This window comes from Lampris incognitus, chromosome 5 (assembly GCF_029633865.1).
Source record: "Lampris incognitus isolate fLamInc1 chromosome 5, fLamInc1.hap2, whole genome shotgun sequence".
In the NCBI taxonomy this organism is placed as follows: domain Eukaryota; kingdom Metazoa; phylum Chordata; class Actinopteri; order Lampriformes; family Lampridae; genus Lampris; species Lampris incognitus.
This window is the reverse complement of record NC_079215.1, coordinates 14,484,399-14,556,487: the sequence shown is the minus strand read 5'-3', so window position 1 is coordinate 14,556,487 and position 72,089 is coordinate 14,484,399. Positions and strand designations below refer to the sequence as shown.

Genomic DNA, 72,089 nt, shown 5'->3' with positions numbered 1-72,089 from the left:
GACCATTCATTGCATCCCTGTATTGATTGCTGTGGCTTAAATAACAAAACAGTTAAAAATGTCCTCTTCTTCTAATAAATTCTGCTTTTGAATCACTCCTAGGAGCCACCATCTTCTCCAAACTAAACCTCAAAAATGCATACCAACTGGTTCGAATCAAGAAAGGAGATGAATGGAAATCATCCTTTAATACCTCTCTTGGCTACAGTCATGCCCTTTGAATTAACCAATGCTGTCATCCAGGCTCTTGTCAATGATGTCTTTCAGGATTTTCTGAACAGGTCAGGTTTTGTTTATCTCGATGATATCCTTATCTCTCAGAACATGGAGGAATATATCCAGCATGTGAGACAAGCTCTCCAAAGACTACTGGAGAATGAAGTGTTAAGCTGAGAAATGTGAATTCCATGTCAACTCTGTTGGGTTTTTAGGATACACCATTGAGAGTGGACAGGTGAGGGCAGATCCCAGGAAGATTCAGGCAGCGGCAGAGTTGCCCATACCCACATCCCTGAAACAACTTCAGTGGTTTCTGGGCTTCAATAATTTTTATAGAAGGTTCATCAGAGACTACAGCCGTGTGGCTGCGCCTCTTATCCAACTTACCTCTTCAGATAACCCCTTTTCCTGGACTGCTGAGGCAGATACTTACTTCACCAAGCTAAAGGGACGCTTTACAACTGCACCTGTTCTCGTCCAATCCAACCCCTCATGTCAGTTCATCATGGAAGTTGATGCCTCAGATACAAGGGTTGGAACTGTTCTTTCCCAGCACTGAGCTTTGGACCAGAAATTCCACCCCTGTGCATTCTTTTCCCCTGATTTTCCCCTACTGAGCAGAACTAGAATGTTGGGAACAGGGAACTGCTCAAGTTAAGCTTGCCTTGAAGGAATGGAGACACTGGCTAGAGGGAACAGAACATCCACTCATCAACTAGATGGATCACAAGAACCTGGCCTACATCCAGAATGATAAGCGACTTAGTTCTGGGAAGCTCATTGGGTGCTGTTATTTGGATGATTCATTTTCACTCATTACCAACCCAGTTCCAGAAACATCAAGCCTGACGCCCTCTCCCAACAGTTTGTCCCTGACAGCAATCCATCTAAACCAGATACCATCCTTCCCTCACCATACATGGTGGCCGCAGTGACTTTGGAAACTGAGTCCTTCATCAAGGAGGCCCAAAAGAGTCAACTGGACCCAGTAGATGGCCCTGGTAACTTTTTTGTTTTTTTGTTTTTTGTACCTGATTCTGTCCGCTCACAGGTCCTTCAATGGGTTCACCCCTCCCAGTTCACCTGTTAGCCTGGTGTCAGCCGAACCTTGCCCTTTCTTAAATAGCATTTCTGGTGGCCTTCCATGGATGCTGACACCCATGCCTTCGTGCTTGCTTGCACTGTATGTGCTTGAAGTAAGTCATCTCACCAGCCATCCATGAGCCTTCTCCACCTCTTTTCATTCCTAAGTCGACCATGGAGCCACACTGACACCATCATACTCAACATTATAGACCGATTTTCCAAGACTGTACATTACATGTCCCTACCCAAACTTCCCCCAGCCTCAGAAACTGCCGATTTAATCCACAATGTTGTCCATCTCCACAGGATCCCATCTGACATCGTCTCCGACTGTGGATCACAATTTATATCCCGAGTATGGAATGCATTCTGTCAGGCTCTTGGAGCAACTGCGAGTCTCTCATCAGGTTACCATCCTCAGACCAATGGAACGACAGAGCGGGCCAACCAGGTAGTGAGAGCTGTACTTTGTTGTGTCACAGTCTGGATCCCCTCCTCCTGGAGTAATCATCTTCCCTGGATTGAGTATACTCACAATTCCTTGCCCAGTGCTGCCACAGGCCTGTCACCCTTTGAATGCTCCCCGGGTTGTCAGCCACCTCTGTTTCATGCTCAGGAGGATGAAATCACTGTACCCTCAGGCCAGTCCCATGTGTGCCAGTTTCGCAAGGTATGGAAGGATGCCTGCTCTACTCCGCTCAGCCAACCGCAACCAGTGCATTGCTGACCATCATCGGACACCCGCACCCACATACCAGCCAGGTCAGAAAGTTTAGCTTTCTTCCGAAGACATTCCATTACAGACCAAAGCCAGAAAATTAACATCCCGATACATTGGACCTTATAACATAGATTATATCATCAATCCCTCCACTGTTGCCTCCCTCCATGAAAAGTCATCCCAACTTCCATGTCTCCCAGTTGAAACCAGTTTCTATCAGTCCATTGTGCCTCCAGCTGTTCCCCCTCCACCCACCTGGATCATTGACGACCACCCGGCCTACACTGTCCCGCGGCTGTTGGATGTATGCCGCCGAGGCCATGGGTGCCAATACTAAGTGGACTGGGAGGGATACGGTCCAGAACAACGCATCTGGATACCCTGCCAGCTCATCTTACACCCCTCCCTCATCCGGAACTTCCATAGAGACCACCCTGACAAGCCCGGTGGTTCGCCTGGAGGCTCTCCTTGAGGGGGGGTGCTGTCAAAACCCTGGCTGTGTCTCCAGTTTCCCTTGTGTTTCTATGTGTTTCCCTTTCTCCCGGTGTCGCCTGTTTCCCCTTTTCTGTGTGTGTGTGTGCGCGTGTGTGTGTGTGTGTGGTGTGGGCGTGGCTTCCTTCCCTGGCACTCTCCGGCTCCCTCCTGATTTGCGGATCATTCACCTTACCCGCCCAGCCTGCACACCTGCCTTCCATCAACTCCTCAACTCAACAGTACTACTACTCCAGTTTTCCATCCACTCATCACCAGATCATTGTTTCAACCACTGTGGTAGTCTCTCATTCTCAGCCGCTCTGCATTGTTTATTCAGAGTTATTCCTCGTGTTGTTTGCATTACTTGTATTTACCTTGTGCTACCATGATCACTACTCTCTGGTTCCCCTGCTTGCCTGCCTGCCTCGCCTGCTCGCTTATCCTCTGCCAGCCATGCTCACTACCTCGTCCGTCTGTCCTGCTCAGCTCAGCTTTGCCATCTACCATTCAACTCAGTCCAGCTCTGCCATCTGCCATCGCCTCTACTTTCTGCCTTGCCTGCCATTCTCATTCCCCTTTTATTCCTACAATAAAACGCTTTTACATTACTTCATGCCATTGTCTGTGTCTGCTTTTGGGTCCGCCTCTACTGATCATAACAATGGGATACAAAAGTCATGTTTGATTTGCCATTGGCCAGACAACCATTACAGAGAGTAGGCACACGGGGTATGAGCTGTGGCCCCTCTTTGACTGGCTATTGGTAAAGTTATCCTACTTTGAACAAACTATCCACGCTTAAACATGTCTTCCTCTCTTCTGTTATTTAGAAAACGCCAAACAAATCAGATCTGGATGCACAGTACAATCAACATTAACATCAGCGTGAAACTTTGTCCTTTGTCATATTCATAATGGGGTACCTATTTCTGACTTGAGATACACAAATACATATTGCACAGCGTGGCCATGTTTTGTAATCAAATAACTACTGCAAGTATGGGCCTGACATTGACTTTCTCAGAGGAAAATTATCCGGAACAATCATCTAAGGTCCCACCTGAACAAAACATTGTCTATTTAGAAACTTCACTACCCATGGCTTGAATGCTATTGTAAAAGGTAGGCATTGAATTAAAAAAAAAAAGTATAGCCAAACCAAACTGTCAATGACATCTGATGTGGGATCCTTAAAATAAACCCACAAGTTTTTTCCAGCCTTACTTTTGTGAGATTTTGCATTCATGTTGGATTTGATATACAGATTATTTTTTTGTGACCCGGTTCATCTTCTTCCTTTCATTAAAAGCTTTACAGCAAATTACTAGAGCAGCTGGGCAACAAATATGCTGCTTTGTTGGGGGGTGAGTGCATAATTCTAGTTTGCATTCAACTAGATCTTTCTATTGATCCAAGGTGCAATCACGACTGTTCAGATATAAAACCTCCTTTCCGGATCCCATCCAAGTGCCGAAGTGTGAAATCCAGTTCTCCTCATCGTGCGGTCACAACAAGGGTACCGAGCAAACACTCCTATTCTACATGATGTGGAGTTCATGCCCTAAATAAAAGTACAAATGTACGGCACAACACTTTGACAGCATTAAAACCTCCGGCTAGCTCAAGAGCGTCTGGATGTTACTGGTGGGATCCAACCAACGCAGTACTGTCCAACTGACAATTCAAATATGTAGGGCATGTACATGGTGACTTTTGGCAGTCCTCTCCTTGAAATAGCACACACGCCACAAATTGTGAAAGACTGACGGGATAAAAAAAAAATCCACTTTCCCAAGGAAGGACAAGTGTTGAAATATATCTGAATGATGCACTGTGTTACAAAAAAAAAGATTTATGAACAGTTTCTGCTTTAATTTATTGGAAGGTGTATCGTCCACGAATTGTCAGTTCAAGTCAGTTTTCACACGGACGGCGAAATTCGCCGAGCTCTTTTTGATGGGGGACATATAAAGTTTGAGTCCATTTGGTATCACAGAATTAAAAAAACAAAACAAAACAGGGCTCCTCTCTCCGTGTTCCTTGAAGCAGTATTGGATGTGAGGATAAATACCCCCTTGATCGAACAGTAAAACATTGCATTTCAGGTGGCAATTGTTCGCCGAAAGTGCCTTGCAGCAACAATTTTTCAAGTACCTCAAGAGGCAAGGACGAACTGCAGAGGGAACTTTTTTTTTTATCACTCCTTGTTCATCTCAGTTCAATAACGTATACTTAGTCTTTGGTGGTCCAACTCTGCTATCAGTATCTGGAATGCAACAACACAAGGGGGACCTCAACCCCAGAAGCCCAATCTGTATCTCTGCAATTAGCTTAAGACAAACTTGTGTCCGGATTTATCCATCACTCCCAAAAATATTTACAAAATGAGTTCTTCTCTCAAGGAACAAAAAAAATATGGCCTCTGTTTATGGACATTGATGTATTTTAATTTGCTATCTGTTTTAAATGGATATGAGAGGGGTGAGCGGATGATGGAGTGTGTGTTTATCAGCCGTGGTGGGTCTGCATCTGTTTATGTGTTTGTGTTCTTGTTTGTGCATCTGAATGTGTCTGGATTTCAGCTCTGTGAAACAGCTTATCTGTCCACTTGTTCCCATGCGATAAACCTTCTGGTTTGAGGAATTAGGGGTCCAGGCAATGGTAGATGGGGCAATGATCCCACTCTGGGATCTGCATTGGATCCTGCTAAAGGAGCCCTAAGGCCTGTGACTCGACTAGGGTTGCCAACTTCCCGAAATGGAAATAAGGAACGCTGGTGGGGAGCGGGGGGGGGGGGCTAGGCTATATGACCTTAGACTGAGGAGCTCTGACTACTGTGGACCAATAACAGATATTTGATTATTGCATAATGCTCATTTTGTCCAAAACAACGGGTTTGCTCTTACACCTGCATTACCCTTCAGTAGTAGACTTATCTAAAGGTATAACATAAGAATGCCCACATATGTGGTTGTGAGAAGTCCTATCCATACCATACATAATCACATCAAGGAAACTGCAATGGCTCCTCCGTGACTAATGGAGAAAAGTGCAGTTGGCCTTGTATACATTCTCACTCACGCATCCCAGCCAGTGGTAATCATTTTCCCATTCCCTTCGGTATTTTTGTAATCTCTTCTTTTTCTTTTTTTTCTTTTCTCTCTTTTTTTTTTGCTGGTAGACTACGCTCACAGGTTGCCATTTTTTAAATCTCACCCCACATTCAGGCGTATCGTAGCATGACAGCGCTTCTCATTGGTTGAGTCCTTCTATCTCATGCAAGTCGCCCTGTCTTAATAGTCTAACCTGTAATATTTCTCTCCCATCTCAGATAGCAAAATTGCTGTGGCCCGGACCCGTCCCACACCCGACACTTCGTCCAGCCCACATACCGCGTGGAATGATGGCTCTTGGGTGGTCTGCTTGTGTTTGCCAGATCTGGGCCAGAACCAAGCCATAGCAATGCCGCATGTGCCACATATTTGCCAAAGGTGGCCCATATTTGTTTTGTGATATTTGGGGCATATTCACCATTTACCACACGGGCCACTTCGGGGTCACATCCAGATTAGATGTTGCCGAGAGCACTGCATCTTTGCCAAAAAAAGGCCCCCATTTGATTTGGCATATTTGGGCCATATTTGCTATTATACATGTGGGCCACTTCAGGCTCACATCCATTTTGTCAGGGCCAGAAGAAGGCCATCAGTGCTGCATCACTGCCTGAAGTGGCCCACATCCGGATGCTATCTGGAATAGAGCTGCACTGAATTGATTCTCAAAAATACGGAACAAAGGGTGTCCGGGTAGCATAGCAGTCTATTCTGTTGCCTACCAATATGGCGATCACCAGTTCGAATCCCTGCCTTACCTCCAGCTTCGTCGGGCGTCCCTACAGACACAATTGACCGTGTCTACAGGTAGGAAGCCAGATGTGGGTACATGTCCTGGTCGCTGCACTAGCACCTCCTCTGGTCGGTCAGGGCACCTGTTTGGGGGGAGGGGGAACTTGGGGGAATAGCGTGATCCTCACACGCGCTACATCCCCCTGGCGAAACTCCTCACTGTCAGGTGAAAAGAAGCGGCTGGTGACTCCACATGTATCGGAGGAGGCATGAGGTAGCCTTCCCCGGATCGGTAGAGGGGATGGCGCAGTGACAAGGATGGCTTGGAAGAGTGGGGTAATTGGCTGGATACAACTGGGGAGAAAAAAAAAGGGGGGGGGGCAAAGTGCGTCCTTGTATCAGTTCAATACACAACACATCTTTTAGTTTCCAATTACAGGATGATTCTAGTATATTTTACGGGACGGTTGGCAACCCTCGACTCGACTGCCCAGTTTCTGCCACAAGCCTTCAGAGCTGTTGATGAAAACCTTAAGAGTAGAAGGTGCAATGACATGTCTGACCAATACACATATGTTCCTGATCAACTTGAAGGCCTTATAACAGTTAAAGATTGAGGTAATGAAGAATTGGAGCAGGGGTAAGGTGGGAAGACACTTGGACATAAATAATCAACAGTTTGGATGTCAGGCTAAGTTTAGCACTAGCAAGCTAACAAGAACTCTGGAGAACTCTTATAAGGATGGTTATCATGCTGTTGCACCTTAGCTATCAGCAAATACCTTCCATGGCTAGCATGAACAAAAAAAAAAAAATAATACAAAGGAAGCGTCAGTTTGGATTACATTTTGGGAGGATAAAATGAAAACGTATACTGTAACAACTGGGCAGTGTTTTCTTGCGGACATTGCTAAGGCAAACTGAAAAAGATTAGAACAAAAACATCCTGACATGGGAGACTGGCACGTTACACAAAAATGACTCATTCCTGGTAATCGGATCCCAGACAAAAAGGAAGTCTTCCCTTTTGCTTTTTGATATAAAAGAATAAGGAGGAAGTATTATTCTGAAATGAGAGCTCAAAACAACTCCCTTGTACAATAAAACACAGTGGGTTCCCAAACAGTGACCTTTGAATAAGGAGGAATGAAAGGGGGGGATTTTTTTTTTTTGAGACTGAATCCACACCACACCTAAACTGCCTTCTTCAGAACACCCGTTCCAATCCCCTTTTCCTTTTTCCGTTGTAAAATGACCCCAGTGTAAAGAGTCTGTGTAAACCAGAATTTCACAATCTACCACAAGCCCTGGGAATGCCAAATAACGGCCATTTTTTTTGAAAGAATTGGCACCGCGCTGCACTCTGCTATCAAACAGATCGCCCCCTCCACGCTCACGCTGAGGACCACCTTGAGAGCAGCCATTTCCAAATAATGGGAAATAAAATACTTTCCATTTGTCTAATCTAAATAAGAGTGGAATTGATTAATTTGGCCGGTGTGTCTACCGGTGCTTTTGTTTGAACAGTAAAAGTTTAATATACAAGGAGGTAAAGCAACACTTCAAGCAGGTCCCTAAAGCGATACGTCCAAGGATTAAATGAGAAGTGATGCCTTCCATATTCGCAGTGCCAACAAGTATCTGGAGCATAAACCGGCTGGCATAGTAGATAAGATCGCACAAACCGTTTGTGAAATTTTAAACCGCGTGGAAGTATTAATGACATCAGTTCCTGGTGGGTTGTTTTTTTTTTTTTTTTTTTTTTGTTATCACGACTTCACATCTAACGCTTACCTATTTTCATTGAACAGAACAGTGAATGCATGCACACACACCCTCCGTGTTTCTTGTCAGTCAAACTTGTTACTAAAACCATCGTGTCTTCCCCCAGTTATGTGGGTTGACACAGTTTAGAGCAAAGGAATAAAATGAGTTAACTCATAATGACATCGTGGAGCCGTATTTATCACACATATATACTGCACACACATATATACATGCACACACACACACACACGCGCGCAAACACACACACACACACACACACACACACACACACACACACACACACACACACACACACACACACACACAAAGCAGCCCTTTTCAGATGCCATAAGGTGAGGGGAGCACTCAATAGCCTCGGTCTACCTGATGGAGAGCCTGAGAGGCCAAGCAGGAACAGATGGGCCCGGGGCAGTGGGATACTGGGAATGAGGGAATGAGGGAGGGAAAGAAGGGAGCATCGACAGTCAGGGACCACCATCAATGCTGCCCACACCAGACCGCACTAACCCCCCCACCTCCCACCCCCACCCGCCCCCCACCCCCTAATTCATTTGCAGTGCAGTGATTTTAAACTGTAATGAATCTGCAATTTGCACACATATGTGTGGTGCCTAACATGGTACTACTTTGGGGTCTGTTTAACCCCCACTGGAAACATTTATAAACAAGTGGACCGAGAAAAGACACCCACCTACAGATTAACCCTTTATTAGCCTCGAAGATGTGCCGCTCTCTCACTGAGGGGGGGATTCGGAAATGACAACAGAAACAACAGGAAACAGAATATGGATAGGCAAATGATCCCTTCAAAGAAGAGTGAATGGCTAACATTCCCAGCAATACGAAACTGACGTGACGGTCATCCCCGGCCGCGATTTTCCTTCCGCGTGACGATAAAAAAACACACTTTGGTTGCATCTTTGTAGCTCTCGACAGATGATGGCCCCTGTGTCGGAGAGTCGTTAAAAAAAGTCTGCTCAAGAGGGATCCAGAGGGGCTTCTCTGAAGCACATCGCTGATCATTGATCAAGCTCAATTCCCATTAGGTGCCCTGTAACTCAATGCCGCCACACTGCATTTCCCTCCCGGGGCCAAGTCATTGTATTCACCTGTGTTTATAAGCGCATTGGTGCATGCAAGCGTGTGTGTGTGTGTGTGCTTGTGCATGTGTGCGTGTGCATGTGTGTGTGTGACTCTGAATGTGCAAGCATTAGGCATTGAGTGTCACATAAACAGTTACAGAACCACTTCATCTTCTCAGCTTGCGCAAGCCTGTGCGCGTCTCGTGCCACCAGGCAAGGGAGCTCTGGGTGGCTTCAGTTACTCATGCCATGTGTATTCTTTAGCCAAACAGGGCCTAAGGACACTCCAGGGTGGTACAGAGGAAGGTTGGGCAAGGGAACTGAACACGAGGTAGTGTGGTCTGATGGTTGAAGCCAGTGATTTAGGAGCTGTTGATACTGGGCAGACAGCCCAGACTGAGCCACTGACTCACTGTAAATGATGCTGCGTAAGTCACTACACTTAAAATGTCCTTATGTGTTTAGATCCATTCAAGAGGGAATCGGGCGCGCAGACACAACTGGAAATTGCTACTGGATCTGATTTTCTTTCTTTCTTTCTTTCTTTTTTTTCTTGCTCTGTTCCCCTGGAGCTTCCATAAACAGATGGCAGAGGCTCATTAAGCTGTTGTCGGGACTATTAATGAAACTGTGAACACTTTCCGAGCTCCGTGTTTCTTGGGGCTTGCCCCAGCCCGGGCCATTAAAAAGGTGTGAGAGTCACACAGCCTTGTGCGTTTGAAGGTGCAGGATGGATAAAATGAAGAAAAAAAAGAAGAAGAAAAAAAAAGCGCTCACATGGTTGCGCGGCTGGGGGCATCGGGTTGATATGAACGGCTTCATGTTGTGCAGCAGTGACGCGAGAGAAGCGACATACCGAAACGCAACTTCAGCACAGTCGCATATGCAGTGATGCGACTGGGCGGCGCAGAAGGAATCGGTATATATCACAAAATGGCTATGACACTGCAACCCCCGAGTTGTTCCATCCCCTTTGAAATCCACATCACTTCTTTAGAGATATACCGCCGCTTTTTCCGATGCCACCCTCTTCATATGGTTCCTCCTCCACCTTAGGTCATAACCTTAAGGTTAGCTTTTTTCCTAGCCACACATATGGCACCAAGCTGCCACTTAAAACAACAAACTATGATTATTCAAAAACAACAAATCAGTGTCACGGTCGAAACGCTGCCTCTCAAAATGAGTAATGCCGGTTCATTACTGAGAGAGAGAGAGAGAGAGAGAGAGAGAGAGAGAGAGAGAGAGAGAGAGAGAGAGAGCGAGAGAGAGAGAAAAGAAAACGTGTCAATACAAATACGCACCCCTGATAACGTCTTGTATGTCCTAGCCACGTTATTCACACTACGGGTTAACTTCAAGTCTGCAACGGGTAAAAAAAACTCTGCTTCACTTGCGACTCCACAGATGAGGTCTGTCAAGACCCACGGCAAAGTGCCGGCCACCACTGACAACAGTCAGAAACAGCTTTAGGTGGACTTATGAACTGTGAAAGGTGTGAGGTAGTGGTTTGCGCCTGGCTGGAATGGAAAACATCGGGAGCGCAAATGGAGCGCTGTCATCAGTCTACGGCCTGATTAGGATCCCGAGCAATAAAGCAAGCGTTGCAGAGAGAGAGAGCGAGAGAGACAGAGAAAGAGAGAGAGAGAGAGAGAGAGAGAGAGAGCAGAACTTTTCCTCCATTCGCAAAACAGCAGAGGCTGCAATGTGAGCTCGGAGAGCTGCAGACTTATGTTGTTGATCCTTGTGTGGTCACACACAAACCTAACCATAACCCTGTGGGACATCCTATCCCCTCAGAGGGTCAGACGCCGAGTGGAGGAGAATTCCCCCACTGACCTGGCACAAATCGGAGGCCCGGGCAGGCCCGGACCTTTTGAAGGGGAGCTGACACGCTTTCCGCTTATGAATAATTCGATTCAAAACATCACCGGCGATGGATTCAATAAAAGTAATGGGGCAGAGTATATTAATTTTACGAGGCAAAAGGCGAAACCCTATTGAACGGATACCAGCGATGCAGTTCACCTCCACCCCAGTGACAGCCTAGTTTTTGGGAGCCAAAAGAAATTAAAAAAAATTAAAAAAAAACGGTTAACTCCTTTGTGCGATCAGACGTTTTACAACGCAAACAACAATAGGAACTGAAAATCCGTCCGAAGGCAAGCGAAACAAGCCTGTTGAAGGTGTTGATGGAAAGTGAGCGGCAACATCAGCAGGTGGAAGATTTTACGAGGTTGTTTGTTTGTTTGTTTGGCTTTGCGTATGTGTTTGTATGAGCGTGTGTGTGTGTATGTGTGTGTGTGTGTGTGTGTGTGTGTATCGGCGAATGTAGCGCTCCGGGGCTGTGTAAGCTTGAAACTGTGGTCAGTCGAGCTCTGATTCTCTCTAATGGTCTATCTCTCCCAGCAGATGTATTCTCCTCTGGCTCCACAGCTGCATCCCACATGTTGCTACGCTGTTCAATAAGGCAGCTACACTCCCTCGCTGCTCGGCGATCTGGTGGTGACGGATTCCTCCTCTGCAAATTTATCTTGCTCGGTCTCTCCTTTACATTCGGCACTGCAGTAGCAGTTTGGCTATACTTGGCCCTGAAATGCGTCCAGCTGGGTCATGTAAAGAATGTAGTGGGTGGGGGGTCAGATCTGGCAGGGGCTGCCGTGGCTTCATAGCACACACAGTCATTTCCATAATTGCCCACAATCAAACCAACCCCTCCTGGATTCCACCCGCTCCAGATTCCTGCAGATAAGCCGAGCCGGGGCTCTGCTGAGTGCTGGAGACCCCCAAGTAAGAACAGGTGCAGCTAATGTAAGTGATTTCAGATCCTCGGTGTATCCAAAAGGGGTTGTTGTTCTTTCCCTAATTGCCACGGTTGGACATTCCCTTTCGGATTGCTATCGTGTAATGTTTCTGAAGAGGGTAATAAAAGAGGATTTGTCCCACGTTCGGGTTCGATCTTATCGGGGGACCTTAGCCAAATTAGAATACCTTAAATACAAGTGTAGGGCAACAAAGGGCTCGGCGTCGGGTCATGATGAGAGCGGAATGGACTTTTGTCGCCGTGTGTTAGTATTTATCATTAGCCCGCGTCCAAGTTCCCCCGCCACATCCTATAGTTATCGGAAGCGCCCGTTCAGTCGCTCGATCCTGAAAACAGTCGAAAGATATGACATAACGTACGTACAATGCGTCCTCAAATCATCGTAATCACTGTGTCCTGGGGAGTTCTGCAAGAATTTCACCTCGACACTCCCTAAATGTTAGCGTGCTTCATAGGTGGATAAAAGCTTAATGATTATTGTACGGAGAACATGTGTTTTTAATATTACTTACATATAGCTTTAATGACTCGGCTCGGGCTCAGCCATGAAATGTCCCCTAGACCACGTCAGCTGTCAAAGAAAGGATATGGGATATGACATTCCTGAGAGTCATTAACCCTGGCGGATATTTTTCTGCAAAGACCAGCAACAAATATCTTCTTTATTATTATTTCTGCAGTTATACATTCGGTAAAAGCCCTCCGGTTGTGAATAATCAGCAGCTCGCTGGTATTCTTTGCAGGATAGGTTTTAAAACGCACCACCATAAGTCTCTTAACCATATGCCATTAACACCCCTCCCCCCCTCCTCCTCGCCCCCGCCCCCCGCGCCGCTGTGGCAGGTAGGCTCAATCACCTCCTCGGTGGACGCGACCGTCCGCAAGCGCGTACCCGCGCAAGTCGTACGTCACCGCGCGCGCTCCCGTTCTCGCGCGCTGGTTAAAAAGAAGGAGGTAAGCGGCCGGAAAAACATGTGAGCGCTCTGAGGACTTAGTGAGACACAACTTTATTCATAATTTTGTTTTTTTTTTTTTTTTTTCGACCCCCATATGCACACTGCGCTGAAACGGATTTTATATCTGAAGGACCGACGCGGCTCTTTACAATTCACGGTGTCTGGCTTTGATTATCTGCTGATCACTTGGAGAAATTATTTCTGAGGTTATTTCTGATTTGTACCATACAAGTAGAACTTGCGTTTATTCATGTCAGGGGATTTGGGGATTTGCTAAAATAATCATATATCAGAATTGATTAGGGCTACAGTCCATGTAACATACCACATATTGTCAATTTTCTTATTATTATAGGCTACAACGTATATATCTTTACACACATATATATATATTATACAGCTATATACATACATATATATATATATAGCCACACTAAGCATCGCAGGTTTCCGACATTCTTGTAAAGGGATAAGTCTCTTCTGGTTCAAATCTGGTTTTAGTTTATTTTCTGTTTTATCTTTTTTTGGGGGGGGGGACTATGAAGCATTTGCAATTTGTACTCGTGTTGGCCATCGCAGTCAACGTGTGGGAATGCGGAGACGCGAAATTGGGCGAAAAGGGAGAGTTAAGCCCCAGGAGACGGAGATGTTACGACGGAAGCGTGCCCAAGCGGCTGAAGAAGCGCGAGAGAAAGCTGTCACTCGACACCGGCGGCGGAGAGCTCTGCCACAGGTTGTACCCGCGCGTGTCCTGCTGCCCCACCAGGCGGGCCGCCTATCAGATACTCCACCGGCGGGACGGCAGGGTATGTTCACCGCGTCCTTTTCCCTCACTGTTGCACGCCGGCGTGCGTGTGTGAATGCGTGTGTCTGCGTGTGTGCGTGAGAAGTTGTGAAATTGCGTTTGCTGTCAAACGCCTCGGGGAAAACGCGCTTTACAGCCTCGTTATTTTGGCACTCTTGCCATGTTGTCGGCAGCCGAGTTTTGCTTATTGGGGGGTCATGTGTGTGTGTGTGTGTGTGGAGGGGTGGGGGGGTGTTTAAGGGAATTAAACTTGCGTACTTTAAGTTCCGATCGTCTAGGTAGACCCGTTTGGGTCTTTGAGCTTTTCTGGTGTGATTGAGGATAGGCATTGTGTCCACGAACGCCTTTTGCAAATAATAATGTCTGTTAGTTTCGTAAATAACAATGATAATAATAATAATGTTAATTGTTTAATTGTGTTGGGTTTTTACATCCCTGTGCGGCTGCGCAGCACTTGTCAGTATTGAGGACTCCGGCGTGTCCGGTGCGCGTTCATGTTACCATGGTTATCAGTCTCTGTTACATGTTGCCTCGCGCACTAAACACCGAGCGGTGTTCTCCATCCCCTCTCCGTCACCCACCCGTCGCTCTCGTTTTGTTTGGTTTTGTTGTGTTGTGTTTTGTTTGGTTTGTTCTAGCTCAGGTGAACGTCAGAGACGTGCCCGGGGCAGCTGTCAGGGACGGTCCGCCCGGATCGATCTGGTTTTTAAGGGGTCTAGCTCCGCGGCAAGTGTCCGCCACGTCTGTGCGCGATACGCGCCCCTTGGCGTCCGTTACAAGCGAAGCGCCGACCTTTCCTCACGAGACCGGCGGCTCGGCTGTTACAGTGTTGCGCAAACTCCCAACGCTCGTGCGGAATTGGGGTTGGAGGAAAAGACGCTATAAAGACAAATTGCGCGACACGCAGCAAAGCTCCGGGCGGAAAGTGCCGGAACCTCACCGGGCCATTCTCATGTAAACCAGCCCGCGGATCACTCAGTGGCTGGGTGGTATCGCACTTTGTGTTGCGACAAAAAAGCCATATTGCATCATTTAATTTGCTCAAGTCATGCAAATAAGAGGGGGGGACGACTGAATGGGGCAGCCTCGACTTCTCCTCCTCCCCACTACACTGCCCACACACGTAGCCCATTTTGCTTATAGCAAAAGAATAACAACAACACCATTGTGTTTGTTAGTTTCGCTAATGGGAGAAGCTGGAGTACATCACTCTCCTCCAGTCATCCGCTCTGTCCAAGTGTTAATGCCTTTGAGAGGTTGTGTGTCCTTCACTATATGCCCCTGCCAACCAACTTACACCTATTCCCAAAGGACAAGTGTTTTTAAAAGCTCTTAGTAGCCCATTGCCTACACCAGTTCTCTCTCTCTCTCTGTTCCTCTCTGTCCCTCTCTGTCCCCCACCCCCTCGCTCTCTGTCCCTCTCTCTCTGTTCCTCTCTCGCTCGCTGCCCCCCCCCTCCCTCTCTCTCCCTCTCGCTCTCTCTGACTACACCGGACTTAAAAAGTGTTACAGATAGTTTACAGTTGAAAAGCAAATTATTTTTTTTTCCTCCTCAAGGTTGGCACGAGTATCGATAAGTTTGTCCAATGTCAACGACAATAGCCACCGGGCAGTAGAAATGAGTAATCCTGCAACAGCTGCTCTCCCACAAAGCAAAGCAAGTCGTTGTCTGGGCAAGGAAGGTTGAAGACAGCTTTAGAAATCACAATTTCAACTGTCGAACGTGATCAAACAGCACATTGATTTCCTCCACCCTGCTATAGGTTTCTGAACATGGCATATTGCCTGATCTGACGGTGTCTTGCATACCGCCAGCAAAGGTGCAACAGTTGAATCGCGTTGCCATATTCTTTCTGCTTTTGAGGAATGACTCGGTGAAATTCATCAAAATACAACTAACAAAGGTCCACTTGTTCTGGTTTGGATGATGGCGAAATTGGAGCCCATCCCAACAACATATGGACACAGGGCATGGCTGAGAGCACACAAATGCTACTCTCTGTGGACCCTGTGCCAACTCATGGCACACAGAATCAATGGGCAATTTAGAGGCAAAGGGCAGGCAGCACTACATAGCATTTAGGTTTTGGGGGCAAGAATACAGCGCAGCACACCATTCAAACACACGAGCACACAGATGCAGCAACCCCGGGGCTCCGTTGTTCTCGAGGAAAACGTCGACAATTAGGGGGGCGAGGAAAAATGAGCACATAAACGGGACTTAGCCTGAAATTGAGCTGTGATACTCGATTCAAATTGCCCCAATCCCCTTAATGTATCCTCCACAATGCACTTCAGCATCCTTACACGGCCCGCTGTGATGAGATGAATACCGCTGGATATACTTAATTGATGCACACTTGAGGTGTTGTACTTGCCAGAAGACGTGCCACCTGTTGGGCAGAGAAAGGCTCTTGTTTAAGAGAATGAATGCAACCCCCCCCCCCTTTTTCCCTTGATGCATTCAGCTCCGCAATACGAGGTAGATGCAAGCGGTCCATATGTTAGGCTTGGGTCTGCTGGTCTAATTGACTTCGACAGACTGCTAATTTGTTGATACCAGAGTAGGAATGATGTGCCCGTCTATCTCTAAATTGGTGTTTACACATGGACCTCACACGGAGCCAAGCCAGCCTGCCTGTGTGGCTGCCCAGGCAGCACCAGTCTGGACTCAGGACAGATTACCGTATGTTACACTACGGCTAATTTGTCAAGCAAATAATCCTGCTACTTTCCTCGTGCATCATCTTTGGTTTACTTTTGTTTAATGAGCCTAAATAAAGGTTTCGCGATCTTTGTTTGACTTGATGATTTTAGCGCCCCCCAATTCTGTTAGACATGGTGGGCGATAGCGATCTGAATTTCACTACTTGTGAAGACGGGTAAACAACAATTTGATGGGAGGCTTGTTCTTTGGACAGGCAGGAAATTCTAAAATGTTAGATTTTGTTATCAAAGAAAAATGTTGATGCTGGCTTGGCCACATCTATCTCGCATCATGAGGTAAGGGTATTTACAGTAGATGGTGATACAGTGCCGTCACCCACTGAGACACAGTTCTTTTGATTTTTACAGTGGGGAAAAAAAGGGAAGGGACAGACCGTAACAAAACCTTTTGAAAGCCAAAAAGGGAGCTGCGTAGCCCGAACTGTCTTCACAAGTCGTATGAATGGTGGTCCGTCTTACAGCCAGTTGTCAGTAAGACGGTGCAGACTTACATATTCAGTAGCAGTGTCATGACAAATGAAAGAAAAACACCGACTCCTCGGTTATTCTAAGAGTGATGCTGGGGGGAAAAAAACAAAAGCTTTGGTGTCCACAGTTTTGTTCAGTACAGAAAGAATTGCTACAGCAACAACCCGCTAGGTGAAACGCTTTAACAGGCTGCAAGAAAGACATGAACAAAATACAACCACAACGCTATAAAACCAAACAGATCTGCCCATTTAGAGTCACATTTTTTGGGCACTGATCCTCTCCGATGTCTGGCAACTTTCTACCGTTTGGTTTTTAAGTTCCACAACATCTATCATGTCAAACCTGATGACATGTGTGACGTCCTGTCAATGCCAGCATACTAACGCCAGCGTAAGAACAAAAGTTTAGATTTGATACACTCAACAGACAAACTCTGGTCTGCAAACTGGGACATGCTACGTGAAATATTACAGTGAAGATGGAGGCCATGAGTAAGACAGTTACAGTGATGATGATAATTCTTATTATTGTTATTATTAGTATTAGTAGTGATACATCTATCCAAGACAGCTACAATCTATGGCTGCAAAATGAACAGGCCAACTGGCACCGCTACACGGAATATTCCTGGTAATAGATTAGCCTGAGGAAATTGTAGGAGAACATCTGTTGATAGTATATGTCACAGTGAAGAAGAAATGAGAGCGTCTCGTTCAGACACAACGGCACGGTGGCCCAGTGGTTAGCGCTGTTGCCTCACAGCAAGAAGGTCCTGGGTTCGAACCCCAGGCCGCCCCAGGTCCTTTCTGTGTGGAGTTTGCATGTCCCCGTGTCTGCGGTGGGTTTCCTCCAGGCGTTTCCTCCCACCATCAAAAAAGACATGCATGTCAGGGTTAATACTCCTGCCCATGCCCCTGAGCAAGGCAATGGAAAGAGGAGCTGGAGTTGGTCCCCGGGTGCTGCACAGCAGCCGCCCACTGCTCCTAGCTACACAGCTAGGATGGGTTAAATGCAGAGCATAAATTTCATTTGTATGTGTGTACAAAATGACTAATTCAGAGTATTCTTCTATTCTATTTTTTATTTTTGCTTCAAAAGGGCACTCTGGCCTTACGCCTGTAAAGTTGCAGAATATGAAAAGCTTCTTAACCCTGCATGTATCTATCGAGTGTCTTGAACTCATATTAAGTTGATGTCACCAAATGGACTTACTAATCACGAGGTGGCCGTGTTAGATGCTCGATACCGGAAACATTAAGTGTCCTATTCTAACTAAGCGCTTGCTTGTCATGTGTGGTCCCCAGATTTTCTCCACCAACAACACGGAGTGCGGACGACTCCTGGAGGAGATCAAGTGTGCGCTCTGCTCGCCCAACGCCCAGGTGCTGTTCCACTCCCAGGACACGGATACGATGCCACACAGGGAGCCGGACCTGCCACGCCTCTGCCAGGACTTCTGTCGCGAGTTCTACTACACATGCAGGGGACACATACCAGGTACAGGCAATGATGACAGTAGTGATGATGATGATGATGATGATGATGATGATGATGATAACGATTTTGGTGATACGGACTTGTATCATCATCCTTTGTACGATTACCTGGTCGTGCACACGGGCGTAGCAGCACAGTATATTATACTCGCTTGTGTTTCGATTTCATCAGTCACGCCTATTTCTGAATTTGAAGCGACGCGTCTGAAAGCAAATAATTTAAAATTCACAACAAGCCTCATTTCCTACTGAGAGGCGTCTGCACATGTGGAACAGGAAGATTGTCGGACTTGTGCGAGAAGCAGTGTGTCAGGAGTCTGGCCTGTGAATATTTATTTATTCTGCTCTTACCTCATCTGACCTCACCTCCATTTATAGCCGAGCGCGGCTCATTCGGCGGTGCACTTGCTTGCTCACCCCTTGACTGATGCCCTCCCACAACCCGGTGGAAACGTCTAGCCACACATTAGCCATGCAGACGTTGCATCAGTGTGCTAATTAATCTGCATGCTGTGGGGCGAGCAATTAGCAAGAGAAACGCTCGCGTTCTTTACAACATCCTTCCCTCAAGTGCGCTGTTCATCCGAGTTGTTTTTAGAAACGTGTGCGTGTGTGTGTAGGTTTTTATGGACTTGTTGCAAGTCATACGAACTGGCCAATATGGGACTTTCTCAGCAGCCAAGTTTCCATTAAAATGTTAAGGCACATTTTTTGAAAACTCAAAAGAATTCAAATGTGAATGAATCAGGTACATTTCCCTTAGCTGACTGGAAAATTTTTTTTTTGAAAAAAAGTTACGCACAAAGCCAAGACTTTATTATTAAAGACATACCAGGGAGAAACGGAGGAAGCTGTTAAGAATTACTTGCCAGCGGAAAAATCGAATAAAGAAAAAATCAATTTCTATTGCTCTTTGTCGTGTAATCCCTTTAACAAATCAAAATTTCCACCCCAAGCAGGTGCAACATTTTTTTCGATATATGCGCAAATTTGGTGTTTCCATTTATCTTATCGTTGCCGTTTGAGGGACGTTTTCCTGCACAGTGATGTGAAGACATGAGGATCCTTACCATATGGCAAAAATGCATGACTGTATGGTCTTCGTGTATGCATGGTCGCTGAGCTGGGGCGGCCTGACTGATTTGCCTGAATACTGTCACTAAATGATTGGTTTTATGACCTGGTCGCTCAAACTACCAACCAAACTGTATCCCTATCAGCCAACAACCCTAGGTACAATGCTACCCCCCCTTTTTCTCCCAGTTGTATCCGGCCAATGATCCCACTCTTCCGAGCCGTCCCGGTGCCGATCCAGGGAGGGCTGCAGACTACCACATGCCTCCTCCGATACATGTGGGGTCGCCAGCCGCTTCTTTTCACCTGACAGTGAGGAGTTTCACCAGGGGGATGTAGCGTGTGGGAAGGTCACACTATTCCCCCCCACCTCCAGTTCCCCCTCCCCTCCCTTCCCGAACAGGCGCCCCGACCGAACAGAGGAGATGCTACTGCAGCAACCGGGACACACACCCACATCTGGCTTCCCACCCGCAGACACAGCCAATCGTGTCTGTAGGGATGCCCGACCAAGCTGGAGGTAACACGGGGATTCGAACCAGTGATCCCCGTGTTGTTATGCAATGGAATAGCCCGCTACGCCACCCGGACGCTCCTGGTACAATGCTGTTTTGTATGCACATCAGCTTCTAGATCTAGACACGACTGCCCTGAGTCCTCATCTTGTCTTGTCTCCTGTCGCAAGTAGGGCACACAACCCTGTTCGGGGACAGCAAGCCATTAAACGCTGGTACCACATCCATTTCCACTTTAAGTCATCGCCTCCTCGGAGTGCTCCTGCGGGAAGGGGCACACACAGAGCAAAGGAGAAAACAACCTTTACAACAAACCATTGTAGCGGTTTTCCTAGTGGATATGATGGTACTGTTAAACGATAGGCGTCCCGCTGCCCCTGGAAAGCTTGTCGGTCTTCAGAAGTTATTTCCTTTGATGGGCTGCTAAGATCGCAGGTACCTGTGCCTTCGGAGCGCATTCCAAACGTGATCAAACGTTTCTGACTGTGTTTTCTCCTCCTGCCAAGTCTTCTCCCTATCTCTGTGGCTGCAAACTGATTAGATCTGCTGAGATTTGCAAACAGGGAACTTTTTCAACCACACTTGTCTGCAAACCCACCCACATGGCATGCTGCCCCTCCAGTCAAATATCAAACACACACATTCCATCCCAGTCCATCCCGTGCGCCTCCATCTAACGGCTGTCTCCTGTGGTTGACTGCTGCCATGCCTCGAATACGGCGCTCTAACTAGCAGAGAAGCTGCGGAGGGGGGGGGGGGGGTCTGAGAGACAGAGAGCGAAAAGAGGGATATCGGAGGGGGGGGGTGGTGGTTACACTGGTTCCCTGTGAGCCGAGAGACTGGTAGACTGGACCCGGAGAGTTAAGCTGAAAAGCTCAAGAGAAGAGTCTGACGGGGGAAGTCGGGCACCCCCTCCCATCCCTCCCTCCCTCCTCCACCCCCTTTTTTTTTGCCATCATCCTCTCCCTCTCTCCCACCCAGCCTTCCACAGATCAGCATATGTGGTGACGAATGACACATTTATTTTTCTACAAAGATTGTGTGTATGTAAAACTGCTGAAGTGCATCAAGATGTCAAGTACTTTGGGTGGGCCACCCAGGTTGCCTTGGAAGATAACCAGATGGAAGTATAACTTTAGCGCTGAGCCGGGGGATATTGAAAAAGTCTCTCTCTCTCTCTCTCTCTCTCTCCGTCTCTCTTGCTCTCTCTCTAGCTACCCATTCATCTATCTGTCTGTCTTCTGAGTCTTCCTCTGTATTCGGTCTTTCTCTCCCCCTCTCTTTGCATCATTTGTCACACCGGAGCAGGGTGATATTGTTGAAGATGGATCTGCTGTTTTTATGATATGCATATCCAGATGTAGTTAGCCATGAACTGCGATAAGGAATATCTCATTTAACAGCAATGACTTATGACCGTCTTCCTTAAAATAAGATCCTTGTCAGAGCAAGATTGTCTGGGGTTTTGTTTTTTTTTTGCTCATTTGGCCCATGTAGAGCATTTATCATCTTTTTTATGTTTAATTTATAGACAGGTCTATAAATGACCTTGTAATACCATTAATTTTACTTGCGATTCTGGGTCTCACTATGCAAAATGTTACAGGTTAAGTGTGCACCATCAATAACAGTAACAGCAAATGAGAAGAATGGGATTTTTGCATCATCGTGGGCACAATTCAGACTGCAGACCCCCGGCATTAAAGTGAAACAGTAGCCTTTACTGCATCCTTAACTGTCCTCCTGCTCCTATGAATCTTCCCTTTAGTCCCTGATTAGCCAGTGTACTTATCCCCCATTTCTCCATAAAGACGTTTATTGGCCTGACTCTCACTTTAACTTAGAAGCCTCCCACGTCTCCTGCGCTATCCTTCCCCCCTCGTTGTTTCATCCTTACCTACTATTTCCACCCTGCACCTGAAGTCCCCGAGCAGCATGGTCGAGATAACCGAACACACAAGTAGGTGGGTGGTATAACCCAAACGAGCTCCGTGTGTGTGTGTGTGTGTGTGTGTGTGTGTGTGTGTGTGTGTGTGTGTGTGTGTGTGTGTGTGTGTCTGCACATGCACGCGCATGTTAGAGGTGCTCCAAGTTGTGTTTACATGTCTGAGGGGGATATCCTATCACCTCCACTATTTATTGCGGTCAGTCCCTGTGGTCGGTGTGTGTGTTGGGGTGCGGGGGGTGGGCGGGGGGAGGTGGATGGGTGGGCAGCGGAGATGAAAGGAGGGAGAGGGAGAGTCCTGTTTGTGTTTTTATCACTCTGGTGTGTTTGTTCTCCTCCGCCCTCTGAGGGTTTGACTAAGGAAAACAATATTGGCAAGGTTGTTTTTAGGTCGCAAAGGACCTCCAGGATGCACTGCATGCATACCCCCCCCCCCCCCCGTGGTCTGCCTACAAGCACAACACGAGCAGAACAGAGGCGCTCCTCCAACCGTCCGTAGGCCCAGGGAGAGCCACAGCGCTGTGGCTGTGCAAAGCCCTCGGGCGGGAGGGGCCGCTGCGTCTGATTGCCGTGTTTATGCAGATCACTTCATGCTCTGGCACTGGACCATTTAAGGTAAACCGGCAGGTCCAAGAGAAATAACGGCTGACGGAGTGGTGTGATGACATTTTTTGCATTGAACTGCCAAACCAAAGCAGTAGAATACAATCCATCAGCATCTGGGAACATCATTTCTTTATTTGGTCTTGCGAGACCCGAGAATACTCCTCACCCTGAAAATGCTGTTGTGCGCTTTTGCGGCGTGTGTCATCGATCTCGAACAGGCTTGATATTTGTGTTAGCGCTTTCCGAAGTTCTTGGTGGGCGATTCGAAAACACTGGCGAGCTCTTCAAACATACGGTACGAAGCGAGCGCGAATGCGGAGCGGTGTACTGCAAAGGTAGTGAAATATACAGCTGCCATGTAGATTTGTATTTCAGCTTTATTTTTTTTAATTTATTTTTATTTTTTTTTATCAGGGTATTTCCACAAAGAGAGCATTCATTCACCTTCCTTGTGTTTTGGCTTATGCATTCTGCAGACTTTGCCCGAGGATCGTAAGAATATCTGCATCAAGTGTCCTTAACGTTGAGGACTACATCTAGTATTTATCACTATTTTCATTTCATCCGTATCGAGACAATCCACACTTTGCTCCAAAGCTCGCTGTTTGGAGGCTTATTTCGCCTTCAAGCCTGCATATGACATGAACGGGGATGATTCTGGTCGTATCCAGGTTAAAACTTTAGTCCTTCACATGGTCAGACTCATTCTTCCTCGCCATGTGCAATGATAACTCACCCTAGAGAGGAGGTTTTTGATTTCTTGTTGACCCCACTGGTGAGTATGCACGTCAAACAGTATCTGTTGGTGCACATTCAGCGAGATATTGGCAAAACTGGCAAGCAGACCCCCAAGTCTCCAAACCGCTCTTCCCATTGAAACAAGTCTGCTTAGGGGCAGCACACAAGCAGTGGTCTGTAAATTCAGCGGTACGACTGCATTGTATAGCGAGGATTAAGTGTTTCTGGACTGTGTAAAGGTGCGTATTGTGTAGCACCGACTGATCTGAGATCTACTTTGATTGGCCCGATTTTGCTTGACTCGCTCATTTCAGCCCGGTTTAGCCAGGATTTGGTTTGGCTCATCTAGTATAACTCAAATCCTCCCCAACACAGAAGCATATGCTCGCTCTCTCGCGCTCTCTCTCTCTCTCGCTCGCTCGCTCCCTTTTATCTCTGTCTCATACACACATAAACACACATGCACAAACACACACACAAACACACGAGCGTGCACGGGACTTTGGTACCGTTAAGGGAAATGTGAGGACTGTGTCAACTGTGTGGGATTCTCCTGGTTTCGGGGGCTATATCATGTTATTGTTTGAGGCGAGTGTGGTGTTGAGGTCATTTCGGTGTGTCGTATCTGTAAGACCCCTCTGTCTGTCTCTATTGTGTTTGCTAGAGCTGTTCCAAGCCGATGTGGACGAGTTCTGCCAGTACTACGGAAGGAGAGATGGAAGTCCGTGCTTTCCAGATTTTCAGCGAAAGCAAGCACGAGGGCAGGAGTCCAACTACTTGGGAGATGAGAAAGCAGAAGATATCAGCAGGTTTGTAGCCGGACGGTTAAAATGATTTCATTCCATTTCAAGATTGTGTTACGTTTCTGAATGTGTGTTGTGTTATTTTAAATACGCCTTGGGCATGTGTTTAAAAAAAATTAAAAAAAAACATGGTCCATAGCCATTAGTGGGCGGTCTGCCAGTCTGATGTAAGTCGCTGCCCGCTAATACAGCATCCCATCCCCGATGAAGTAATTGCAACCCCTCCTAACGCCTTAAACATTTTTACTAGACATAAACATTTTAACAACATACCTTGAAACTGTACAGCACAACCAGCAACTACACTCAAAACCCTCGAAAATGGCCCGCTCCCACCAAAAATGGCCTGCGCCTGATGCTGGAATGGCAGTTAAAGGATAAAGAAAGTTGTAGCTAATTATAGTCAGGCCAACTTTCTTGAAAAGGTGTTGCGCTAATAGAGAACTGTTAGGGGGAAACACTGATGGCGATCTGAACATTTTCACCTTTGAAACAACTTTTGGGGTGTCCGGGCAGTGTAGCGGTCTATCCTGTTGCCTACCAACACGGGGATCGCCGGTTCGAATCCCCGTGTTACCTCCGGCTTGGTCGGGCGTCCCTACAGACACAACTGGCCGTGTCTGCGGGTGGGAAGCCGGATGTGGGTGTGTGTCCTGGTCACTGCACTAGCGCCTCCTCTGGTCGGTCGGAGCGCCTGTTCAGGGGGGAGGGGGAGGGGGGAACTGGGGGGTTAACAGCGTGATCCTCCCACGCCCTGGTGAAACTCCTCACTGTCAGGTGAAAAGAAGCAGCTGGCGACGCCACGTGTATCAGAGGAGGCATGTGGTAGTCTGCAACCCTTCCCGTATCGGCAGAGGGGGTGGAGCAGTGACCCCAACAACCGGGAGAGTGGGGTAATTGGCCAAGTACAATTGGGGAGAAAAAAAAGGGGGGGGGGGGAATCCACAAAAAAAAAAAGAAACAACTTTGGGGCTCAAACTTGATCAAAGTTCCTGTAATTTGGGTATTCTGTGCTGTTTTTAAAGGTAAGACGTAGTTCCTGGTCATGAAATCCCCATTCCCTGGTTCACTGTGATATGGCCCATCGCTGTGAATTGCGTAGCGCCATCTCCACTCTGATCCCAGAGTTTGTTTAGCGCGCGTTTGCTCAGCTTTGGCCTCATAATGAAAATGCTTATCCTGCGTCATTCAGGCCGCCTCTTGTGCTGCAAAAGCCTGCACGTCACAGGGGGCTTTGCCCCTTTGTCTGGGAGGGGATACCCTTTAATCTCATTTCCCTGAGGCAAGGTGGAAGCTTGGTAGCCAGGCAGCATGGCCGTGTTCAATCCAACGGCAGTTACCAACCAAACGTCAAATGAGGTCATTTCTCTGCTCTGAGCTCCACCCTAAAAGACCTCTAATCAATTTGATAATAATATGGCAGGCCTCGATTGTGTTGAAAAGAGGGAGACAGTGCCAAGTCTGAGTCACCGCCCTTGGCTAATATCATGTCTTCATCAGACCTCCCACCTCAAACCAAGGCATGAGAATGCCAGAGAACACCTGCTAGTCTTGTCAGCTGAGGGGCTTCTCGATTACTTCATAGCTCCAGACAGGAAAGTGACAGTAGTAGATAACTGGCACATGTTTTTCCCCTGTAATCAGCATTTCTCTGTTGACAAATGTCACTGGAAAACTCCCCTCTTGCGTTGTGGGCTTGCGAGTGTGTTTAAAGCAATGTAAAAAGACCAGCTCTTCCCATATGTGTTTGTTTGGTTGCATTATAGTTTGGGCTGCTGCCCCACATCAATTTGCGGTGAGGAAACACTTCCCTCACAGTTTGACACCACATTCCACATAATGGCTGTTGTAGACGTACTGCACAGAGTGGCATACAATGCAGTAAAACAATCGTGCGGCACCTCCGAACGGATTCTGTGTGGCATTTAGCCACACTTAAAACGGATCATATTCATTAAAAACAGTGCTGCACAACTTGAGCTTCTGCCATGTGTCCCCACCTCCATAATCATCTGCTGCCACCATTGCAACCCTATGACCTTTTTGTATCTCTCTGGTTGTCTATAGGAGACACAAACACAACTGCTACTGTGCCCAGGAGGTGTTGAGTGGCCTCCGGCAGCCGGTGGCCGTGGTGCACTGTGGAGATGGCTCCCAGCGCCTCTTTGTGCTGGAGCGGGAGGGAATAGTCCGGATACTCACTCATGAACTCGAACTGCTCAAAGAGCCCTTCCTCGACATCCACAAGCTGGTACAGAGTGGCCTTAAGGTAAGAGCGAGACCACTTTCCTACTTTCACACCTCTCATCGGTGTAGTCAAAACCGCCTCAGCCGAGACCATGACGAGACCAAGACGTTTAATGGTTAGGACCAAGACAAGACTGAGACCAAAAGAGTACGAGATCAAGATGTGCACAGTTTACAGCTGTGAAAATACAGTATAGCTATATTGGGTCGGATTGAAAATCCAAACCAGGGTATGGAAGACCATGCAGACGTTACTACAATTGAGCAGACTGCCAATAAATAATAATAATCATTCTTACCATAATAATACACACACTAATCATTAATCATTTTTAAAAATTGGGTAGTTTAATACAAAATGGGTTCGAGACCAAATCCAGGGCCCACTGGTCTCAAGACTGAGATCGGTCTCGAAAACTTAAAACGCTGCTTATCATGGCCAGTAACAAATGCAGAGATGCCGGGCAACATGGACGAATGAAGGGTACGAGAGAATAACTGAATGGGCCTATTGTCTGGGAGTGAGGGACTTGAATTTGTATCTTCTTGGACGGTGAGGAACCAAAAGCATAATTAGAAAAAGCGCTGACCTATTTCTGGTGTCTGCGTGAAACAACCCTTATATCAACGTTAATCCCCGAAGAGCGGTGCCTCCTCCTACTAACACTGAGTTATACAGTATAATTACACCAAACGAGCAATCATTCATTAATTGTGAACATGGCTAACCATTACGCTATTATCTGCTAATTAACTGTACATATATAATGTACTCGCAGCTAATTTTCTTTTAATTCTCACGGGACATCTAATAGCTCTCCTAATGTTTCCCACCTTGTTTCCACAAGTCACATTGCTAACATCACACATGGGGACCAGAATGACACATGGTAATGTTACACAGCTATAACCACACACAGCAGTATGGTAGTTCACCAAATGTCTCCCAGGTTTAGCTCATTCCTTGATGCAAACCTCCTCCGCGCTGTGTCTCTCCGTTGCGCAAAAAGAAAACATTTGGACTTGATGGCCCTCGCTACCTACATCTTCTGCAGTCCCGCGGATAAAAACGATGAGGGCTCACTGATAAGTGCGGAGGGCGGCCGAGGAGAAAAACTCTCGCCCTACCTCTCCGCAGTTTCCACAAGACAGAAAACCACAAACATGTCAGCACTTCTGAGAAGAATTAGCACCTAGCCAGCCTTTATTTTGTCTGCCTGACCTCCCACCATCATGGAAGTCTGACTTCCAGAGGAGGGAGAGGCACTTGATGGGACACTGGATTGGCAGATGGCATGCCGCAGACCATCTGAGAGATACACAACACTGCTGTTTGGCTCGGAATTAAATCTGCTGGAGACAATCAAAATGAATTACTATCACCAGGAGTTGAGCAAAAATAGGCCATGACGTATCTTTTAAGGGAAATCTTTTCTGGGCCCGATGCTGAGACTTGAACGATAAGCATATCTACAAGATGTGCACCACACAGGATGCTCAAAAATGTTATCTCCATGGCTGTGAAGTTTTCTTCTAAAGATTAGGAAGGATAAATAGTATCCTGGCTATATCGCCCGCAAGGTTTGGACATTATTTAGATGAAAACTATAATGCCTTTGAGCTGTTCTATCATCGATGGGTAGCATCTCATTGGGATAAGGTATCTATAGTTAACCTGTGGCTCAGGCCACAGCTCCAATTTTAAATTTGAAAATTGTAAATTGTTTAGATAGTGGCGATTACACAAAGCGATAGGGCAGATGGGATGTTTAGGGGGCACACTCCCGGACAGGAAGTTTATCTATCACGAATGCCTCTTGCTCCTCCACTGACAAGACTCCAGTTTACAGGCAGTCAAACAGAGCATAGCAATTGGATACCCAACTGCCCCCAGCGGGATGCTCCTCTTGCTCTGCTCTGCACTCTTGTCATCATTAAACCTTAACTGGTTGTGGATAAAATGGTCATTATGACAATTAGAAGTGGCTCAAACCCCAGCAGGCCCCAGGAGTCCTATTCTGTTATTTTGGCTGCCAGAACGCCCCCCAGCCACATGGAGTGGACAGGACCAGGGGAGGGCTGAGGTGTTTACTGGCTAAATCAACAGGATGGAGCTGCCTTTATACAGAGAGAGGAACCCGGGCCCTCTGGGGGATAGGGGAAGATAACGGGTTTATCATTGGCCCCATGCACATGCTTTGATTGTAATGTTCTGTGCTTCCTACTGCTCCTCTATCCCCCCTTCCTCCATGGATCCCCCTGGTGCCAATTAAGCCGACCCCCTCAGAAACAATGCTGCGCTGTCGTGGCACAGGGTCCCAGCTGCACTGTGGGTGTTCTCCCGCTCCTGAAACTCAATCTCCATTCTTGCCCCACATCCAATGCCTCCTCAAACCCCCCCCCACCACCACCACCACCACACACACACATACACACACACACACACAATCTCCATTCTTGCCCCACATCCAGTGCCTCCTCACATCACACACACACACACACACACACACACACACACACATACACACTAGCACGCTCACATGAACACACAAATAGAACTGAGTACTGGCTGGGAGTATGTGTGTGTGTGTGTGTGTGTGTGTGTGTGTGTGTGTGTGTGTGTGTGTGTGTGTGTGTGTGTGTGTGTGTGTGTGTGTGTGTGTGTGTGTGAGTGCAACGCTTGCAGACATCTTTTTCCCAATAGGAAGCCTGCTAATTTTGACTCTCCATACTACCTCCCTCCTCTGCTTGACCCTCCCTCTCCCGCCTGGCTCTTCACAACTCACATTCAAAGTCGATCCCCTCTCGTACTCCTTCACCTGACAAGACATCGCCTGTCCTGTCAACAAATATCATCCCGCCACATCCCGCCGCCGTGTAGCATTTTTGAAGGCGTGTCCTCGTCAACTCGCTCACATCTGCCCAGTTCTTAGCTCATTTTGGACTTTGAGAAATCTGTCAAACGAGGCCTGTGCCAGACCGTGATTCAGATTTGGTGTCTCTGGCAGATCGGGACGACTTTACAACAACTCGGCTAAGTATCTACGTCACTGACATCCCATGGCAACACTACCCCAAAGACACGGTTAAGCTGCAAGGTCCCCAACCCTACTCTTTTGTTACACATCATATTAAATTCATTATATTCTGCGGTGACTGGAAATATTGGAGGGCAACAGAAAATGTTGAAACAACAGAAAAAAAAGAATAGGTTTCAGCTGCTATTTAATTAATGCAACATTTTGTTGGGTGAAAATCAAATGCATCAGAAAGCATCCAACATTTAAATCCACAATGATCCATGACATTGGGATTTATGAATGAAGCCATATGTAAGCCGCACCACAGGGTCAACGCTCGGTTTAAATCCATTAGTTATCCTGCCTCGTCTTTATCATTTAAAGCCCTTCGACATCCAAACTCCAGCATTTTCCTGGATGTGCACGTTCGTTGGTTCATTGGTTGCATGTTTGGCGTAAAGTGTCAAAAACGGCACTTTAAACATGAACCATGTGAATGCTGGGATTCTGCGGGACCGGTTCCCACAGCACAATTCCACAGTGATGTCCCATATCCACAATTGATTGCCTTGGATTTTAAGCAACAGGCCCTTTCACACTAAAGGCTTTCCCGGTAAAGCCGCAGGATTTCATTTTGGTGTGAAAGGGGTATTAGACATACAAGGAGCTGGTTTGTCTTGCCAAGATCCAAAATCATGCAAATCATAAAGTCACATAAGATAAACTCCACTATTAATCTAATTGCCAGTTTGATGCCTCACACATTAGAATTAAGTCTTTGCATTGGGCTGACTGACATATGGAGGCTGTCTTTATTACCCCCCCCTTTTCTCCCAAATTGTATCCGGTCAACTACCCCACTCTTCTGAGCCGTCCCCTTCGCTGCTCCACCCCCCCTCTGCCGAGCCGGGGATGGCTGCAGACTACCACACGCCTCCTCTGATACATGTGGAGTCGCCAGCCGCTTCTTTTCACCTGACAGTGAGGAGTTTCACCAGGGGGATGTAGCACGAGGGAGGGTAACGCTATTCCCCCCAGTCCCCCCTCCCCCCCCCCCGAACAGGCGCCCCGACCGACCAGAGGAGGCGCTAATGCGGCGACCAGGACAGATACCCACATCCGGCCTACCACCCGGAGACACAGCCAATTGTGTCTGTAGGGACGCCCGACCAAGCCGGAGGTAACACAGGGGATTCGAACCGCCAATCCCCGTGTTGGTAGGCAACGGAATAGACCGCCACGCCACCCGCACGCCGCAGGATGTCTTTATTATAACACTTTATTTGAGAAAGGAGGAAATCCTCCGGATGAGCATCTCAGATTTTATATTTTCCCAGGTAAGTTACAGGATTAGTTTATGGCAGCAGGTGGAAAGAGGTTGTGGGCTATCCTGGGGTCTTTGGTGCCGGTGTGCTGGGGAGCAAGGGAAGTTTTCGTACGGATTTGTGTGCACATGTACTGTACGTGTGTGTGTGCGCAAATGTGTGCGCGCCCACATCTTTCTGTGTGAATATTCCAGAGGCCTTTCAGGTAAGGGCCTGGACATTGTTTTTCTCCAATCAACTCTTGTGGAATGTCTTAAAGGGGAGGATTGCCCGCGAGCCAGCAAGGATCAAAAGGTTCAGGGCAACAATGGGCAAGCCAGCACATGCGTCATTGAACTGAAAGGCAGCTGCCCCGTGGAATTGGAAACGGTCACATTGTGTGTCTCTGCCACCAACCACTATGACGGGGTCGGCTTTTCAAGGAAAGCACCAGTGTGATGCGAGATAACAGCTACTATTTATCCCAGCACCTCACTTTTCCAACTCTCTGTGGAGTGCCGCCAAACACATGACCTTGCCAGAAGTGGAACCCTGGAGAACAGATCTGAGGGGAAGGGAGGAATGCGGAGGCAGGTGTTTGTGAATTATGAGGAGAAAATACCTTGTGAGAGATTCAATCAACAGACACACGCGCCAGACCCCCCCCCAACACCACCACCCATACGTGATGCTTGACAGAGAAGAGGGAGTTGATTTGGTGAAGACCTCATTACTATCGCTACAAGAACAGTTCAATGGCCGCAAACTAGTCGATCTTAAATCATCACTGCGCATGGCTGCATGCATGCATAGCATGTGAAAAACAGGGAGTTTATTGCTCAGCCCTGACATATCCCTTATCCTGGTCTTTTAAAACAACACCGCAAGTTGAGGAGTCATGGGTCAATTAGATCAGCTTTCACTTTGATACAAGGGGGGACCGAGCTCCTCGAGCTCAACTTTTTCCAACAACCAAAAGAACGTCAAACCCCTGAAAGTCAACATTAGCACTTTACGGCGTCTACGCTCTGTACAAGAACTCCTCAGATACATTGGTTTGCCTATCACTTATGCTGAATCTGCCTAGATTAGCGTCCTTGCTGCTTTGGTAGTGGGATCAGTACAGAGAAGCTGCAGGTCCAAGGTTTTCTTTTTCTCTTGCTAAAGAGTTTTCTTTGCTGATTAAGAGTGTTGTAATGAGATGGTCGTCTCCAACTACCTTGGCGCTAGGTCCGCTAGTTACCGTTCGCAGAAGAAGTTACTATCTCGGCCTGTTTAACCACTGTACAGCTTCGAGGCCCTCTGGATAAGGGCCTGTGCAGAGTTCTGATCTTTGACCTGGTCCCTGTGATGGGGTTACTTTGGTTATCAGGGTCACTGGATTCCCAGATCCAACATATTGGTTGAACATTGCAAGTTGGGATTGAAGGCTGGTTACATTAATCTTCTTGGCTTTGTTTTTTCCCTTCTTCTTCTTTTTTTTTCTTATTTTGGTTTGCAAATTTGAGTCACGTCCCTTCTCACTGCACAGCTTTCAGCTCCAATGTCTGTTGAACTTATATGAGAGAGGGGAGCTGTTGTTTTTTTGCAGAGAAGAACTGTGTTTTGGAGCCGAGATTTATTTGTCAACTTTCTCAAAACTTTTCTCTTCACACAGAGATTTATTGAACCCTTGTGGCTTGTTATGTGGGTCTCAATTGTTGTCCAATGGTTTTTCAAATACATTCTGTTGTGGAGACGCATGTCTTTTGTATTGACATGTGGCCTGTGTCACTGCTGTGTTTGATTGGGCCCGGCTCAACAGAGTCCACACAGAACTGGGAGATCCAGCGCTCTTGAACCAATTTATGATGTGTGTTCCTTGGCCTGTGAAGCAGACTACACCTTTCCAGTGCTGGCCACTGTAGTCCAAATGAATACCACTTTTTTTTATGATCCCCTTTTTCAAAATATCTTGATATGGAATACCTGAAGGTTGAGCAGCTTTTTTTTTATAATCACAGACATGGTGCTAGTTTGTCTGCCCTGATGAGGCCACATCTATGAAGGACTTTGTTTTTTAGGGGGGGAGGGGGTCTTGTTCTTTTGCTCCTGATCAACGAGAATAGGAGCCAAGCTGTTTTGCACGGATATATACGCATGTAAAAAATGCAGGGGATGCATTATAAACATTCTTAACATTTAAGCCTTGCATTCTGTTCATTCTTTTGTCAAGGAAAAAAAAAAGAAAGAGTAAAAGAGAGCGCAGCATGAAAAAGGGCTGACCTGGCTTGCCTTGCCTAGGGAATGAAATGCTATAGCTGATTATTACAGCTAACTATGATGGGAAGACCACCAGGGTAGTGACAACTGATGAAGCTGCCTCTGGGGTGAGACAAAGGTTTACATATTACACAAGCAATTTAGATGTTTTCTAAACATGTTGCCAAGACAGTGGGAGTTGGCAGCTCCTTCCCTTGTTTAGGTTTTCTTTCTTTTTTCCTCTTTTACTCTCTTCTCTCCTCCCGCCTCCCTTCTCCTCGCCTTGAATTTCACGTGGGCTCGGAGTAAAAAGGGGGAAAGAGTGAGAGGATGGCGAGGAAAAAGCAAGGACTGAAGCACTCCTGCACTTTTTGTGCTCTCTATGAACTGTGAGTGAGCTAATAAATTCTTTCAGCCACTCAGCGTAGCATTCACGGATATCCCCCAAAGATTACACACACAAATCACTGCACAATGGAGGCCACCAGGAGGGCCTGGGCGTCACAGGGGCCCCCGACCCTGAGGACAAGCGCACATAACCAGGCTGGAGAGAAGACAGACTGGGCGGGGGTTATAGAGGGGGCTCAGCTCTGCCCAGAGTCAAATGCTTTATAATGGTAGGTAATGGTATAGTCAAGGATGATGGTGGGGAGGGAACGGACCGGGGGAGCTGGGGTTGAAAGAGCGAGAGAAAAGCAGGGGCATGAAGGAAAACGAAGTGGATAAAGAAAAAAGTGAATTAGAAATTTGGAAGAATAAAACAAGGTGTGGGGGTGGGGTGTCGGCCACTAGGGGTGCATGTAATGATGGTGGTCATGGTGATGATGGTGAAGATAACCGGGTACGTGGGGGCGGGGGTGAGGTTGGGGCTGGGGGGGGGGGTATGGATAGGCTTTGATTTCAGCCTCACACAGCCCAGCAGAAGCTGGGTAGGGACATAATTAACTCCTGGATCTTTTGTGTTCCTCATCTGACTGCAGGGCGGAGATGAAAGGGGCCTGCTAAGCCTCGCATTCCACCCCAATTACAAGAAGAACGGCAAGCTCTATGTCTCCTACACCACCAACCAGGAACGCTGGGCCATTGGACCACACGACCACATTCTCCGTGTGGTTGAATACACCATTTCCAGGTAATGAGAGAGGTCGGTGCCAGACCTGAACAAAATATGGACTGCTCACCGGCTTAGACCAAAACAAAATATTATGACTGCAATATTGACATGATAATGATATAATGTGGACTTATTACCATAAAAAAAGGAAAAAATGAATAAGTGGCATCTATTTTTAAACAATGCAAAGAAACTTAACTGGTTAATTAGCTTTGCAAAGTTATGGTTGTTTCAAGTTTAAAATAAAAAGTTACAAAAGTTCGTAAAATCTGCCTAAACAATGAGGACCTTTACTAAACTGTTAAAGGCCTTAGAATTGCATAAGAAAAACAAAAGACAAGCAAGGTACAGAAAGCAAGAAGAAAGCTCAAAGCTTGGCATCCTTCAATATTTATGGAGGAAAATTTTTTTTTCCAGAAATTTACTTTTTAACAAAATCACAACTTCCCTGTCTTCAATAACGCCAGCCGTAATCCCAACAATATGATCTGACACAACTGAGACTTGACATGTATGCAGCATATCCACTGTTTCCATTATAACTAGTGACACTTAGAAGAGCAAAAGGCACACTAGAAGAACTGCTTTTCTTTTTCCACAGATGACAATTGATGTTTTTGGTTTCCTCGTAGGTTTGAAATGTAGGCCACGTTGACCCAATTTTCCCTCACGCAACGGCTTTTTTTTTGTGTTTTTTCGCTGACAAGGGTATATTTGTATTCATAGAAACTGTAATGACAGTATAATTATAACATGTCTCCTATGATGACTGCTATTTAGACACTTTACACTCCTTTCACTATGACATATGGAGACATACGATCCTTCCACACTAATGGGTCCCATTGTAATTTTCATTATTCCAATAGTAAATATAGTCTCGGTATATTGTCTTGCTGACTACGGCGTATAGACTTTACTTATGAGATTCCATCATAGCTATTACTACAATTTCCAGTGTAAGAGACTTCATTTTTCTCTGGCAAGCCATTTCACTCAGAACTTTCTTTACCTAAATACTTTGCCCAAAGTAACACATCATTAAATATTTGTTGCTGATACTATGAAGCCAAATCCTCACTTTGGACTTGGAATTGTGAAACATTTCAAAGTCTAGTTTACAGCCCGAGCGATCCACCCTGTACACCAGCCATGATGGGAGCTTTTAACACACATCAGGTTTTGACTAAATGTCTCCAGACAACAGGCATTTTAAACTAATTCTATGTAAATGTCTCCAGACAACGGGCATTTTAAACTAATTCTTTGTAAATGTCTCCAGACAAGGTAAACTCATCTTGTATTAAGTTTGAACTCGCTTTGACATGTCCCCGTTTTAGCGTTCAACCAGTTCTTCTTTCCATCGGGATGTTGTTTTAGCCACCGATATACTACTGTGGCCGCTCACCGGAGGACTCAGTGACAGTGTGAGCAACCACACTTCCATGTATCTATATCAGTTATGTGTTGTGCGTCCCAACAGAAAAAATCCGAACCAGGTGGACATGCGGACAGTGCGGGTGCTGATGGAAGTGGCGGAGCTACGCAGGAAACACTTAGGGGGGCAACTGCTGTTTGGTCCCGACGGCCTGCTGCATATCTTCCTGGGTGATGGCATGATCACCCTGGATGATATGGAGGAGATGGACGGCCTCAGGTAAGCTAACTGGTCAAAGGGCCATAGGCTCACGGCTAGATTTTAGCCACTCAAGTTTGGAGATCAGACATCTCTCTAGGGGTGCAATCCCAGTTCTTACCATTGTTAAAGTATCTCTGCTTGTGTGTATGTGTGTGAATGCAGTGATTTCACAGGATCTGTCCTAAGGGTGGATGTGGACACAGACTGTTGTACTGCACCATATTCCATACCTCGGAACAATCCGTACTTCAACAGCACCAACCAGCCACCTGAAATCTTTGCTCACGGACTGCACGATCCAGGCAGGTCAGTGAAACGTTTGGTAGGATACCTTCACAAAAACCATCACATGAAAGAGCTCAGTGGTATGTCTATTCATGAAAAAAAAAAAACTTTCAGTCCATAAAAATTGTGCCTTAGCCTGACTAATACAAATAATTTCTACACAAAATTCTACTAATTCATAAATCAACTGATCGATCACCTTTTAACCTGCTGTTGCAACATACCTTTAAAAGTTTATTCCAAAATGAAATGTCCACCGGGGAGTCCGGGTAGCGTGGGGGTCTATTCTGTTGCCCACCGACACGGGGATGTCCAGATCAAATCCCCATGTTACCTTCAGCTTGGTCGGGCGTCCCTACAGACACAATAGGCTCTGGGCATAACGGTAGTCCACTGACTTCCGGTTTCTACTGCAGCGGTCATACCAGTTTCCTGTTTGTTGGCGTGCGCTATTGACAATGGCACATTTTTCACGACACCTGCAAGATTTACCATGGATAAATGTCATCCTCATAATTGTGGACGTAACTTACGTCCACAATTATGCCTGGTCGAGGGGGAAATGGCATGATCCTCCCATGCGCTACGCCCCATAGCGAAACTCCTCACTGTCAGGTGAAAAGAAGCAGCTGGTAACTCCACATGTATCGGAAGAGGCATGTGGTAGTCTGCAGCCCTCCCCGGATCGGCAGAGGGGGTCAAGCAGAGATCAGGATGGTTTGGAAGAGTGGGGTAATTGGCCGAGTACAATTGGGGGAGAAAAAGGGGGGGAAATGCCAACCCCCCCAAAAAAGGTTCTAAAGTTATAATAACATTAAAATGTGTTACTGTTTTGCTATTCTACCACACGGTTTACTTTTCTTATGTCAACAACAACAACATTTTTTGTCCATCGTTTGTATTGCAGGTGTGCCGTGGATCGCCATCAAATGGATAATGGCAGTGTCCTGATCCTGTGCACAGATGCCAGCGGGAAGAACACATCAGCCGGCAGAATACTGGAGATTGTGATGGGAAAAGATTACGGTGAGGTCCTACTGCCCTGAAATTGTCCAAAAATGTCGACTTTACCGAGTCTGGAATTTATTATTTCGTGAGGTAATATTGCTCACAATTCAAATAACTAGGTTTTGACCTTTTTTTGTTTTTTTTGGCCTTTGGTTTTTGTTTCATGTCCCCACAGCTTGAGAAAGTGTTATGGAATCTCACGAAAAATCCATTATCCTTTTGGATAAACCTTCATATTACTTATGCTTAAAAAATGACATCTGTTTGTACAAATGTCTTTCATGTTGTAAGAAGGTGGTATATGGCTTATATCCAATATGTTCTGAAACACACTGGTTTGAATGCTGAGACATCCAAGTTTGGATGTAAAAATGTTGTGATTTAAAAAGATTCTTCCCATGCACTGTGGAAAGTTGCCAATGGAATGTGAGATTGTGTCCATGAATTTTATTTATAGCTGTCAACAACAATGAATGCCTAAAAGATGGGTTAGCACTGTTGAAAACGCAGCTGAGTTGGGCCCAATTCTCTATATTGAGCACGCTGAGAGTAATCAATACCAGCAGGGTTGTTAGCCTACAATTCCTCACATATAACAAATTGCTATTCGTTTCAGATAACTCAACCTTGATACGTCCCTCCACATCAGTGTCATCCGTTCCACTGATTACCTTTAACCTGGACTAACTAAACCCCCACAGTGATTACGGAGGGCAAAAGCAGCACACCAAAAGACCTTCACAGATACAGCACATCGCATAGTACACTGTCAATATACTCAGCGACAGTTCTGATAAACAGTTTGAGGGGCATCCGGGTAGCATAGCGGTCTATTCTGTTGCCTACCAACATTTGGGTCGGTGATTTAAATCCCTGTGTTATCTCCGGCTTGGTCGGGCGTCCCTACAGACACAATTGGCCATGTCCGTGGGTGGGTATGTGTCCTAGTCGCTGCACTAGCACCTCCTCTGGTCGGTCAGGGCGCCTGTTTCGGGGGGGAAGGGGGAACTGGGGGGAATAGCATGATCCTCTCATGTGCTACGTCGCCCTGGCGAAACTCCTCACTGTCAGGTGGAAAGAAGCAGCAGGCGACTCCACATGTATCGGAAGAGGCATGTGGTAGTCTGCAGCCCTCCCCGGATCGGCAGAGGGGGTGGAGCAGCGGCCGGGAAGGCTCGGAAGAGTGGGGTAATTGGCCGGATACAATTGGGGAGAAAAAAGGGGGAAAATTCCAAAAACAAACAAAAACAAAAAGTTTGAGGATCCACGTCTGGAAGCAGCCTCAAATGTGTTCTGGCATGTCATTTGAATAGAGGTATAGTATTTAACAATGCAAAGTTCCACTAATTAGAGCCACATATAGCTATGTCCTGGCGGCCTGTCCAGGGTGTCTCCCTGCCTGTTGCCCAATGACTGCTGAGATAGGCTCCAGCATCCCCCCGACCCTGAGAGCAGGATAAGCGGTTTGGATAATGGATGGATGGATATAGCTATGTGCTAATACCCTCTGGACAGACTGTAGCAAACGTGGATATCCTTTTTGGTCCAGACACAGCATTAATCAAGTTAAGGTCTTAACCAACTCATTGGATCCTAAATATAACTTACCATATCACAAGGGACTGAGAACAGTGCTATGTCTCTAGTTAGCCCATGTCATCATCGATTGGTTAGGTGGACCATGACAACTGGGTATGTGCTAACGGTGCTTATAGCACACAGTAGTTCAACTATACCTCTTCCCTGGTCCTTTATCAGAAAATGAGCCTTCCATCTATGACCTGCAGTCCAGCGGAGGGGCAGCGCCTGTTGGGGGCTTCATCTACAGAGGTTGCCAGTCTAGGAGACTCTACGGAAATTACGTGTTTGGAGACAAAAGTGGGTGAGTAAGAAATACGCATGACCGATACTCTCCAATAGTGCGAAAGAATAGTAAACTATGTAAAGCTGAAAAACAAGGCCCGTATTCAACACAAAATCTCAATCACCTCTACAGCCTATTTACCGTGACATCTTGAAACCCAGGAACTTATTGCACATATTAATGCATCATAGCCCCTTCATTTTGTCATTAACGTTGCCACTCAAGATGAGCTGGTTGGTAAGCGTGCAAACATCTTCACTCCCACTTGGATAAAAATGGCTGTTTTTGTAAAACTGTCAACTTTCTCTTGTCTTGGCGTATACAAGAGTAAACCCGACACTCCATTCACACACGTGGAAAACATGGTAATAATATGTTGCTGTCACCACTAAAGCTTAGCTCATTCATCGTAAATGGTGATTAGATATCCTATTATGCGCAGTTGACACTTTATTTGGTTTGCAATTCATCCTACTTCGCCGATGTCAAACACTGACGCTAGTATAAACAAAGGAAATAAATAGCGGTGTGAGGAGTACGCTAAGTTGGCATTGTATTCACAATTTTGTGCGGTTAAGGTTTCTGTGTCTTGCTGTGGGCTTGTGGCATATTGTGGCTGAGTGAAGGTTCTGGTATGACATTTTGTTTTTAAATGAAAGAACTTAAAGGTTTGGATGGCACCCCATGAACCATGGGATGGAAAAGAAGAATGGGCTGTTCCACAGCAAGTTGAAGTTGTGTTCTTATTGGAACGTAGCAGGGAACAAACTGATAACGATGCTAATAATTTAGGAGTTTAAGAAAAGGTGCATTATGTACTATGTTGCATTGGTCGGAATAATGGAGAATGGACATGTGCTGTGTGTTTTACTTGTTTCAGTAACCTACGGATCCTGCAGAAGTCCCCGTCGTCCACATCAGCTGGCAGTGAACACTGGCAGGAGAAAGCTTTATGTCTGGGTTCAACCAACTCATGCGGCTCCACGCTAGTGGGGCACATCCTGGGCTTTGGAGAGGATGAACTGGGTCAGTAGGGCAAAGCTTAGCCTCACCAAGATACCAAAGATTTTGAACCCTGTATTTTGGCAGAAAATGCAATGCTCAAAGAAGGTTGAATCAGTTCCTCTGGATATGTTTATTGACAGATACGTTTCATTACTTGACTAATGCCCCTTTTCCACTACATGGTACCGCCTCAACTCGACTCGCAGAGTGTCGTTTTCCATTACTGTAACAGTACCCCCTCAGTGTAGCTGGTCTGCATTGATTTTGGTACCCACTCCAGTTTTTTTGGAACCTCGACAAAGATGGTACCAAAAACATGGTAACAGTTAACAAAATGCCGGTACTTTCCGGTAATGGAAAACGAAAAAGTTGAGTCGAGTTGAGCCGGTACCACGTAGTGGAAAAGGGGCATAAGTGACATCTTCGGTCTCAACTGACTGCAGGTATCCCCAACCCTTATAAACAATACAGTGGCATAATGACCGAAACCAACGACCGGTTTCATATGCAAATATAGGGGTGACCATTAACTAGAGTTTCAATGGCCATGTGTACTTTTCACAGAGGATAAGGGAACGTTGCAATCACAGCATTGTAAGATGGCGACAGATGTACAACGACCGAAACCAACCGTGGATTTTCATTTTCTTATCTGGATTATTGAGCGTGCATCAAGACAAAATGCAATGCTATTTACTTCTTACAGATTCTCTTTCTTTCCTTACCCTCCTTCTCAACCTTTCTCTTCCTCTTCCTACTCGCTCTCTCTTTCCATCTGCCGAAATGAGTGACAGTTTAAGTATCAACAAATCTTCTGAGCTCAGAGTTGGTTGTCAGAGCACCGAACCATCTTGAGAGAACTGTTTACGCAAAATGACGTATCTCAAAACTTTGGGAAAAACACTGTTTATAGATATTGGGCGTTGTATATGGAGCCATTGTACATGTATTTACATAAAAAAAATCTCTTGTGTAGCATTCCTCGCTCAATTGTTTCACAAGACGATCGTAGGGTTTTACACCGACACCGGGAATATCACTTTAGGACAAGGTCAAAAAGCTCAGTTCTGCAGCAACAAGCTAACGGGAGGTCACACTAAAAGCTACAAGAGAAGTAAGACCCCTGTGACTCTACCTCTATGGCTCATTCCCAACAGGATATTAAACCTTGCGTACCTCTCTCTGGATTGATTTCCATAAAATAGCACTGACACTCAAAGGACACAGTTGTGGACTGTATCTGACCACCTACATAGAGATGGTGTTTTGCATAAGGGTTGAGATGTGTTATTTTTTCAGTATTATTTAGCTGGGGCGATACACCTTTTAGATAAGGTGGAGTGAGCGGAGGTGAGCTTAATCATAATACACAGCATATTTTGCCCAGTTGGATTCAATGATCCACTAAATTACCCCTCACCGGTATTGACGGTCGGGCCCTATTATTCTGCTTAAAATCGGCACATCATCTGGATCGCTTATACAGGCATCAAAGATGGTTAATCTCTAGTCTTACCCTATCTTGAGGTCATCATTTAAAGAGAAACTTGAAAGTGACAGCATTTGCTCATGATTTGCAAGTGATGCAAGCATTGTTCAGGCGTAGGATTATATGCCAAAGTATGGGCCCCCACAAACATATGTTTACAATTTGTCCCTTTATGGAACCTTCCTGAGGATTTGTTCCTCATTAAATTATTCGCCTGGTTCCCAGTCATGAGTAATTTCGTTGACCCACTGAATCAAACGCAAATGCAGTGCTGTAGAGGCTTCATTCAGAGTCGCTCTTTTCCATTCTTGTCGGATGAGTGCAAGCGTAGCATCGTCTGCTAATTGCATTTATCAAGAGGGGTCAACAGGTGTTCTTTCACAGAAAAGTTTAGTATTGGAAACAGATATTGTATGAAAGTATATAAAATTATATGATATGCAGTGTATATAAAAGTGTATGTACTGTACGTCTTGCAAATGGCTTATTTTTTTCCTGTCTTGGTTCCTCTTCCTACAGGTGAGGTCTACATACTGGCAAGCAGCAAAAGCATGGCACAGTCACACAGTGGGAAACTCTACAAACTGGTGGACCCTAAAAGGTACAAGGAATTGCTGCTCTTTCTCTATTCCTGAGCAGGTTAAAGGCACTTTAAGTGATTCATATTCTCTCTGCCTTATACTTTACTGTTATACTTTATGATGGTTTTGATCATAAACTGGAGTCTTTCGTGGAGTCTTTTAGATGCCGCAGCACGGGAGCCCAGTGGTTAGCACTGTTGCCTCACAGCAAGAAGGTCCTGGGTTCGAACCCCAGGCCGTCCCAGGTCCTTTCTGTGTGGAGTTTGCATGTTCTCCCCGTGTCTGCGTGGGTTTCCTCCCACTGTCAAAAGACATGCATGTAAGGGTTAATACTCCTGCCTGTACCCCTGACGAAGGCAATGGAAAGAAGAACTGGAGTTGGTCCCTGGGTGCTGCAGCTACCCACTGCTCCTATACAATAGGATGGTTTAAATGCAGAGAACAAATTTATTGTAAGAATACTATGTCAATAAAGTGGTTTTAATTTATTCATCATTTCCTACACAATGTTAAAAGGAGTTCTAGCGATCCCTTTAATGTGTACACGGTACACGGTCTAATGAAGTCCATTAAATTAGTTCCATGTCAACTATTCCACACTGGCTCTACTCTGCATTCAGACAACACCTACGATCCTCAGTGAGATTTTGAACTCCATTTTCATGCTAGGGCAAAGCGGAGATGCAAACTCAGGCTGATTGGCAGTTTCCTTGGGCGCAACATGAATTTTTCCCGTCTGCGTCCGTTTGGTCATTTTTATGGCTCGAAAGAAACCCGCCTGTGCCAATATGGGTGGGGTGGCGCAGCTGGGAGTTTGTTTATGCAGGTCTGCTGTACAGTACAATTCTGGTGTCCAAGAAATTGCACTTATGCGTACGTCAGCTCAGATCACGTCTAAGCTAAGACGTAGGATCAGTGAGCTACTTTTGTGCAACAGTCTAGGCAAGGCTGCACGGGAGCCTCTATCCAAACAGGTTTTAATTCATGTGCATTTCACCACACTGAAATCAATCAATAAACCAAAAGCAACAACGAACTAAAAGTAACATTCCCAACAAATTAATAAGAGAAAATGGTGATATGTGGCTGCTGAATTTGATGTGAATCAGACAGTTCTCACGCATGACACATGGAAAATTCCACCTAATTTGGCAATGTGAATGTCTGTCTGAGCCATTAGGATGCACAAACTGTCTATACTCGAGTCTAACATCTGGCTGAGAATGCTCTGGAATTCCAATGGGACACGCTTCGATTTCCCAATCAATGCCATGAGTGGATGGGGCAGGAGAATTTCTTTAGTGAGTCAAAGGATTTTCATGGGACATGAAAAGCCACTTCCATGTCAGGCTCTAGACCAAACTATTGTGTCCATTGCCAAACTCTGTAGGCTTGTGCATGAAATGACAACCCCTTAAGGTACTTTTTGAGTTATCTGGTGTCCTGAAAATTGGACACCAGATAACTTTAAATCGCCAGGCTGATGAATAATGATCTCCTTGTGTGCTGCTACAAATTGTGTACATTTTGCGTATTGCGTATATTTTGTGCTAGTTGCGATCTACAAGGGTGGAGTATATAACTGGAAGAAGGCGGGGGAATGGGGAAAGAATTTACCGCCACCAGATTTCATTCATCCAGTTGACAGAGGAGGAATGGCAAGCCATTCTGATAGGCTTTCTTCCCTCTTCATCCATCACGGAAATGACAATATGCCACACCACAGCAGATTTAAATGTTATGAGTGGAGCTGATTTGATTGGCCAAGTCAAAGCCTGCCCTGATTCTAACTGCTTATAATGTTTTCATCCCAACCCAACCCCTATTTCAACTGCGCAAGGGTTGCACTTGTGTCTCTGGTCACCAAATTGCCGAAAATATATTGGACATGCCCACGTGCCAGCTTTATAAAAATATAGCCCTACGTGTGCAGTTTGCCCACACACATAACTATAGACCTATGGTAGTCGAGTTCCAAGAAAAGAATTACTGCAAGATCCTGTCTTTCTCAATTCCCTCTTTTCTGTTCCTTTCTTTTCCCTTAACACATCACTGAGACCAGAACTCTTCTCCCCCTCGGCAAGCCATCACATGACCATCTCTCGTGGCCAACACAAACTCCGCGCAGAAACTGGAGAGTAAGCATAGCATTTCAAAATGTTAGTGTAAGGTATTCCTAACAGCAACACTGACTAGCTGCCTACTTCGCCCTGGTAACATAACTATGGCCTGCTGGTTATTTTCGGAACATTTGACAGCAGGATTTATACCGCCGAAAGTAAAGAAAACGCAAAGGCACCTGTCGTCAAGCACAAAGACCTCCAGTTTAGGTTTATTTGAACATATGTAAGAACACATGTACAAGAAAAGAATATAATGCAGTACATAGTTTCTGTGGAGGCAGCCAAACAGAGAGAGATTTGAGGATTAACAGCAGTTCTGGCGGTGGGAGTTGTATGCGTATTGTGTTAGTTTGTGTTGTATTTTTTCAGTATGGACAAAATTCTGTAAAACAGCACAAATATGCACAAATATAAACATGCATGAATTCATTAAGAATGGTGTGCATTCTACTCACCTAATATTTTGTCGAAGATTTTCATCTATTTTTTGTCACGGTTTGAAAGGCCGGAGTAACACAGAATACTAGGGGATACACAGGTGGATTTAATTGCTGACCAGAGGTAGGCCCAGCTATCGCTGCGCCCAACTGTACATTATTTAAATGTGTTGTGAGTTGGTGTCATAATCGCTCACATATGCAAGAAACCATAAAATCAGTTTTGGTAATTATGGATCTTTAAAATGTTTTTGTTTGTGTCGAGCCAGCTCATGTGAAAAACATTAGACATGTACCAGGAAATATGCGTATGTTGCTCGAAGCCAACCCTTGCAACGAAGGACGGATATATTAGCATATATCGAACCATAAGTAAAGAAATAACATTCAACAAAAGCTAACCAACTCGCTGTAATTCAAATCAATTGCTTAACCTGTTTCAGTTCTAACCTCCGCATTTCTGCCTGCCTGTCCTCTTGCCATCAAACTCAAATGAAGTGCAGAGATGAAGCTCTTGGTGCAAGGTTAGGCCCCTCTATTAAGGTTTTCAAGTGTTTCATGTCAAAACAAATGCAAATTGAATTTACTTACTGCAGGCAAGTCTACAAGGGCCTCAGAATTATAACGTTAGTTCCGGCTTGGTCAGGGCTGATCAAGAAAGACAAGCGACTGAGAGAGAGAGAGAAAGAAGGAAGGAGGGAGCATTTGGATGCCTCAGAATTACAACAGTAAAATACTCCCAGTTAATTATTCCTAGGTGATGACAGTGCCACCCAAGTCTTAACTCAATTAATTACATCACACATGTTTCAAAGGGGCCCCGGTGGCTCACTCAGTATTTATGTACTCTGGCGTGGCTGCTGGACGCATTTCTCCCGAAGAACAATTCTTTCCACCATCTATTGGGCTTGTTTAGTCTGTGTAGACCCTGTGGTGTTGGAGCCTTAACTTGTTACACACTCCAGTTTTATTATTAGGATCTTGTTACGGCAGGGTGAAGCGGGTGCGAAAGGGGGACTGAAAGGGGGTAGCTAACAGGTTTGACCTCTGCACGTTATTAAGTCGGGCGGTCCTCCCTCTTCTTTTGACGTACTGTGGGGACATCTGTATCCGAGAGTCTTCACAGAAGTATTTGTGTTGTTGTTTTCGCTGTTCGGTGTTGACATACACGAATGGAGCCAGGGAGAAAATATCGTTTTGCTGTCCCGACTAGCTAATACGGGTAGGTGTCGTACCCGAGGATACTTGCAGACAAGTACGGCTGCACGGGGATCAGGCTCAAACCCTGTGGTTGGAGGGGGCAAACTCGGCAGCTACCAGGCCACCCACCCCATTCAAATCCCACCAATTTATCACTTGTGTGTTTGAGAACATAGGAAGAAAGAGAGGGCTCTTGGAGAGAATGGTAGAGACTTTAGCAGTGTTTGCGTAAACATGTCCTGGCCAAATGACTTCATTTCAAAGTATTTGTTTGTCAGTTGGAGTACCCCTCCAATAATAAATAGGCCACCATGCATTTTGGAACACACACTGTGTGTTTGTGTTTTTTGTTTGTTTCCTGTGTGTGTGTGTGTGTGTGTGTGTGTGCGCGCGCGTGTGTATGTTTGTGTGCATATGTGTACGTATATGCATGTGTGTAAGCGTGTCTGTCCTATTTTGTGGTTTTTGTGAAAAGTCTTTGTGTGTGCCCGACGCAGGGGGAGCCTGCAACATCTCCATCATCCCCTATCAATAGGGGTTGATTTACTACTGCTCTGAAGGATTTAACCCCGTATATCATTCAAACAGACAAGAACAATATAACTGGTTCCCAAACCAATTGAGACTTCACTGAAATTGCGGTTTACTGGTTCAGATAGCTAGCTGACGCAACGCGGCAGCAGTGCAGCTACTTTTTAATCTGGTTGTGTAGAAAACCCAGTTGCACCATGCAGTTGTAAAGACGGAGAAAGCTTTCTATTTATTCTGGGAATAAATAAAACAAGAGAGACCCCTCTCTTTTGGAGAGAGGAACACACTAACAAACAGCGATAACACGGTACGGGACAGGGATCTGTCTCAGGCTCGCCGTGACTGCACGTCACAGGGCCGCATAGTAAATTTACATCGTGGCCACGGTGTTTATGATAACAGAGAGAAACGGGCCCTCTTTGCCTTCAGACCGCAGTTGGACCGGGCTCTCGTAGCTTTGCCTTTGTTGAAATCCTAAATCATAATGTCAGGAGTCAAATTTCCAGCTGTTTTCTGAAGTGCCGAGTATTTTGGCTTTCTAGTCTCGGCGATATCTATCTGAGAAGGTGGGGAAATAGAAGCCCGCCCGTTAAAAGTAATTTTTTAACCAGTTTGGCTTTTGTCAGCTGCGGACGGGCCCAATTTAAACACAGTAGGCAAGCGCTTTGAACAGTCAGAACAGGGCTTAAGACATATTTTATGAACTCCATTAGCCGTCCAAAAACCTGGGGAAGGGTACCGTGTGTGTTCGGGAGTGTGTTTTTCTGTATGTGCCGTTTTTTACACGTTTTGTGTGTCTTGCGTGTATAGCTGCTATCCGAGTGGGTGGTGGGCGCACGTGCACACGGACATGTGTGCGCCTGTGTGAGCGTGTGGTACGCTAGCTCCCAGCATGCTGCAAAAAAAAAAAAAAGCCGTCCTTTATTCCCCTTGCCCTCCTAAATCTTCCTACTTCTCTACTGTGGTCCTTCCCCTTGACAAAGCTGCTTGCCAGTCGCACTGAATAGCCCCGGCTTCTACAATACACAGTAAATTTCTTACACAATTAAAACAAGGAATGAAGCTACAAAAGAGGCCCCCCCCCAAACAATGGAGTCAGATGACAAAACAGCAAAAGAGACCACACTGGGCCGTTTGATTAAGCCATTGTTAGGGCGCACAATGTACACCACTCCACGGCCCTTTTCTCACATATACCTCATGTCAATCAAACAGACGTGCTAGCCAACAAGCTAAACGCGCGCGCGCGCACGCACACACACACAAAAACAGACGCACAACCTAACGACACTCCTTTAAACCTCACATCTCATCTTGAGCATACATAATCCAGCCAGAGAGCTGAAATGTGAAGCATCCCTAAGTGCCCTGCGTGAGCTAAATAAATGTCCGTCTTAAGAAAAGTGAGTGTAAAGCCTCTCCTGGCCGCGCGACAGCAGCGAGCGAGCGCGGTGTTTCCGCTGAGAACGCCGGCCCTTCACACCCAGCCGTGGATAAACACCCAGGCTCCCCCGAGCTAGCGTGCTCAGGTACACCTCGTCTCCCTTTTCACTGCAGTCGCATCTTTTCCCTTTTTTTACGATAAGCATCCTAACTTAATCGCTGTTTCTCACCTCCCTCTCTCTCTCTTTCTGTATGTCTCTCTCTCTCTCTCTCTCTCCTTGTCATCGATCTCTCTCTCTCTCTCTCTCTCTCTCACCGTGTCCCCAACCCTGTCTTTCTAACTCACTCACACACATGCACCCCTCCCAAAGTTGATAAATTCCCACAGTGGCTGTTGACCCAGCTGCTTTTGTCAAGTGGTGCGACCAGCAGGTGCTGTTTTCACAGCCACCCTGGCAGTAGTACAGGCTGTTTAGTAGCGCCACTGACCCCTGCCTGCTATTAACAGTGTTAGCTACAGACCCCCACCACCACCACCACCCCCACCCCCAATCCTCCAGGGACTCTCTCTCTCTTTCCATCTCCCTTTCTCTCTGCTCCCTTGCCTCCTTCGCTCCTTTTTTTAACTACATGCAGCCTGCCATAACAAAAGCCGACACGGATGGGAAAGGGAAGAGAGAGTCTGGAGTAGGGTGCTGATGGGAGCATGGGAATCGCCCCCTCCCTGAAAGCACACACACACACACGTACACCCACACCCACACATACGCTCTCTCTCTTTCTCTCTCTCTCTCTCTTCACCTCGCTCTCTACATCTCTTTTACCTCTCTCTCTCTCTCTCTCTCACCCTCTCTTTACCCCCCCCCCTCTCTCTCTCTCTCTCTCTCTCTCTCTCTCTCTCCATATCTCTCGCTCTCAGTCTTGCCTACATACCGCCATCAGTTAATGTGGCTGTCAGGACAGGATTTAGAGACCCTCAAATGCATGCAGCCGCACATGCACATACCCTGGCGTACCTATTGCCGCATGAAATCTCTGCCCCTGTTACTTATCCGTCGTTTGGCGAAGACCCCGGCCATATATGATGCTACTGCATGCAGAGATGATCACTCGGGGTCGCCCATACTGTAGTTTTTAATTCTGTTCTGTCAGTAGCTAGAAGACCTCCAGTGACACGTTCATCTCTCTCTCATGCAGATTGATCATTAGCTCGCTACAGCAGTGATTGATGGGGTTTATTCTCCCATGGTCTCATTATCACTGTGTACACAAACACAACCTCATACACATGGGCAAACACACACAGCCACACACACACACACACACACCCTGCTCATACTTGTACCTTTTAGTTTTCACGGCACTACCACCGACTAGATTCTAGTTACCTCGTGTGTGTGTGTGTGTGTGTGTGTGTGTGTGTGTGTGTGTGTGTGTGTGTGTGTGTGTGTGTGTGTGTGTGTGTGTGTGTGTGTGTGTGTGTGTGTTTGTGCGCACATGTGCATGCGTTCCCTCTGTGTCAACAGAATCTATGGAACTTGTCTTGCCTCATTAGACTTTTACCTTAGCACAACAGGATTGTTTTTGCTTCCATCTTTCTTTTTCCTTCTCTCTCTCACACACACACACGCACACACAGACACTACTTGCAAGTGGGTAACAGGCGCTAAGAAGCATTTCACATTTGAACCTCACTATGCACCAGCTAGATTAGTTCCAGATTGTCAGAGCGTGATATGAAATAATTCTGCTACAGCCCATTTGGTGATGTGCGTGTGTGGATGTTTGTCTTGATATGAAATTATCACAATATGTGTTTTTTCGTGTGCAGGCTATCCAGATGTAGCGTAGGAATGTGTGTGTATTTGTGTGTGTGTGTGTGTGTGTGTTTGCATGACTGTGTGTATATGGGAGCTGCGCGTATGTGACATTATGCTAACCCTAACAAGTCAAGTTGACAAGAAACAGCATACTTGGTGTTCTCTTTTGGACTTCAGACTTTTCAAGAAAGTTGGAGAAGAAGCTTGATCTGAAATTGTTGAGAAGCGTTACCAAAAGTCTGTCCAAAACTATATTCATCAAGACTTAAATAAGGCGGAGAAAAAAAAACTGAAAAGAAAAAAAACAAAACAAAGCTCGCTAAAGTTGGATGGTAGAGATAAATGCTCAGGATTGGGAAGGTGGGGTAATTATGACTAGGACTCTCTCAGCAAGAGAGTGAAAGTCTTTAAATGAATAAATTACTTGATAATTGCATGAGGGCGGCACAGTGGCACAGTGGTTAGCGTGGTCGCCTCACGGCAAGAAGGTCCTCGGTCTGAGCCCCAGGGGTAGTCCAACCTTGGTGGGTCGTCCGGGGTCGTCCTCTGTGTGGAGTTTGCATGTTCTCCCCGTGTCTGTGTGGGTTTCCTCCGGGGGCTCCGGTCTCCTCCCACTGTCCAAAGACATGTAGGTCAGGTGAATCGGCCGTACTTAATTGTCCCTAGGTATGAATGTGTGTGTGTGTGTGTGTGTGTGTGGGCCCTGTGTGATGGCCCAGCGGCCTGTCCAGGGTGTCTCCCCACCTGCCACCCAATGACTGCTGGGATAGGCTCCAGCATCCCCGCAACCCTGAGAGCGGGATAAGCGGTTCGGATAATGGATGGATGGATAATTGCATGATTAAAATTTAAAAATAACAGAAGGAAGTAGCTCCTCAATTGTCCAGCAGCCATCTCTATGAGTCTATGTGAAGGTCATTTGTCTGCCATATCATCATATATGATGTTTGCTTACTTTTAATCTTTGACCATGCACCATGTCTATATTTCTTAGATAGATGCACGAAGTTCATGTGTAACAGAACAAAGGTAGCGTTATAAAGTGTCTTCTCCGTGTGAACAAATAATTAGCCCACTGTTAACTGTTAGCTGATAGCAGATGAATGTATGAGAAGCTCACGGACAGCAGCACAGTCTGTACACAGTCTGTACACAGTAGTTGGAGGAACAGCCTTGGTGAGATGTGAGCTGGAAAACACGAGATAAGGAGGAGACAACTGCCCTATAGTCCCCCCCCCCACGGGAGCACACCTGCTTACTATAAAGGGAGGGGGGGCATCCCGGGGAGGGCCCCTGCACACTGCTATCTATCTGTGCTTTGTGTGCCAGAGATTTTTGTCTGGCTCCTCAATTATTGTCAGAATGGAATTAAACAATTGCCACGACAGTGTCCCGCTATGATAACAGCGCTGGGAAACACGTCTGTTTGTGTATACCCACCTGTCAATGGAGAACCTCGCCATTAACACAGATTAGCTGCTGAGAACACCGCCAGTAGACTTAATGGGAAATTTATGGCAAAAATATTTGTCATGCAACAGTAGTTTTATTTAGAATGAATTAACATTATTCTTTATCTACAGCTATCTCATTTTACTGTGTTTTCTTTTCACACATTATATCTAGCAGTTGCCCCCCTCCAAATGACTTGCAAAGATCTGTTGTACCAACACTGGGATCGGCGGTTCGAATCCCCGTGTTACCTCCGGCTTGGTCGGGTGTCCCTACAGACACAATTGGCCGTGTCTGCGGGTGGGAAGCCGGATGTGGGTATGTGTCCTGGTCACTGCACTAGCACCTCCTCTGGTCGGTCGGGGCACCTGTTCAGGGGGGACGGTGAACTGGGGGGGAATAGCGTGATCCTTCCACGTGCTACGTCCCCCTGGCGAAATTCCTCACTGTCAGGTGAAAAGAAGCGGCTGGCGAATCCACATGTATGATCAGAGGAGGCATGTGGTAGTCTGCAGTCCTCCCCAGATCCACAGAGGGGGTGCAGCAGCGACCGGGATGGCTCGGAAGTGGAGGGTAATTGGCCAAGTACAATTGGGGAGAAAAAGGAGGGGGGGGAATTCAAAAAAAGAGATCTGTGGTATTATTTATTATACCTAAAAGTCTTGGGCCAGACCCTATCGGGAGTTCGTGGATTTAACCGAGGTTTATGACCAAATCTCGTTTTTCTCATACTCTGCTAGTCAACTTTCTCCAGAATAGATTAGCACTTTAATCCCTTTTCCATGTCCAGTTGTCAAACTAACATGCCCTTTTCGGGACTTGGGCGTAGAACTGACTACGCTTTCCTGCCCCTTAGTTCACTGGCCTTTCGAACGTTACCGCCTCCCTATTTCTACTCCCAAAGACATTTCACCGATCACCTCCCCATTCCCCTCTCTGGTTGAATAAGATACAGTCCGATGGGGACGCTTCAGCCGTCTTGATCCGTGATTGAGGGCTGACTTTACTCTGAGGACTGCCTCCGAGCCAGAGAAGTTGCACAAGCGATCTATTTCTCCACATCCTACCTCTTGTTTTTCACTCTCTGATAGCATGAAGAATCTCAAACCAGAAAATAATACGATCGCTTGACTGTTTTACAACCTTGGAAAAATTGATGTTCTCTTATTTTTTTTGGGGGGGGGGGGGCTTTCTTAAGGATCATCACAAGAACAGGTTTTGATAACTCGAACGCTCTCTGATCATTTTTTCTACAGTTTCCACCCCTGAATTTAATGTTAGCAATTCATTTGAAGGTTTTTGGGGGTAACTGTGTGCTTAGGTACCCCGGTTGGGTTTAGTCAAGTCACTGTCAATCTACATTCAATCTGTTATTCTACCACTTTTGCAGGCCCCAGGTTCCTAAAGAGTGTCAGCGGCAGGTGGAGCCACCAGAGCTGCTGATGACCGCCTGCTCCCGGAACTGTAAAAACGGACACTGCACACCTACGGGCAAGTGCTGTTGCAGCCCGGGCTGGGAGGGACCTTTCTGCAGAGTTGGTGAGCATCTCCCAGCCATTAGGAACCAATAAAACCACTCTCAATGAATGTCTTCAAAGTGCACAGTGGATGTTGTTGTCAATGAAGCACATGCTGTATTAATAGTTTTATTACATGCACTGAACACACACATGCATGCAGGAACACCCACGATGCACACAAGTACACACACACACATAAATCCCTTGATGATTAATTACTAATTTTTTTATTTGATCATTTGCCATTTTGAGTTCCATAAAATGAGTCCACCGTTCACTATTTTTCCACTAGTGTGTTCTTAATTTTACATTTAACTTGCCCCCCCCCCTCTCTCCCTGTCCTCTCGCTTTAACCATAGCCAAATGTGAACCAGGCTGCCGCAATGGCGGAGTGTGTGTGGAGCCCAACAAGTGCCTGTGCAAGAGCGGCTATTCGGGAGCGCAGTGTGAGAAGGGCGAACGGGGTATGCCCAACGACCAGGAGAAAGACGGCATACTGGACCACATAATAGACATGACCTCGTACCTGCTGGATCTGACCACCTATATCGTATAGGGGTTCGGAGAGGGAGTCTGCTCCCCACTGCCACCCACCAACTTGACACAAATCTACCTATCACCACCAGCAGACTCTTGAGGAGTTGTCCTGAACAGGGACTCTCAGCTTCCCTCACACCCGCCCATGCATATATACTACATACATTTCAGATACACACCCCGGGACCCCAATCGGACTATTTCTCATCTACGTCACCACGCCAAACTCTTCCCCTTTTGCCTATAAGCTACTTGCTCTTGAATACCGTGGCTGTCATCCAAGCCAAGTCCACGTTTCAAGAGGCCTGCAGACAGCAGCGAGATGATTGACAAGCACGGCCTAGTAATGGAGGTTCAAACAAGGCATCTCCTCTTTCACTCAGAAGCGCCTGTACATGACTGACTTCACTTTAGAACTGCACTCCTGCTGAGCCGCAGAGGAAACCCAGAGTTTCCACAGGAACGGCCATTTTAGCACAAGGCTTGGATGTTCTCTGGGTGAATTGTTGCCTTACAGAAGACCCCAAAATAGAGAGAGCGAGAGATAGAGAGAGAGAGAGCAAGAGAGAGAGAGACATTAGAGACATTTCGGGGCAGAGCTTGTCCGGTAATTCTCTAAGGATTAATAATTCAAAAGTGTGGGGATGTTTGAGTTGAAGAACTCAAGTTGTGCGGACATTTTTTTTCTTCTTCGTCTTCTTCTTCATTTTGAAATAAAGCTAAACGACTTCTATATACACAGATTTTAAAGGAACACAACCTGTCAGCGTCAGTTAAACATTTATACTGAGAAAGTTGAGAAAGTATATGATTATGGCATGTCATATAGAGCACTCGGTCATTTGTGCGATACTATTTTAAAGGCACTAATATAGGAGCGATAAAACCATGTTGTCTCATGACTCTGAGGTTGAGGTTAGATTTAGTATGTGGGCACAGTCACAAAAGCTATAGTGGTATATATATATATATATATATATATATATATATACACATACATACTATGTATATGTATGTATGTGTTGAGAAACACTCACGTTATCAATGTACATAACGGATACACAACGGGGGACTGACAACTACCTTAAAAAATAGAAATTACTGAGTACAGTGTACTTCTATTGTCAAAGCTGGTTTCACACATTCTGAATGGAGCCATCAACTCCCATGCACTGTATTTTTATACATTCATTTTGTTCAAATCGAAATGAATGTGAGCAGTTATCGGGACAGGACGACAATAACTTCAACCTCGCACACACATACATTAATGCAGAGATATGGTGTAAAAAAAAACAAACAACAACAACAAAAAACAACAACAAAAAATTCCATTGTCTGAAATACTTAACCGTGGCCTAGTATCATGTTACAAAGGGAAGAGAGAGCGCGGTGATGTATATTTCCTATAGAGCTGACCTAAGTACTACTTAGCTTACACAAAATACTTTAGCGATACTATTGTTATCATAGAGGAAGGTTTATTTTTTTAAGCGTAATAATATATGGGAGAGATTGGTGTTTATAGAGGGCAGTTTTACAATAAGTTTGTAAATTCATGTCATTTCATTGTTTTTCCTTTTCTTACGCGTACCCCCCCCGACCAACTATCTCGCGCACACACACACACACACACACACACACACACACACACTTGAAGACACACATAATTTACCCACTTCGTTCAGTGTTAAATGTAGTGCACGTCTCTGCCTGTGTATTGTAGTTGGGAAGAGTAGGACAAGGTCATCCAGGACCTTCCCTGACACGTGTCATTACCACGGTCACAATGTGTCTCTACTGTGACTCCATCAATGATTCAGGCAGTTCACCAAGCCAAGTGTTGAGGTGGCTCATAGCCAGATTGCAGATTTGATCTATGCGGCGTTTCCGTCTGACGCCGAGTCCAAGAGAGAACTCAAGAGATGTCTTCAAGACTGAACATTACATTATGATCAGTATATTGTGGGATGCTGGACTGAACAGGAAAGGAAGATGAAACATCTTCCCTTAGTCTGGTATCATCTGGAGCAACGGTAATGCGTTGTCTCTTTTCAGATGCTTAAATGAAGTTCATACAAACATGTTACACATACCTGCAAAACACACACACACGCACACACACACACACACAGTTTGCATGCATGCATGCATGCATGTATTATGTATGTATGTATGTATGTATACATGCATACATACAAATCTACATACATGCAAATATACATACATACATACATACATACATACATACATACATACATACATACATACATACATACATACATACATACATACATACATGCAAACATACCTACCTACCTACCTACCTACCTACCTACCTACATACATACATACATACATACATACATACATACATACATACATACATACATGCACGTAGATAATCACTCATGCGCACACACAAACACGAGTCACCTGATTATTGACAAAGACCTCTTTGACTGATTGTTTGCCAGTTTTGGATTTCCACAATGAATCTCAGCAGAACACCAGCCACTGTGTTCAGCATGGCTTTGACAAGGCAAACATCCACATCCCTCGTGTGTTCCTCCCCACGTTCTCTTAGCTCGGGTAAAAAATGTTTTACTGTCTGCATGACTAAACGAAAAGCCTCTGGACACACGCTATCAGTAAAATGACAACAGTCGCGTTTGTTGTTAAACCTCCACTTCACCCCTGTTTGTTTGCTGAAATAAACCTCTACCTGGTCTAATGAGTCAAAGTGGAATTCATGCTGTAAAGTGGAAATTATACGTTTTTTTTAGCACTTAATGTGAAAGTTGCATTGTAGCTGCTGAGACGGCGTGGTGTGAATAGAATAACCATTTTCATTATTTAAGTAGTTACACAAATAAAATAATTATTTAAGTTCTTTACTTTGTTTTTACCATTGTACTGTACGTGATTTTTTATGTGTTTTTTGTTTTATGTTTTTCATGTATTGTAAATAAAGCTAGGGATATCGTTGTTTTCTTATAAGAAATATCAATATGTCTATTAAAGTTTATAGCATGTCTGAAGTAACCGCATCGCCTCCTCTGTGCGATTTCCTGTTGACAGTGGCCAAACCTCCCAACAAGTTACGGGGGGGATCTAACTGGTGTGATAATTAAAACGTAAAAGTCGGCATCCGCCTGCAGTGACCCCGTCTCCCGGTCATGACGGCATGCGAGGAACCGTCTCATTTCTGGTAAGCCAGGCTGCCACATTTCCACTGATGGTTTTCCCTCCGCCCAGGTGAAGAGCACAGGGAGAGATGTTGAGAAAATGTTTAGGCTTAAACCGGGGCCAAAGTGGACACAGGCCCGAGCTTTTCCCTTTACCCCCACCCCCCGCCACCCCCTCGCTGGAGTGGAAAAGCTTGCCTGCGAGGCTGACGTCAAAAAAACAAAGAGATTGGGCGAGGGGGCTGCTTTTGTTTTCGCAACCACTTAAACGCAGGTAGAGGGAAATTTGCATGTTTTTCCACTAATGTGCATCCATGGGAGGAAAAAAAAAATGTTTCATGACGCAGATTTGTAATCGCACGAGGTTCTGGCCCGCGTTCCCCATTTGAAGTGGAAATCTGGACGCCCACCTCAGAACTATAAAGACGTTTCATATACATGCACGCATGCACGCGAAACCCACAGGCCCGCATGCAACAGCTATCTCTAATGGCAATATTAATTTCCTTCAGAAAATATCAGTCAAGCTTTTGCGCTGTATAATGATAGTAAATCGAGACCACCCACCTCACTGCAGTCACACATGCGTGTGCGCACAGTCGCACACGCACACTACCTTATTTAGAGTAACGCAATACTAAGTTGTCTGTGCACTGTTTAGAGCCAATCAAAATTGCATAAAGTGGAACTGGCCAATAGTACTTCAACATCCAGCGTATATTTGAGTTTATACACTATCTGTGGCATGAATCATTACTTTTCATTTGGAATAGTTTTCTTTTTCCTTCCCAAAGGGGCCTTGTCTGGCTATCTTTCCCAAACAGTGTAACCTAGTACTTTGAATAAACATGAGGAGCCTGTATACCAAATATTTGTAGGGCCGAGATGGCTGGAAGTGCATGCTATAATACTGTATACATGAGCGAAAGCGTCTGCACAGGCAATACCGATTGGGTGACGCGAGTGGACGCAGAGGGCAGCAAAAAAACCAAAACAAAAATTGGCCTTGTGATTAAAAAAAGACATCGCACACATCATTCTTCCATTTAACCCAGATTGAACTGGAAATAATTTTTTTGTGGATTGAATCTTGTTTCTAATCAGTCACGCTTTATTACCGCACCTAAGAGCTGTGACGGATCTTGGGAAGTTTCGCTGTCATATTGTGGGAAGCAGACATTAACAAACTTACTTAAAAACAGGACGATCTGGCCGAGGCAGCACGGGATCCAGCGGGAACCGGAGTGTGACCGATGGAACTGTTGAACGAGAGGTAAACAATCTCCAGATTTCAGACGTGCCTTGTCATAAAGTATTCCCCCCCGAAACACGCTGCATGTCAGCTGCACCCGTGTGGGCCTGAACCTCCCATTTATATATATAGAAATGGGACGTAGGACATGTTTTCCTCTTATTTCAAACATGTAATGCTTTTGTTCGACTTGGAGAGGGGACGTTTCAGGGCAACTCGTTGGATCGTATGAAGCCAGACTTATGATGTGCTAATACAGGCGTCCGGGTGGCGTGGCGGTCTATTCCGTTGCCTACCAACACGGGGATCGCTGGTTCGAATCCCCGCGTTACCTCTGGCTTGGTCGGGCGTCCCGACAGACACAATTGGCCGTGTCTGCGGGTGGGAAGCCGGATGTGGGTATGTTTCCTGGTCGCTGCACTAGCGCCTCCTCTGGTCGGTCGGTCAGGGCAACTGTTCAGGGGGGAGGGGGAACTGGGGGGGGAATAGCGTGATCCTCCTATGCACTATGTCACCCCGGCGAATCTCCTCACTGTCAGGTGAAAAGAAGTGGCTGGCGACTACCACATGTATCACAGGAGGCATGCGGTAGTCTGTAGCCCTCCCCAGATCGGCGGAGGGGGCGGAGCAGTGACCGGGATGGCTCGGAAGAGTGGAGTAATTGGCCAAGTACAACTGGGTGGAAAAAGGGGGAAAGATGTGCTAATACTTAAACTAAATATATTTTGTACACTTCTGTCCACAAACTTTGCTCCCGCCATTAATATTTTTTATGGAAGTTGTTGAAATATTGCATTGTGGGTGTAAACTAACTTCCCTAGACAGCACGATAGCTGAATGTGAAAACACCGTTTTAGCACGATTCATCCATCTATTTCACACTTTTAGTGGGATGAAAACAGCCAGCAGGTCTTTATTTACACTGTACTGAGCAGGTACCCTGTTTTGTCCGCACTGGGCTCGATACTGGTCTAGCACCGTATCGGTGACCTTCGTTTCTCCACTGGACTTCGTAGCAGGTGTGTGTTTGTATAGTAAAGGAATGTAACCTTGCCAGCACACACAATGGACAAACACCTCTTTTTCTTTTTTTCTTTTTGGCTATATTGTCTGCTTGCTTCAAATCTGTGCACTCTAATATGCACTAAATGCAGAAAAAGACTCCTGTCTCTGTATGGACATGGCACACGAGATGTATGACGTAGTAAAATAATAACATATGTCTGTCCGACTGCACATTTAATAAAGGAAAAGGGATTTCAGGAAAGGGGGGGAATGAAATATTTCTCACACTTGTTGTCTTTTGGAGGCGTTATGAATACAATACAATAACTACTATAATGAAGAATTACAGTTGCTTTGCCCAGTGTCCTTCCCGCCCATGTTTTGATTGTCGTGACATCCCCGTAAGCCTGATCTGACTTCTCTAAAAGAAAATAATAAATAAATAAAATACACTTGATTTTTTCAGCCCCGTTAACAACTGTTTCAGTGTTTCCAACGTGATCTAACTGTACGTCCGCCTTTCTCAATACCAAGAGGACCTCTTAAATCACTGCAATACATGAATTCACGAGGTCCTGTCATTGAGTGATCCTGGCTGGGGAGCGGTGGTAAGTAATCCATATGAGTGCATTAAAATCCACATATTTCTGCAGCGGTCTGTACTCTTGACTGAAGTATTGCCTCCCCAGTTTCCCCTGTATTGATTTATGTGAGAACACTGGATTTGGCTTGTGTAAACAAGTGAATGGGAGTGTGTGTGTGTGTGTGTGTGTGTGTGTGCCTGCTTGTCAATCCCCTGGTTGTATATCTGGTGTTGTCACACCCCTAATTGCGTGGTGTATTCTATGACTTCATGTGTTTACTCTGGGCTGACTCAGTGAGCACTACTGCTGTAATGCATGACTGAGGCGGCTGAATTCTCATTTTCCCCGGTTCCTGACCAGTGACTAATGAAGACACGCGTTTCGACCAGCCCAGTGCTGCTGTCTTTTCTGTTCTGGCTCACTAACCCATGGCTTATCACGTATCAAAACAAACCATGCTCATCGACCACCTTGGAGGCGGTTTGGCTGGGAACATGGGAGGCTGTTGCGTTTTTGTTTTTTTTTTGGGTCACTTTCTATCACTTTCAATGAGATCTGGTGCTTTGCCATTGCTGCAAACAAAGTGTGGCCATTCTCTGGCTTGTCTAAATTTGCTCCCCTGTCTTCGAGCTTTCACTCTTCCTCAGCTCATTTCCCCGCCGCAGCAGTTTACCCTACATTTTCTTATCCCTCCCTTTTCCCTTTGCTTCATTTCCTCCACTATCATGTTCTTGTGTAATCTGTCTCCATATCGCTCTTCTTTCCTCACTCCACCACTCTATCCCAGCATTTCTCTCCCTCTCTCTCTTTTTTTGGCTGTTTACCATCTTCTGACCGTAGTACTGACTTGCATCCATGAAATGATGCAATTAAGGATCCCACTGGGGCTCAATCTGTCACATAAACACATGCAAAAAACCCCACCGAGGGACGAGGGTAGGGCTGGCTGTTGGGGGACAGGTAAGCCAGTTAAAAGTCGGGGTATGAAACCGGGGGGAAGAGGGGTGTTGTGTCCCTCTTGCAGCGTAAATTTCGTTAGAAAAAAAAATGTTTTTGTCAGCTCCCACAGCTCATAGCGGGGGGAAAACAAGAGAGGAGCCGTGAGATGTGTGTGCGTGTGTGTGTTTGTATGTGTTTATACGCACGCATGTGGATGTTTTTGTGTGCGTGCATGGACGTGTGTGAGTAACCGGGTGGCTGCCTGTCTGCATTTCTTGTTGGTCCTTCATGAAAATTATGTAAATGATCTAAAATTAAAACATTCCCGTAAATGTGTGTATTTGTGAGTGGAAGTGCACACGCCCACGCACGAATTTGTGTGTGCAGATGTGTAAGCACAAGTATGTGTACAAGTTTGGCTGTGTGTATGTGTAGTAGAGTGTGTGTGGGGGTGTGGGTGGGTGGGTGCGTGCAAGTGCGTGTGCGTATGCACGTGTGTGTGTGTGACTGTCAAAGGCGACACGTCTTTCTTTGTCTGCTTCCCCTCTCTGTGATCCTCAGCCAGGCTAGGTAAACAACTGATGTCGGCTGGAATGGACCACCTAGGTATAAGTTTCCAAGCGGGGGTATCTCCTCAAAGCAAAGCGGGGGAAATTTTCCGAAACACATTAAAAAGAGTTATGCAAATGGTTTACGGCAGCGCTCGTGTGGCTGTATTGTTATATTAATCTGTATACACTGCGGCTCATCTTGGCAGGGCCTCTTGTTTGCTTTCAATCTTAATCTGCAGGGCTCATTTCAGGCTTACATCACTCAGAGTCAACAGAAGAACATCCACCGCGAGCCTTACCACTAACAGCCCAGCCTCTCGGGTCAAACACTACATGTTTGTGTGTGTGTGTGTGTGTGTGTGTGTGTGTGTGTGTGTGTGTGTGTGTGTGTGTGTGTGTGTGTGTGTGTGTGTGTGTGTGTGTGTGTGTGTGTGTGTGTGTGTGTGTGTGTGTGTGTGTGTGTGTGTGTGTGTGTGTGTGTGTGTGAAAACCGAGCAGACCAAAGAAGGTCTTCAAGTCTAACAGAGGTGTCTATTGCAAGGTTTTGAGGTGCCCGACCACCCCAACAGACCAAACATCCCCTTGCTGCTCCCTTCCTGTATCTCTTTCCCATTCACAAAACAAGCGGGATAATATTTTTCCATACCCTGAATGCCCGCCGCCCTCTATTAGCCTCCATGCCTTTTTCTGAGCACCGTGCCCTAACACATATTTGCTCTTCAAACACTGACTGCCCACAGCAACCCTCCCACCCAAAGAGAAAGGAAAGAACAGAGAAAGAAGAAGAAAGGAAAGTATACGGTTGGTGTTTTGTGCTTGCAAAGATGTGGTTTCCCCTGACTGAAGTGGAGCCATAGCTTGTATCGGCTGCGCGTCCGTTTGTCTCCGTGTTCAGTGCCGGCCAACTCTTCCGATGCCTGCCGCTTTGTTATCTGTACAGGCATGACCTCTGCTTTCTCCCATCCTGCTGAACTGTGTGGGTGAACATTCTTATCACACGGTACTGGCGACTGGCTGGAAAGAGCCCCGAATAAGTGGTTGCACGCTAACATACACACACGCATGAGTGCCCAAAAACACAAAGCTATGAGAGGCCATGCAGGCCATAATTCTCAGCTACACTCTCTGGCACACTATGAAACGCTCTCTCTCATGCACTATCAAACTCTCTCTCGTGCACTAACAAACCCCCTCACACACACTATCAAACTCTCTCTCGTGCACTAACAAACCCCCTCACACACACTATCAAACCCTCTCACATGCACTATCAAACTCTCTCTCGTGCACTAACAAACCCCCTCACACACACTATCAAACTCTCTCTCGTGCACTAACAAACCCTCTCACACACACTATCAAACCCTCTCACACACACTATCAAACCCTCTCACACACACTATCAAACGCTCTCACATGCACTATCAAATCCTCTCACACGCACTATCAAACGCTCTCACATGCACTATCAAACCCTCTCACATGCACTATCAAACCCTCTCACATGCACTATCAAATCCTCTCACACGCACTATCAAACGCTCTCACATGCACTATCAAACCCTCTCACATGCACTATCAAACCCTCTCACATGCACTATCAAACCCTCTCACATGCACTATCAAATCCTCTCACACGCACTATCAAACGCTCTCACATGCACTATCAAACCCTCTCACATGCACTATCAAACCCTCTCACATGCACTATCAAATCCTCTCACACGCACTATCAAACGCTCTCACATGCACTATCAAACCCTCTCACATGCACTATCAAACCCTCTCACATGCACTATCAAATCCTCTCACACGCACTATCAAACGCTCTCACACACACTATCAAACCCTCTCACACACACTATCAAATCCTCTCACATGCACTATCAAACCCTCTCACACACACTATCAAACCCTCTCACACACACTATCAAATCCTCTCACATGCACTATCAAATCCTCTCACACGCACTATCAAACCCTCTCACACACACTATCAAACCCTCTCACACACACTATCAAATCCTCTCACATGCACTATCAAACGCTCTCACACACACTATCAAACCCTCTCACACACACTATCAAATCCTCTCACATGCACTATCAAATCCTCTCACACGCACTATCAAACGCTCTCACACACACTATCAAACCCTCTCACACACACTATCAAACCCTCACACACACTATCAAACGCTCTCACACGCACTATCAAACCCTCTCACACACACTATCAAACGCTCTCACATGCACTATCAAACGCTCTCACATGCACTATCAAACCCTCTCTCACACACACTATCAAACCCTCTCACGTGCACTATCAAACGTTCTCTCACATGCACTATCAAACCCTCTCTCACACACTATCAAACCCTCTCTCACACACTATCAAACCCTCTCACGTGCACTATCAAACGTTCTCTCACATGCACTATCAAACGCTCTCTCACACACTATCAAACCCTCTTACGTGCACTATCAAACGCTCTCTCACACACTATCAAACGCTCTCTCACACACTACCAAACCCTCTTACGTGCACTATCAAACCCTCTCACACACACTACCAAACCCTCTTACGTGCACTATCAAACCCTCTCACACGCACTATCAAATCCTCTCACGTGCACTATCAAACGCTCTCTCACGGACTATCAAACACTCTCTCACACACTATCAAACCCTCTCACGTGCACTATCAAACCCTCTCACACGCACTATCAAATCCTCTCACGTGCACTATCAAACCCTCTCTCACGGACTATCAAACACTCTCTCACACACTATCAAACCCTCTCACGTGCACTATCAAACGCTCTCTCACGGACTATCAAACGCTCTCTCACACAATATAAAACCCTCTCACGTGCACTACCAAACTCTCTCACATGCACTATCAAACTCACACACTATCAAGACCTCACACACTATCAAATTCTCTCACACGCATTATCACTCTCTCACATGCTCAATCAAACTCTCTCACATGCAGTATCAAACTCTCTCACATGCAGTATCAAACTCTCTCACATGCAGTATCAAACTCTCTCACATGCAGTATCAAACCCTCTCTCACACGCTATCAAACCATCTCACATGCACTATCAAACCCTCTCACATGCACTATCAAATTCTCACATACAATCAAACCCTCTCAACACACACTATCAAACTCACACACTATCAAAACCGCTCACTCTATCAAATTTTCTCACACGTACTATCACTCTCTCACAAGCTCTATCAAACTCTCTCTCACACACAATCAAACCCTCTCACATGCACTATCAAACTCTCACATACAATCAAACTCTCTCAACATGCACTATCAAACTCTCACACACACAATCACACTCTCACACACTATCAAACCCTCTCACATGCAATCAAACTCTCTTACATGCACTATTAAACTCAGTGTTTAGTAGTGTGTGAGAGGGAGTTTGATAGAGTGAGAGAGTTTGATCTTTGCATTTTATTTTATTTTTTTGGATTTTTCCCTTTTCTCCCCAATTATACTTGGCCAATTACCCAGTTCTTCTGAGCCGTCCCGGTCACTGTTTCACCCCCTCTGACAATCCAGGGACAGCCGCAGACTACCACATGCCTCCTCCGATACATGTGCAGTCAGCAGCTACTTCTTTTCACCTGACAGTGAGGAGTTTCGCCAGGAGGATGTAGTGCATGGGAGGATCACGCTATTGCCCCCAGCCCCCCCCCCAACAGGTGCTCCGACCGACCAGAGGAGGCACTAGTGCAGCGACCAGGACACATACCCACATCCAGCTTCCCACCCACAGACACGGCCAATTGTGTCTGTAAAGACGCCCGACCAAGCCAAAGGTAACATGGGGATTCGAACTGCTGATCCCCGTGTTGGTAGGCAACGGAATAGACCACTATGTCACCCAGACGCCCGATCTTTGCATTTTTTTGATTGGCTGGAAGTATTGCCAGATAATTTTTCTATTTCTCATTGGCTCACTCAGAGTATGCAGGCACAGTTAAGGTTTTTAATGTCCTTGCCTACATCTGTTACTGATCGCATTGGCCAACTTTCATTATCTGTGGAAATAAGAATTCTTTTTTCATTTATTTTTATTTTGCAAGTTAGTTGGCTAGTTCAGGTGAAGGGAAATGAAGAAATGTTTTCATATTTCACAACACCTTACAATGTCTTCAAGATATTCAGAGGCAGAGAAATAGCATGGGATCAGACCACTTGGCTTTGGAAAGAGTGTGAGAGGGTTTGATAATATGTGAGAGGATTTGATAGTGCGTGTGAGCGGGTTTAATAGTGCATGAGAGAGGTTTGATAGTGCGTGTGAGAGTTTGATAGTGCATGAGAGAGGGTTTGATAGTGTGTGAGAAAGAGTTTGATAGTGCATGTGAGAGTTTGATAGTGTGCGAGAAAGGGTTTGATAGTGCGTGAGAGAAGGTCTTACAGTGTTGTGAGAGATGGTTCGATAGTGCGTGAGAGAGGTTTGATAGTGCGCGGGTGTTTGATACTGCATGAGAGGGTTTGATAGTGCATGAGAGGGTATGATAGTGCGTGCGAGAGGTTTGATAGTGCGTGAGAGTGCAAGTAGATGAGAGAGGGTTTGATCATGCAGCAGACAGAGTTTCATAATGTGTAAGAGAGATTTAATAATGCATATGAGAGAGTTTGATAGAATGCGAGTGACATTTGATAGTGCATAAGCGAAGTTTGATAGTACAAGAGAGTGGGTGATAGTGCATGCAATATTATGATAGTGTGTGAGAGGATTTGATAGTGTGTGAGCAGGTTTAATAGTGCGTGAGAGGTTTGATAGTGTGTGCGAGAGTTTGATAGTGCATGAGAGAGGGTTTGGTAGTGTGTGAGAGGGAGTTTGATAGTGTTTGGGAGAGGATTCGGTTGTGCGCAAGAGAGGGTTTGATAGTGCACAAGAGAGTTTGACAGTGCGTGTGTGAAAGTTTGATAGTGCATGAGAGAGGATTTGACAATGTGTGAGGGTTTGATACTGCGTGAGAGAAGTTTGGTAGTGCGCATGAGAAAATTCTATAGTACATAAGGGTTTGATAGTGCATGTGAGAGTGATAATGCACGAGAGGGTATGACAGTGCATGTGAGATGTTGATAGTGTTTGAGGTTTTGGTAGTGTGCGAGAGTTTGATAGTGCGTGAAAGGGGTCTCAGAGTGTGTGAGAGAGTTTGACAGTGCACGAGAGAGGATTTGATAGTGTGTGAGAGGGTATGATCGTGCATGAAAGGTTTGATAGTGCAAGTGTTTGATAGTGCATGCGAGAGGTTGCTGGTGGGTGAGAGGGTTCGATAGTGTGTGAGAGGGAGTTAATAGTGCATGAGAGAAGGTTTGATAGTGCATGAGAGAGGTTTTGATAGGGCATGACAGAGGGTTTGAAAGTGCATGACAGGTTTGATAGTGAGAGAGGGTTTGATAGTGCATGTGAGAGTTTAATGGTGCGTGAGAGGGTTTGATAGTGTAAGAGAGGTTTGATAGTCCATGAGAGAGGGGTTTTTTATAAATTTATTTCTTATTTTTCCCTTTTTTTCTCCCAATTTAGTGGCCAATCAATCCCTATTCTAGTTCAAACACCCACCCTCATACTGCATGCGTTCGCCAACTGCATCTCTCCAACCGGCAGTCTCGAAGGTGAATCCAGGCCGAACCACTGCTTTTTCCGACGCACCCAGAGACGCATTCATGTGACAAACACAAGCTGACTCCGCCCCCCTCCCGACAACAGCGTTGCCAATTATTGCTACGTCATCGAGTCCGGTCATAGTCGGATCTGACGAGATCGGGGCGCGAACCCCAGTCCTCAGTGGGCAACTGCACCAACATAAAGCCGATGCTTAGACCGCTACACCACCGCGGACCACATGAGAGAGGGTTTGATAGTGCATGTGAGAGTTTGATGGTGCGTGAGAGGGTTTGATAGTGCGTGAGAGTTCTGATAGTACAAGTCAAGTCAATTTTATTTGTATAGCCCAATATCACAAATTACAAATTTGCCTCAAGGGGCATTACAGCAACACAACATCCTGTTGTTAGACCCTTGCATCAGATAAGGAACAACTTCCTAAAAAAAAAAAACCTTTGACAGGGAGAAAAAATAGGAAGAAACCTCAGGGAGAGCAACAGAGGAGGGATCTCTCTCCCAAGACGGACAATGTGTAATGGATGTTGTGTTAATAGTGCGTGAGAGAGGTTTGATAGTGTGTATGAGAATTTGATAGCACAAGAGAGAAGTTTGCTTGTGCATGAAAGAGGTTTGATAGTGCGTGAGAGAGGTCTGATAGTGCGTGTGAGAGTTTGATCGTGCATGAGATAGTTTGATAGTGTGAGAGATTGTAGCTGAGAATTATGGCCTAGATGGCCTCTTATACAATGCACATATGCTGACACACAGACACATACACTCAACCTGCACTCACATGCATCTGCACATGCTCATGATTACATACATACATAAATATAACACTTAAAAACAACATGCAGCCATGTACACAAGAACATGCTAAGGTCAGCCCTTTTCACAAGATGCAACAGATATACTAATTACTGTATCTAGTCTGCCATATTGGGACAAATGGTTAAAATGGAAGCACAGCAGAGTGTCTATGCTACAGCTATCACAGCAAATTGCCATTGTGAATGGGCTCTCAGTCAAACCCACACACTCAAGTAACACGCCACACGAAATGAATCCTGAATGACATAGATCAGTAGAATTCGAGAAATGGGGGATTATAAAAAGTGTGCAACCTCTCAAAAGCAACAGAAAACTGAGAAATAACTGCCCGTGAAAGGTCATCCAGCTCATCAGTGTTGCACATGGACAGTTACTGCAAAGTCCTCTCCCAGGCAATACCTCCGTCTCTTGTGCATGGTACAGCATTCTGCTGCGGTGCTGCCTTGTCATTGCCAAAGCCCTAATCCTCAATTTGGTACAGAGACTGCCTGTGGTGGTTGTGTGCTGTGTGCATCCTAATCTCTCCAAAGCTCTGTGTCTAATGGCTTTGGTGGTGTTTACCCTGCTGCCTCTCTGTACACGGCGTTCTTCCAGTTTAGCTATAGCCTAAAAGACATGATTGAGTGTTGAGGGAAACAGCGGTTGTTATAACTGTTACTGTTCTATAACAGTTGTTAAAGACATGTTGTAAAGCAAGGAAAGAAGGAGGGAAGGAGGGTTTGCTCTGTTTATGTATGTGTGGGTAGATATATGTGAGTGCTTGAATGTATGTGTCGGCAAACATGAGTTATTGAGCATGTATCAATCAAGCTGAGTGTGTATGTGTACATCTATGCATGTGTTTTTTGCATGTGAACCTGAGTCAGGACCACAGAGTGGGTCGGAATGAGGGCGGAGTGTAGTCTCGCTTCACCCTTCCCCATGGGATCAGCCACATGGTGATAGATGGAGTGAGACTTCCTGCCCTTTACTCCTCCAGAATCTGTCATACTGTCCTCCCGCTACCAACATCCCTGCTGCCCTCGTCAGGCCCTCGCAGGTGTCTCATCTGGTGACCTCATCCTTGACCTACAATCTTTAACCCCTCACACCTGGGTGACTCCCACTGCAGAGCCAATGAACTCTGACCCCAAGTTGTCCGTCTTCTCCCCTGGTCACCTGGTAAAAACATTACCTTGTAAATATGTAAGAGCTGGGTGCCACTGAGGCTCCCTTTATACAGCCTTTGATCTAGCAACATGATTCCTCCAAAAAATATGAAAAAAACATATCCCTCCCGCTGTATCAAAAAAACGACTTGCAAAGTATCACAGAAAGTTGAATCAGTTCATCCGGACACAACGTTTATTGAGACAAACGTCTCATCGCTTATCTAAGTGACTTCTCAGACGACTTGCAAAGTAGGAAGATTTCTTTGTTTTACATTAATTTCATTTCCATGAAGAGCTACATATGTTCATCGTTGATGCATGTGTAAATGAAATACACCCAATCAGATTTCATGTTTGACCTTCAGTCTATCTTCCCCCAAAGCCAAAACAAACCCAACCTTTCTTTGCGAGAATTCAGCCCCTAATGTGACACCAAACAAAGATTTTCATCTCTGAATTTAGTCAGTTTGGTTGGTTTATTACCTCAAAAAGCCTCAAAGCCTTGAATAGCCATTATTTCACAACACAAAAGTTGATAGGCACGCAAAGAGACAAATTTCTATTCAATTTCTTCCATAAATTGATTGAACTGTGGGCATGATAGCTGTTCAACATAAAACTGGCAAGTGCACAATGGTTTTGCCTACTTGTTTATAAAATTTGGGATGGAAAGCACGAAAAGGAAAGATGAGAGGACGGCGGACAGCCTTTCAGAGGCTAAACCGCAGCCATCTTCCTAAAGGAGGCAGAAGGTGGCACCCCTCTCTCACACTGCTCTGTTAAGACACCTGGAAACGTTTCAGAACTGTTCTCTTTACCGTCACTGCTGCATCAACAGCTGATGGTTCATTCCTGCACAGACCACATACTGTTAAACCTCTAATTAAGGTCCATGCCCACAGAAACTGTGACTTTTTTTGCTCAGCAATTGAAAAATCATTAAGACCGACTCATTTATTGTTGTCATCGTCATACCCCTACCCCTCACACAGCCGCCCAGCATGTGCATGTAATGACTGCCAGACGTAAACCTCATGCTGAGCATTTCTGAGGTCATTTCCTTGATTTGTTGCTCAAAAGGGACCCAAATTTGTTTGTTATAACAAATCTCTCTCTATTGCATCTTGTGACATTTTTTTCATGCTTTTACTATGGTAGGCTTGAAAACCCTATCCAGAGACTTTTACTTGTAGTGGGTAAAATATTTCTCTTAAAAAACTCAAACAAAAAACCTCTTCTGTGTTAGATGGTGAAAAGAAATCAATTGTTTTTACATTTATGGTCCCATTTAACAAAGTTACAAGTCAGTAAATACTATTTTAGCTTAAAGATGCTGCAGGCAATTCTACTTGAATCCTGACCTCTATTGTTCAGCGACATGAACAACAACAAACGAAGGCAGGACAAACAAATGTAAATAGAAAAGCAGTACATACACAGCACATTCGCAGACATTTGTCATTTTTAAATGGCCTCTGCTAGCAGTATCTGTGACCACAGCGTGGTTTGCCAGGGAGTGCTGGTGTGAACCGAGTATTTTCGGGTGCGGGGCATCAAACAGCAGCAACAAAGTCACAACAGCTGTATTTTTAAATGGAGAGACCTTTCATGGTTGGGGGGATGAGCGGGTCATTGAGTCGTTAACATTGTTTCAGTCAGTAATGAGACATCGGGGGTCCTACTAATTGCCACCTAAACAACCCCAAACACATACCCCAAAAACCCCAAACAACCCCAAAATGTTCACTAGCAGCACCTGTTCAAGCACACTAACAGAGCTATCAAAAGCCTCAGACTGTTCACACTTTAAATTAAGACATCTGTCCAATCTTCAAATATAATCTTTAAAATAATGATTTTGTCATGTCTGGAAGGGGCATTGGAAACGTTTGGAAACTTGAGCATTGTGTTTCCAGCTGCAAAACAACACATTTTTACGTTGCATAAATGTCATGTCATGTACTAAAATATAAAATAGCAAATCCTAATTTGTTTTCTATTTCAGGTGTCAATAAATTTGATGAAAACTGTAGAATAGAAAAGCTCATGTAGCTGAACATTGTTACAGCTTCCATTTTAAAATGATCAATGAGAAACCAGCAAGATGTGATCAATTGATCATCACCATTTGATGAACATATTTAGATAAAGAAAATCAGCCAATCAGGTGCTATTCAATTTCAACTCAATTTGGAATGGTTTATCTGAATGCATTTAACTTCTGCATCTCGAGGCAGGAGGACGTTGTGATTTTTGGAGCAAAGGAATAATTACAATTTTTTAAAAAAAGAAAAGAAAGAAAAACTGTTCCCAGGACCCATTCGGTGTTAAAATGATGAAATAGCTGGACTGGCTTAGTATCTTCAAATGCGGATAATAACTATCCAACCACAATAAAACAGTCAATGGGCCCAATATGGTTTTTATAGAATGTCATAATGATAGAATGTCACATTTCTAATATGTGATAAGTGGATTATTTTTTCTTTTCTTTTTTTTCCATTTAGGCTGGGCTGTTTACAGAAAACGTAGGGTAAAATAAGATTAACTTTATTCACTTCCAAAGGGGAAATTTAATTTAATAAAAAAACAAACACAATGGCCAGTGTGTGCATTATATGACAATGGGGGGGGGGGGTGTCAACTTTTTCTCCAGGGCGTAAAGGGAACCCAGTACAGCGCAGGAGTGTGCTCCAGTGAACTGAAGTCTTACAATCCTTACAGTATTTTGCTTGTTTAACATTATGTCTGCAGTCTGTAGATGATGATAAATCAAATCCATCACACCAGCTCATGGGGCATGTACAACACAATAACTTTTGTAGTCACGGGTCTCGAACAAAGTATTCTAGAGCAAAACTGAATAAATATCTGGTATGATGGCATGCATCTTTTGTGCAGTCTACTTTGTAACTCACCTCTGTGCTACCAGGTCCCGTCTGCTCACTGGTCCCCCTGACCTCCTCCTGCCTGCTGCCTGTCATTCTGACCTCCCTCTGCTTCCTTAATACAACAGCACATAGATTAAAAAAAACTCACCATCATCCATACTATCCTGCTCAGTATTAAGCCTGCATGACAACCACAGAAAATACAGGCTGCATCATCATCTCTAACTCCTAATTCTTACAAGTTTTAACTTACTCTTTTTTAGCACCAAAAAAGTGCCTGATATCTCTTCTCCTCTTGCTCATGTTGACGCTGTGAATGAAATCTAATCTGAGTTCAATAAAGTAGTCATACATTAGAACTAATACAATTATTACCTTCAGCACACATGGATTTCAATATTGTTCCAATTCCCCAACCAGGTAAAACTCATGTATTCCTAAGTGAAAACAAAGGAGGTGCCTCTTACAAAAGCTAATATCAAAAAGGCAAGACTAACTAAATCACCATAGCCACACAAATGACTATTAAAATGAAACAAAATGTATCAAAAACTAATTCTTCATTGTCTCACTGCTCATGACTGAGCACTGGTGTTAGCTAACATTAGATAATATATATTTAAAATTGTTAATGAAATGCCAAGCCAAAGACACAGCTAGCTAGCTATTTAGCCAACACCGAAAAAGAATGAGCACACTATCAGCTAGCTAACACTAGGTAGCTAATGTTAGTTAAGGCAAACGTTATGAAAAAAACGTTAAGGCAAACGTTAGCTTTAGCTAGCTAAGTTAGTTAGCTAATCTGTAACTTAAAGTTTGAAACTAGCTAACGTTAGCGTTCATCCGTAGACACTTGACACGATCTTCAGAAACTGAATTATAGTGTATTAGATTAGCTAAAACGCTAGCTGGCTACTTACATTAACCAACAGCATCACCATTGGCTAACGCGACGCACGCGAGCACAGACGTGTTCCCTTGTTTACATGCGCCAAATGTGCCTGCGCAGATTGTGAGGCAAAAAAGGGAACACGCGTCTTGTGTGTAAATGTTACTACGCTCATTTCGAAG

General features: G+C 45.5%; 1 protein-coding gene across 1 annotated transcript; it reads left to right on the top strand.

Annotated features, from left to right (window-relative positions):
- The first annotated feature begins 13,529 nt into the window (after positions 1 to 13,529).
- hhip (hedgehog interacting protein) lies at positions 13,530 to 56,011 on the top strand. The gene is made up of 13 exons (XM_056280204.1): positions 13,530 to 13,801; positions 18,303 to 18,495; positions 24,037 to 24,181; positions 26,243 to 26,444; positions 33,968 to 34,119; positions 35,585 to 35,758; positions 35,903 to 36,046; positions 36,933 to 37,051; positions 38,792 to 38,915; positions 39,778 to 39,923; positions 41,911 to 41,992; positions 52,309 to 52,457; positions 52,798 to 56,011. Exons 1-13 carry the CDS (start codon positions 13,535 to 13,537, stop codon positions 52,992 to 52,994), a joined length of 2,094 nt encoding a protein of 697 aa, XP_056136179.1. The 5' UTR covers positions 13,530 to 13,534; the 3' UTR covers positions 52,995 to 56,011.
- Positions 56,012 to 72,089: the final 16,078 nt, after the last annotated feature.

What these genes read in the sequence shown, in the direction of transcription:
- hhip (XM_056280204.1), top strand. Translation starts at nt 13,535, where the DNA reads ATGAAGCATTTGCAATTTGTACTCGTGTTGGCCATCGCAGTCAACGTG. An exon ending in GAGGAGATGGACGGCCTCAG is followed by an intron (nt 35,759 to 35,902) that starts GTAAGCTAACTG and finishes GTGTGAATGCAG; the next exon opens with TGATTTCACAGGATCTGTCC. An exon ending in AAACTGGTGGACCCTAAAAG is followed by an intron (nt 41,993 to 52,308) that starts GTACAAGGAATT and finishes CCACTTTTGCAG; the next exon opens with GCCCCAGGTTCCTAAAGAGT.